The following is a 72089-nucleotide window of genomic DNA, read 5'->3' as shown; positions in this document are numbered from 1 at the left end:
AAAAAAAGTTTTCTGTTGGCTTTAAGTTACAGCAATGGCTTTATAAGAGATGACACACATACACACCAAGAAACAAACAAACATTGAAGTGTAGCATGACTTTGTTAGCTGGCTTCATCATCAAGTAGGACCTAGATCTCAAAGGTGTGCTATAGTTGGCCGACAAATGCTCAGATTGTACTGATAGTTTACTGTTAAATCCCTGTGATGTCATAATGCAAGATTGTCACATGCAGAAGCAACGATTATTTTTGAGAAAGTGGACCCAAGATGGTTGGAATAAAATTTACCCCCAAGGAAGAAGTTGTCACGGTGACCTCAAAAACAAAAACAAAAACTAACAAAAGGGCCCAAAGGTCAAATGAAATTGAGGTGAAATCTTACAAATGCTAAAAATGTTAAGAATGTTTAAATGTCATTGAATCCTCCAGAAGGGCAGGTTGTGAGAAGTCTTATGAGTCTGTCATAGTCACATGTAAAGAGTGCACTTCTTGCATGCAGTACTCTTCTAGTTTTGCTTTGTTCCCACAAACAAACAGAAGACTGATTCTTTTGTACATTATAAAACATGGAGACAGACTTTCTTTGTCGTGGGCAATAAGAACAAATATGTTGATGCATATACATTTGGCAGAAATCTGGAAAAATTGTTTTTGAAAAAAAAAAAGCATCTAATGCTTACAGTTACACTCTTGAGCAGTTTTGCTCTTTATAGCAATATATAGTAACTAGCAGCACCCGTGGAAATCCACGGGTCTGAGGGGTTTTATTTTTTTTCTCATAATACGATTTTGCACATTTTTATTGACGAAATAAAAAGAAAAGTCTTTTCATTCTTTCGTTAATTGTGCTGTCTTCTAAATGACCACCCTTCCCAGAAATTAAATAATACATTTTTGTAGTATGTGCCCGGCGATCCGGTCCATTGGTAGGGCTCATTCCCGCTACTACTTGCTTTTACTATAGAACTTGAGTTTCGAGGGGTTATTTGCACTCGCTGAAGTCCAACAGTTGTCTTGTTGCCCCTCACCCCTCCCCCGCCCCCCCCCCCCCCTCCCTCGTACGCACACACACATTTCCACCTCCGCAGGGCAAAAACAATAACATGCAGGGAAAATCACCAAAAACGCAAATGAGATTCCCCGAAAGTTCTGCCCACAGATTGTTATCCCGTCGAAACGGGAAGATATTAACACTATAATGACTTTGATTACGGCCTGCTCTTGCATCCACGCAGGCACCCGCGGGAATCCAAGGCTGGTCTAAAGGCCTCGGTTCGTTTTGTTTTGGTTTTTTTTTCATATTTCTTTTCCCCACGTTATGAGAGAAAAATACAATATTTTCGTCTTCATTTGCTCCCTCCTTTTTGTTTTTAATCACCAAAACTTGGCTTGATATATCATAGAACCATCATCTGCTTCAGACTGTACATTATCATAATTAATATTAGGCCTACCATTATTGCTCCTATTATTGTTATTATTATTATTATTACTATCATTATGAACATCATTATCATTGTTATTATTGTTATTATTGTTATTATTATTATCATTATTATTATTATCATTGTTATTATTTGGGGCGGTGGAGACCATAGCCAGGAGGTTTAATAGGCACCCGTTGGAGTATAGGGTCTCACGACCTCGTATTTTTTTTCTTTAATATTTTTTCCCATGTTATGGAAGAAAGAATATATATTCGTCTTCATTTGCTCCCTCTTTTTTTTTTTTGTCACCAAAACTTGGTTTGATAGACCATAGAACCACACATTCTATTTCCACTTGTAATTTTAAAAATAGGCGGTCGGCAAAGCGAGGTTTTCCCCTACGTCCGCTCAGATCATCTTATGAATATGTATGATTCCAGCAGCTCTGCAGTAAACGAATGGACACAGCTGCGCGTGTAATCTGATATGGAAGGGTACGATCGGCAATATATATTTAGCTGTCCTAAACAGTCTGAGAACAATGACATCGGACTTGAGAGCAAACGGCGAGCAAACTAAATGACGTACCCGAGCTGCATAATATTCTGCAGTTGTGCAAGACGCCAAAGGCGAACTGTACGTAAATGCCCTTGTAGTCGATATCACGCGCACGCAGATATAGTGCTTTGAGTAACCATCGTCAATACATTACATACACGTAACAGGGCACTGGCGGAGGCAAAGGTATACATCACAGAACTATACACACAGCGTAGAGTGTGTAGAGTTCCGTACTTAACATTGTGTGTGTGCGTGCGCATCCGCCGGAAGATGTCAGAGATTTCGCTGCATCCATCATCTTTAGTATCCCACTGTCTCTGCAAGCTAAAAGATGAACGGTCGAGAAAGCAGGAGTCCAGCGCAGGTTCGGTGAATATTAAAACGCTCGGCTCTTTCGTCACGCACAAAAATGCATTATGCATCTATCTAATTAATTTTTTCTTTTTCGTCCTCGACGTCGACACGGAGGCGGAGCGGGGACGAAACCCGCGCCATTCGATGCAGGATACTCTCCTGCGGCCGACGGCACCGGTCGCAGCTGCCCGGAGGCAACGGCTCGGGAGGAGATAGAAAAACCAGCAACGCCGGAATAAAACAGGAAATACATAAGGCCGCGACAACAACAACAACTTCGAGTATTATAATAGTAGATTGTCACATGCATGTAACAGACATAAGATACATCATATGTTTAGCTCTTTAAATGTTTCCGCTGGATTTTGCGAAAACTCATCAACTTTCAAATCAACTGCTTTGTTACAATTTCCATCCGTTTGCTCAATTATCAATCAGTCAGATGCTTAAATGTGTCAAGTGAAAGTGAGTTCAAGACCTGTGTGCTTTTCACCTTAAGGGCAATTCCGCATTTAGGTGGACATGACATGGATAAAAGAAATGTGCCTCTTTATCTTACTCTTTAATTTAGATATCAACTAATGCCATGGATGTTCACCAATCACTAAGGTCTTTCAAATTCAGTAAATTTTATTTTTCGTATTTATTGATTTTGCGAGATCTAAAACCATCATTTAAAATGTACATGTGGGACTGGGGATGCTGAAATTCACTTAAATGCCAATTACAGTGGGTTGCTTTGAAATTTTTTCTTCAAATTTTTGCTAAAAGGTAAAAGATGAATACATTTAAATACTCCAGAAGTCATGTGACATTTTGTCAATTACAAAAGGGTGAAATGACCTGCGGAATTACTCCGGACAAATGTAACGTTACTAACCGTAACGTTACTAACCATGCATTTGGGGGTCTAGCTAATAAATTATCGGTCGAACTGCTACAAATATTTGCGTGAACATTTGTCATGATGCAATAATTGAAATTAATGCAACACTTTGTTTGAAGTAACTTGAAATTTTGCACACTTTTTGTTACAAGACATTGATTTTTTTGTCATGTCCTTTTTTCGTAACGTTACTAACCAGCCCTTTTAGTTGCCATAGCAATTCTAATATTTATTGGATTGTACTCATTCTTTTCTGTATCATAGACCTGGGAAGGATGAACATGTTGTAGCATGATTTTGACTAGAAATGAATAAATGGTGATTTAGTAGTAAAAATAAATATCTAAATTTCTTTAAATGTAACGTTACTAACCGCGGAATTGCCCTTAACCTTTTACAGGCCTTTCAGAGGCAAAGCTGTCATGCATACCCCTTTTCTGTGAGGAAACAAAGCAGTCTATGTGTGAACAAATCTTACAATAGCAGATATTCATGCCGTACTACAGAACACTTCATACTCTTGTGTAGAATTCACAAGTCATTGCAAGAAAAGCTTACGAGTTGAATGACTGATGTTCATACATGTATCAATGACTCATCTTCGTGTGCCGTACCAATCATATAAAGTAAAACATTGATAGATGGAACCCCGTGTCTTAAACTCTTAACCATTGGCATCCGACCTGACACCTCTTCCCCATTGTCTGTAGACACGTGGAAGAGAAGTACAGGTATGAGTGGGTTAAGTGTCAAAGTTACAAAGAACAATAACGACGACAATAATCAAAGAGAGGAAAAAAAATGCTTGTGGGCTGCCTCGGAAACAGATGCCGCTGGCTTTGCGGTCTCTTTCTGTCAGCTGACTGCAAGGACCTTCACCAGCCATTACGCACCATCACCACGGCGACTGACCTGGGATGGTAACCAGAAATGACGTCACTAACCCCAATGCTCCCTTCCTCCCCCCTTCTTTCTATTCACCTAAAAGGAGATAAAGTTATGAAATGAATTGATGACGGCATGGGAAGGAAGTATTCAATTCCAGGAGAAGAGGTCTTGTGTGTCGCTGCTTTGTTTTTGTTTTTGTTGTTTCATATCATCTGAGCCATTTGAAGGAGAGTTTGATATGACCTGATGATCCCATATCATTTTTTCTTTTATTTTGATTTAATTTGCCATACAATTGTACCTTTTTTTCGTCATGTGTGGCTGCTCTATACATTTTGTATGTGTGGATGATGTCATCTGTGCAAGAGTAGGATGTGGGTCTCATTTCATAAAACTTGTTATTAGTAACAACTGCCACATTTCTATGACGAATTTGCTCTCAGCCAATCAGATGCATGGATTTCAGTAGCTTGTAACAACTATTGTAACTTGTTATAGATAACAAGTTTTATGAAATTGGGCCATGTTAATCACACATTGCAAACCATATCAGAGCTCGTAGACACAGGTATGTGCACTGCGTAGGAGTAATAGAACAAGCCATTGTGAGCAATGCTAGGTGGGACTTCCTATGTCGTCACAGTCCATTGTGTATGTAATACCTTCTACTTAAATCACAGGATGGTGAGGTGGTTCAGTGGGTAGCACATCTGCCTTGCAATCCAGATTCATGACTCAGGTTCAATTCCCAGTGAGTGTAACTGAGCAATGTTGTGTGGTGGTAATCATACCGTCCGTCCCTGGTAGGGTAAGAGGCAAAAACACACTGTCCCTTTGATAGGACGTGAAATGGAGGATCCGTGTGTGAGTTAGCCAAGGCTCACGCAGGTAAAAGATGCCACTTCATTTATTCATCGCAAAGCGCAGGGTGATAACCCGCTACGGTGGACTACCCAGTCTAGAAAATCGATTGAATGATGCCAACCCCTCGTGGTTCACCCCAGGTGACCAGCAACAGTTTGCAAAGATAGTATCAACCAGGCACATTATGCCATAAGTAAGAAGAAGAAGCAGAGGACAATTCAAGTTAAAAAAAAAGAGGATTTTGTTTGTTTCAGTTTCCATCTTGAGAAGATGGCTTGATAACACATATTCAGCTGCACTAGCTGGTCTTCCGTGGTGTTCAGTTTGATTTGAAAACTGTGGCTATGTCAAGCAAAATGACCCCCTTTTATATAACCTTGAAGGGGGGGGGGGGTAAGAATATCCAGAGAAATCAGTATTTTGCCTGATATTAATCTCATCAATGTAAATATATATGATAGGAGTAATTGACACCTGCCTTGGTGGCATAAAACAATCTTTGGGATTTTTACCTTGAGAGCCCGAGGTCAAGGTTCCTCTTAGCCTCCAGCCATGTGTAATCGCCTGGTAGGAGGTGATAATACGCTTGTTGTCGTTTGAAGATGCTTCAGACTGAAAATCCAAATGCAAGATGAAGTGCCTGCCAAGGTTACAGTTAATAGGACACTGGCTAATGAGTGTTGTTTTGCAATTGAAGTAAAGTTTGTAGGCACACATTATGTACACTGTAGAGTCATTGTTCAGATAATGTTGGCATATGATGTTGTACAGGAGACTTTTGAGAGCCCATCATTTTTATCTTTTTTACTGAGTTGCCTTAGAAATTAGAAATGAAGTTAGAATAGAAGAAGAAAAGAAATTGATTGAAGAATTTTGCTCATAACAACAACAGATTCAGGATTATTTCAGGCATGGTTCATCTATCTCTCTAGGGATTTTCGGGAATGATCTAGTCTCTGAAAACCAGAAGCCAGAGCTCCAGTCGTCATGCATGGTTTTGCAAGCTACCGCAGCAGATTGTTTCGTTTTTCCCTGCCCAGCTGCCCACATTCTCACATTCCACTGAAGTTCAGAGCTGCCGTGAACTGCGTTCTATATTATATTTGACACCATATTGTTGACTCTAAAGCATCTACACGTATGTAAGCTTGACAACAGCAACAGCAAAGAAAAAATTGCACAATTGCTCAGGAATGTGGCCACGCAGAGAAGGGAGGCCCAGGTGTGAATTTGGCGGTGTGGCCAGGGCACCAGCAATTAACGCAGCAAGAGATCTTACCTGGTCATTCGACACGTTTGTTTGGGAAATATCGCCTTCTGGCTCCCCGCCCTCACCTGACAGTTGGCATTTCAGAAGTGGTTTGAGGGGATTCAGGAAGAGTTTTGTCGTGGCGATTACAAAACTGAAATCCTGCAAAAATGTTCGGCTTGAACAAGGGAATGAGTTTTGGTACCCACAGCCCTATATTGCCACCTCCCAAGAAGCCACGAGGGATGTCTACACCTCCTTATCAATGCCATCCCTGTTGATTATAGCTTGAGATGGCCAATGTAATCTGTAATTGTAAAGTTCAGATGCAAAGTACTGGTGGAGTTAGTAGAGTTTAAGTAGCTACTAGTTGATGTCATTTCATATATTTGCAAAAGAAAAAAAAAAGAAGAAAGAAAGAGGATTACTTTAATATTTCAATCTAGATGCCTGATTCTAGCAGTGAGATTGCTATCTTCAGAAACTCCCTGAGGCATAAATCGCTATCCCTATATTTCCAAGCAAGAAATATCATAGATCATAGGTACTCTGACCATGCAATCATTCTGTATACTTTTGACAAGTTCTTTCTTATTAGTGTGTCTTCATACATACAATGAAAGCACATTTACCTTATGCAATCATATCCATGGCTAGATCAATAACTACACGCACAATAATTGATTTCAATTTAATCAAACAGGATGTAAATTTTCTTGAAGACCAATCTTTTTCATCTATCCCCCCCCCCCCTCCTCTTCCACCTTTCCCTGCCCTGGATATGAATGTAGTGAATCATATCTGAGCTATGTGAAACTTTTCTGGTTGTGGAGCACATGAGGCTGATATGATATCACCCGCTTTCGGCATGCCAGAAGCATTGCCTGGTGACGCTTGCGCTTGCAACTTTAGACCCCCAGAGTCGAATTTCTCTCATGGACATGCAAGGAAAGGTTTTTGTTGCCATGGCAGTTAAGGCTAGTCTGCCGGTTCCAGATGCTTTCCTGCAATATTTCATTTTATCATCTAACTTTTTTTCGAAGGGATTTTTGTGTTGATTTCAGTGCACCAGTTTAGTTTTGGTGTTTTCGTTTTCATGTTTGCAAGTACCTTTTTCATTTATTTACCTTGATTTCAAGTACTTGCTTAGAGTTCCCGAGCATGAGTGTTTTGTTTGTATAGGTCCTATGTGTGTATTTTTTTTTTTTTTGGGGGGGGGGGGGAGGGGGCCATTTGCAAAGAAACAGCATAGAGTGTCATGGGATCCCAAATCTGCAAGCTCTGCTGTTTCACATTCACTCAAGTTCTTGCGCTGCCAAGATGGTAAAGGCCTGACTATATTTAGTAGTGGCAAGGAGCAACGAAAATGCCAGTTGGATTCTTGCGTCAGGCAAGTCGCCTAATCCTGCATCTGCAGTGATACGCTCTGCTCTCCTCTCCATGTAATCTGAGCGCAGAAAAAAAAAAAGAGAAAAATCCCCCAAAATATGTTAGTCATTCTTGCCGAGAGATATGTTGCAAGACTTTGGCAGTGATATGGCAGACTCCCGTGATGAAAAGGAGGCGGCGCATGCATGGCGGAATGACGGAATGTTCTGCTCTGTTAGTTTTTGTCTCTGTGCAGAGCAAGGGATCATGTGTGTGTCGCTGTTCGATTGTCAAAGGGGGTCGACCGTTTGAGGAAGTATCATCACAAATGAAGATCATTCAACAGTAAAATGGAATGCGAGCTTTGTTGATTTTGATGCGTGTCGGGATATGCTGACTTAAGCTCGTGCCGTTTCTGGCAGTTCACGTTTGAATGATGCCTGGCGAAGCTGGCTTATCGTCCAGACGCAAAGCAATGAATAAAAGTGAAGGGCAGCTAAAGAATTCAGACCTTTCTTTTTATTACACCATGGAGCTTCAACATTAGCCCCATGCTTGCCATGTTATGTGGCCTGTGCATTATAGAAGTCACAGTGTGAGAAAGTATCAGTCGTTTCCAAGAAATGGAGACAATGTTGTCATAAGTACACTTGTAGTTTCATTTCTATATGGGCATTTCCACAGTAAATGGGTAGTTTTAGGTTGGAAAAATGTGAAAAATTAAATTTGTCTTCAGAGTATTCATATTTCAGAGTTGGGTTGCCTAATACCTATATTAAATATTTGTAAGTAGGAAAAGATAACTTTGTATTCAAATAGAGCTTGAGAGGGTGTGTAAGACAGACATGTGTTATAGCTATGGGGCGAACGCGTGTAACACATGGAGTAGGACAGAAATATTGGAAGGATGGATTCCTCATACAAAGAATACAAATATTGATTTAAAATCATCTGACACTGTTCATTGCACTAATACATTATGATAAGAACAATTTAGGTGGTCCATAATTGTGAAAACATTCATTATTAGTGTCATTTCGAAGTGTGTATTCATGATTAGTGCAAGAAAATTTGTGCATTATATCCCAAAGGTAAGATCGCGTTTGTACTGATTTCCTCCATAATTGGAGGAACTGTTGTCATATTCATATTTGTGAGGGTGCATGTGTGTGTGAGAGGAAAAGCCAAAGCTTCATTGGCGTAGAGTTTCTTAAAATTCCAAAGTACATGAAAGGACATGTACCACTGCATTAATGGCGAACATATGTAACACAAGAGTAGGACAGAAACTCGAACTTTACGGCGCTTTCTAATTTCTAAGGTATACATTACACTCATGTTCGCCAAAACGGTATTTCAGTCATCACATCATAAACTCTATCAACACACAGGCTCTGGTAACAAGAATTCAACTTTGCATCATTCGATCACCATAGTGCACATCAGCCAATAAGAAACATATAAAGCAGTTAATATGACAACTCATTTTAATGTGAGCAGAAACTTTTATTTGATAGAAAAACAGTTAAATCCATTCATTTCAATTTACATTCATTGGAAAATGAACAGTTGTAACATTCATTGAGGAAAGAAATAATCCTTCTAGGGAATCAACAGACAAAGAATAACACTTTCTGAAATGTTCAGGTATTGTCAGACAACTCTTAACTGTAAATCCCAGAAAAAAAAACCACCCTTTTCTAATGTGTCTGCCCATTCAATACATATTGATATGGTGTATAGGGCCTAGAGTTAAAAGTGAAATTTCAGTCATTACATCTCAAACTCAATCAACATACAGGCTCTGTAAACATGAATTAACACTTGCATTGTTCAATAATTTTTTCTATCATCTTTATGTCCTTCGGCCAAAGTTTGAAACATAAAGGCATTCATTTACAGTGTAGCAACAACTGTTTTCACAGAATAACACTTGATGAAATGTTCAGGTACTGTCAGAAAACTCTTACTTTACAACCTTTGAGGTGATTTGTGAATTAGAGAACTAAGTATGCTTGTCTTATGAAATGTGCCTATTCAATACATATTTACATATAATTTTATTGCAGATAGAGCCTAAACAAGAACTTGGGTATCTCAAATTCAATCAACATACAGCTCTGTAAACATGAATTAAGACTTGCATTGTTCATTAATTCTTCTATCACCTTAATGTCCATTGGCCAAAGTTTGAAACATAAAGCCAATCATGTACAGTGTAGCAACAACTGTTTTCACAGAATTAAACTCAGCGAAATGTTCAGGTACTGTCAGAAAACTCTTATGTTACAATCATGAGGTGATTTGTAACTTAGAGAACTAAGTATGCTTTTCTTATCAAATGTGCCTGCTCATTTGATACATATTTACATATATGGTGGATAGAGCCTAAACAGGAACTTCGGTATCTCAAATTCAATCAACATACAGGCTCTGTAGACAAGAATGAAAAATTGTATTGTTTGTTCTATCACCGTAACATCCATCAACCATAGTAAGAAACATAAAGCAGTTATTACACCAACAACTGTTTTCAAGGAATGGCATTTTCTGAATTATTCCTGCACTGTCAAAATATTCTTGTTAACTTTAAAACCAATGAGGCGATTCATAAACTAGAGAACAAAACACCTTTTTTCTATGTGCCTGCCCATTCGATGGTGTATATATAGGGCCTTCAGTTAAAACAGAAATTTCAGTCATCACATCTCAAACTCAATTAACATACAGGCTCTGTAAACATATACTAAAACTTGCACTGTTCATTCCTCTATCACATTGACGTCTACGGCCAAAATTTGAAACATAAAGCCGTTCATGTACAGTGAAACAACAACTGTTTTCACAGAATAACACTTGGCGAAATGTTCATGTGCTGTCAGAAAACTCTAACTTTACAACCATGAGGTGATTTGTAAATTAGAAAACTACAGTGTACGTATGCTTTTCTCATCAAATGTGCCTGCTCATTCGAAACATATTTACATACATCTGGCAGACAGGGCCTAAACAGAAATGTCAGTATCTCAAATTCAATCAAGATACAGGCTCTGTAGACAAGAATTTAGATTCTATTGTTTGTTTTTCTATTGCCTTATCGTCACTCAACCCTAATGAGGAACATAAAGCAGTTATCATACCAACAACTGTTTTCAAAGAACTGACACTTTCCGAATTGTTCCTGTACTGTCGAAACACTCTCAGCTTTACAGCCAATGACGTGATTTGCACATTACAGAGCAAAGCATCCTTTTTTTATGTGCCTGCTTATCAATACAAATGGTGTATAGGGCCAAAATTGAATTTCAGTCATCACATCTCAAATTCAATCAACATACAGGTTCTGTAGATGAGAATTAAAACTTGCATTGTTGATTCTTCTATCACCTTAATGCTCACCAGCCACAGTAAGAAACATAAAGCAGTTAATGTACCAACAAGTGTTTTCATAGAATAACACTTTCTGAAATGTTCAGGTAGTGCCAGAAAAGTCTATAACTTTACAAACCATGACATGATTCGTACGTTACAGAAAAAAGCACCCTTTTACAAGTGTTTGCTTGCCCATTCGATACATATTTATATGGTGTATAGGGCATAGAGTTAAAACTGAAATTTCAGCCGTTACATCTCAAACTCAATCAATATACATGCTCTGTGAACAAGAATTCTTCCATGGCCTTAATGTCCATCGGCCACAGTGTAAACATAGAGATGTTAACTCACAGTGTTACAACTGTTTTCAAAGAATAACATTTGCTGAAATATTCCAGTATTGTCAGACAACTCTTACTGCACAACCTATGAGTAAAGATGTGATTTGTAAATGAGAGAAAAAAAGTAAGCTTTCCGTGTCAAATGTGCCTGCCAATTCGATATCACCTTAATGTTCATCAGCCACAGTAAGAAACAAAGCAGTTAATTTACCAACTGTTTTTGTATTCAATTGTATCCCTGTTTATACCTTGCTTTGTAGGGATGGTAACGTGTTGGTGGAGGTTATGATTCAGCTTTAACTTTTTGAAATAGCATACAATTCTAAAAGGCATTCAAAGCTTATTTCAATGAAAATCAGTTTCAAAAAGTCTGAGATATACCAAAAAGAAAGCTACATAAAGCAATCCAAATAAAAGTCGAGACCCATCTTCTTTCGGATAACATTGTTTAACTCTGTTTTTAGATAGCTCAGTTATTTGAAGACCAATTTACATTAAATAAACTATGAATTCCTTGTAGAGCTGTATGCTCTTAAAGGAGACCTCTGGATGATTTTCAGATTTTTACATTTGAACAACTATAAATTAGTTATACTGAGGACAGAGTTTCAGAATTTATGACAACTGGGATGAAGAATAAGAATATTTTCAAAATGTAGAACAAATTGCAATGAACATGGATGATGACATAGCAGAGTCACCATAGGAATGCATGAGTTAGGGCTCATGGAAACAGAGTAACAGAAGAAGGCATGCATAGATTATACACAGATGAACTCGCAAGCACATGGTATTGTAATGGAATTACACTGCTACATTTCTGAAATATGTGAACCTCCTATGTCATCATCCTTGTTCAGTGTAATTTGTTGAAGGTTTTTCAAAGTATTGTTTCTCTGATCAAGAACCACAATAATTCCACAAATCTATACCTGGAGTTGTCGATTAATGTACTACATGATGTGAAATTATGAAAATCGTCTGGAATTTCCCTTTAAACATTTCATAAGTGGTTTCTTAGTACACTGTATTTTGCAAAACTTAAAAAGGGGCCCTGAAATCCAAATGTGTGTTGATTTATAATACCCTCAACATCACTTTTACGGTGAAACGAATATCTAGAAACATTCCATATATATTTTTAATGATTTATTCTTCTATTTTTCTTCAGATTACTTGGGAATCCCCACAAAAATCCTTCCAAACCAATGAATATTAATATTCTTGAGATGACCTCATCTGTCAATCATTGTTAAAGAACTGAAATGTTTAACAAAACACATTTGAATGCACCTTCCCCTCCACTTGGCATAACTTGCATGTTCCCTCGCCATGTCTTTTGTTAGTCACATTAATATGACAGAAACATGCAAGTTACGCTGAGTCGAGAGGGAGGTGCATTCCACTGTCTTTTGTTAGACATTTTAGTACTTTAGCAATGATTGACAGATGACGTCATCTCAAGAATATTAATATTGATTGGTTTGGAAGGATTTTTTGTGGGCGTTCCCAAGTAATCTGAAGAAAAATAGAAGAAAAAATCATTAAATATGGAATGTTTCTAGATATTCATTTCACCGCAAAAGTGATGTTGAGGGTATCATAAATCAACAAAAATCAATACGTTTTTGGAATTCAGGGCCCATTTAAAAGCCTAACTCTTACCAGAACCAATGCTATACCATCCCTTTAACAGACATTTTGGAATTGGAGAACTTTACAATGGGAATGAAAAAAACTGCTGTCTTGTGGTGCTCTGCTCCTCCAAGAGAATGGGGTCAGGCATTCTGCATAGGATGTTGCTTGCAGACTCTCGAGAGATGTCGTCTTTGATCGGCCACTTGAAGATTCCAGGCCTTGGTTGTTCCATGTACTGGATGATCACGTCATCATCCAGAACATCTTTGACCTGTTTAAAAAAAAAAAAGAAGCAAAATGATACAAATAATTAAAAAATATGCATATTGAGATCATTATATCAATATTTCTATGAGTTTGGAATATTTGTATGTACTAAGTACAGATAAAAGATTGTTCAAAAGTCATGTACATGTCACCCACATTGAAATAGAGAAGAACATTTTATTATACATGTATTGATATTCTGTATACCAAGCAATAATATACACAGACTGCAAATGGGAAAAGGGGAGGGGGGGGGGGCAACTCGCTCATTACACATTCAACAAAATAGACAAAAGAAAACAAACAATTTCAATCAAATGAACTTTATTATGATGCTCTCACAAATGGAAATCATATAAGTAAACAAAAAGAAAAAAATGTGAAAGAAATGCAAATGAAATATAAATCGAGACAAAGTAAACTCACAGTTCAAGTACATACCAAAAAAACTCAAACATACATTTATTTTTGTATCACCATACCCAATAGCATACACAATTTTACAATATAAAGAGTCTCCAATGCAAGTTAAGATAAAGAGGAGTGTTGCACTTGTAAACAGAACAAACATTTTGTATTAATCACTGAGCTGCTTTATACAATGTGTCCAATAACTTACTTCTCCGATGAAGTCCCTGCTCTTTGAGCCCTTTCCAACAGGAATTGCGACTTTCACAAAATCTCCACAGCAGTACCTCACTGAGGAATTGGATGTCTGCAGTGGTCTCGTTGACACCTTGATGACATCTCCTGTGACTGTCACATCGACGTGAATTCTAGCGGAAACCTCGGAGGCCTGAAGAGACAAGGGTTCAACTGTAGTGATATCTGGGGAAAGGGCATCAGGAGCCTCAGGGACCTGGACAAAGGAGGATTCACCTGAATTGATATCTGGCATCAGCAAGTCATCCTCTGATACCTGGCCAGAAAGCGGATCGGCAGTAGTCACATCAACCTCCGGTACAGTAGCTGTTACAGGTTGCTCAGAAATCATCTCTCGGGTCTGGGATCCATGAACAGGATCTACTGCAGCTTTCTTCGAGACCCGAACAATCTTCTGCACCCAGGTATCAACGATGTTGTTGTTCAGGCATGTCTCACCTGCAAGACATCCGGTGCAAAAGCAAGAAAATCGTCTTGCTTTCAGGACATATGGCTCAATGCCTACTACAGCATGAATTCGCCGCACCCCTGAAATTGTATCCACATCCGTGCGTGAGGCTCTTTCACGGTTGATATCTCCTGTTTCGCAAAGAAGGAATGTCCTCCTCGAATGAATGCAGTGCCCATCCTTTGTTGCTGCTCTACTCAGCTTGGGTTCACATGCATTCAGAAAGCTGTGGCTGTCTGTAACTACAATGGATGTGTTTGCTTTGACCACGTTTCGAACCACATGCTTCACTACACCCCCTTCACCATCACATGGATTTTTGCCATGTCTGCTTCCGAAGAAATGGCGCTCAACGGTATCGAATGGCAATTCTCGTGTCCCAAATGACACATCTGTCAGTGGAGTCCTTGACTTGTACTGTGCCCCGCAACCATCCGAAAACTGGATAAGGTGATTAGCTTTGGGAGCTCTTTCATGGAGGTGGTCAGACACCATTCGAACAAAGTGGTTGACAGCATGGTGATCATGCTTGTTGTCATCTGTGATGACGATAACTGCCTCTCTGATGCGTGATGAAGTGTTGTCACACTTTGCATTCTCACAGTTATAGTACGAGACGAAGGGATGAACTGTAACCTGGCTCTGATACCAGTGGGCACTTTGTACCTCTTCTTGCATGATACAGGTATAGTTCTCCGCGAAGTCCATAACAGTGACGATGGCGGATGGAGGAGGGCAAGAACTGATGAGGGCAAACTGCTTTTGCTGCCACCTTGCTTCAAAGAGATGACTCGGGTACGCAACCAACTCATTCTTCAGTTCATCAACCAGAGCTTTCAGGGATCCACTTATTTCTGTTAGGACAACTCTCTTTTTCCCAGGGGCATATGTTACACTACTCCACTTCCTCCACTTCGTCATTCGTTGATTCTCAGGATCCTTCTGTAGGATAGCATCAACTGCATGGTCTAGTTTTACTACCCCACACTTGCTACACTCCCGATCGATGCACTCAAGATTTCTCCCTTCACAAAGTGTGAGGTCAGATAGCTGATAGCGACTGGTGATGCTCATTTGATTTTCCCGAATCAATTCCCGGTTCAGGGTCTGTAGCTTGAGGTCGATGTTGGTACATATCTCGCACAGGCATTGCTCTAACTGAGCCTTCTTGTGAAGGAGGATGTTGTTTGGTCTTAGCTTCGCGAATGATGATTTTCCAACCTTAACTTCTGGATTCTCCTTGCGAAACTCTTGTCTGGTATGTTCCACAGTATTTTGCAGAACATACCGGGGTTGCTCGTCTCTCCCAATGGACTTCCGGTTTGGTACACATGTCGCCACGTCTGGTCGCTTCAGGAATTCGTGAACTCTTGATTGAGTTTCAGCAGAGATTGCATCCGATCGCCTATTCCTGCCTAGCATTCCCAGTCTCCGCATTTTGCTATACTTCATCAAAATCCGTTCCGATACTCCCAGGTGTTGTGGTACTCTCTTCCTTAATCCATGCTTATCATCAAGAAACACTGTAAGTTCAGAGATGAATGGCTTGCGGATCGATCTTTTTGATGTGCTGAGAGTTTTCTTCACTGCCTGAAGGACGTTCTCCATATCTTTTCCTCTTGCTTTAATAGCTTCCTGCTCTGCTTTTTCTTTCCTCCTCTTTTCGACTGCAAGCTTCCTCCTGACTTTTTCCTCCATTTTCTTTGCCTTCACCTCTCTTTTATGAGCAGCATCCTGCTCTCGCACTCTTCTTTTTTTCTGTGCAGACATGGTTTGTCGATATTTCCTTTTGTACTCTCTCCACTTTGCTCTCTGTCTCTCCCGATTTTCTGCCTGGGAGCGTGTAGTGGCGGGTCTTGCTTCTGATCTTTTTCCACCACGTCTCTTTTCTCTCACCTTCCTCATCCTTAACTTTGCTTGTTCAGCTGCTCTCTTTCTCTTTTCTTCTGACATGTTCTTCCGATACTCCCTAGCACGTGCAGCAGCCTTCTGTCGATATTCTGCATGTGCAACAGGATCTTCCGGTAACTTTGCTCTCCTTTTCCTCATTCTTTCGGCATCCTTACTCAACGCAGGTGTCGATATTTCGCTTGGTGATGATTGTGTACCCACACATTGAGTAGCAGAGCGGAACCTTATTTTCAATGGCATATCTGGAGGTAGGTCGTATACTCAGCAGCTAACAAAGATCTTATATCAATGCTACAAACTGATCTAAGTAGAATGACCCGGAGGAGAAGGATTCATCTCAACACACAGAGATTCAGCACCTATATTATTTCAACCTCCCTACAAATAGCACCAATGGGACTACCAACAACTGACAACAGCGGAAAATCTCTACCCTCTGCCTTCAAAACATCCAAGTCCTGCATGCAACTTGATGCAGGAATCGTCACCAGATCTCTGCATTAAATAAAGTGATTTTAAAAAAATAAGACAACGATAATTCTACAGAAGGGATTGCATAAATTGAAGACACTGGAAACAGATGAGATTTCAAATCGTAATTGTAGTCATAATTAGATGTTCATTCAGCATATAGCTACAGTGGGCGACAGAACCCCACCATCGAGTACTTCCTCATACTTCTGTTGAATAGTAGTACACTTTTTTGCCTGGCACTAATATCATACGTTAAACTGCTTATTGATGAAGAAAAGTAGTACTATGTTCTATTTATTCAAATTCATTTGCACATCTGACATTTTCAATGTATGAAAATGAAAATATATGACTTTTCTTTTTTAAATTGGTGTTGTTTCAAGAGTGTGGTTCATGACAGCTTCCAGTTTGAATATTGGAGTCAATATGATACACAATATGTCTAATTCTGAGTAATGTATCACCCACCGCTAAAACTCCTCTGGCCATAACACTACACTCATCTTTCTGTAGCATTAACTTTTCATGGTTCCAATGTCTTCAATTTAGGCGCAGTTTGTAATTTTTATTATTCCATATAGAATTTGATACTTAAATTAAAAATTGCGTTTATTATATATATGTTGTCATATCCATGTTTGATATTTCTATTTACCACGAGTAATAACTGAAATATAAAGAATCCCCAAACTTTTAACTTTTTATGGAGTAAGTAATAGATTTCCAAGTTTTTTTTTACTTCTTCAGGCATCTACCATTGCATATTTATCTGTGCTGCTAGCCATGAAAGGATGCTGCAAACAAACTGAGGAGGTCATGGCTGATGTGACAGTAGTTGGATCACAGATGTGTGCATGGATCACAGATGTGTGCATGGCTGATAACAAGCTGCTGGTTCCTTGATCGTCTCTGAGAACGAAGCTTGAAAATCATCAGCAATGATATACTGCTGGTCCATCGATAGTCGTTAAGGACAAGGTGCATACACAGTACCTGTAATCCATGGCAAGTGTCACAACTCTGGTCCATCGATCGTCGTTAAGGACAGTCAACGCAGACCACAAGTGATGACATGCAGCTGGTCCATCGAATATTGTAGAGGACAATGCTTTATAGCTGTCACAATAGCAGGGTACCAGTAGAACTGCTGAGACAATCTTGAATAATGGCATACTACCGGCTGCTTGTATGAGTTCATAGTTTGGAAATAATTCATGCAATCTCTTCATGACTCTATGATATACACTAGACTCTTATCACCAAAAAGAAAAAAAAAGCAATTTGAGAAAAAAAAAATGTACATGTAACTGTTGACAACAAAATATATGTAACCACCCCATTTGGAAGAGCTGTATGATATTTCACAATTGTACATCCTCATGCAAATACATCTAAAGAAAAAATATTTTCAATAAATTTTGAATGTCAGCATCATAGAAATTTGAAGGAGGCTGTGAGTTATCACTATCTTTGAAAGGAAATGTGTAATATTTGTTTTCTGCTGTAGAAAGCAATTCAGTATCAACACCTCTGCACTATGTTTGCTCTCGTAAAACACTTTTCTGTGTGATTATTTGGTCATGTATACAATATTTATGAACTTTGGGAAATAAATGCAGAGTAGTTCTGTACATAAAAGCAGTGTATGGTTTATCATTAAAAAATAGATGTTGGCACCCTTGATGTACCAATCTCCAATCAATCAACCCACCTACAACAGCAACTTTCTGGTCAAAGGACAGGTATTAAAAAAAAAAAGATAGGTGTAATTGATAGCAACTTCATGAAAATATGCATACACACCTTATCACTGGAAAGCAGACAGGCTAGGCATGATGAAGGGATGCTCTGGGCACTCAGAGATTTAAAAAAAAAAATCACCACCACAAGCTGTAGAACAGGGCAATGCAGCTTCTATAAATAAAATGATAATTACATCAGATGAAAACCCAAGCAACCACATTCACACTCACATTTATTTTGGATAGAACAAGGTAAAATATTACAAGAATTCTTTTGGGTAACACCTACAACTTTGTATAAGAAGCGGATGTTTGTTTGGTAAGGTGCACCCTAGTGGAATTGTATATGATATAGGTAGATAAGAATATTACCAGAAACAACAAAAGGAAGCCCAACTACATAAATATTGAGATATATGTAAAGATTAAATACTTTCCATTATATTTTCATAATATGGTATAATAAAAGAAAATTTGAGAGAGGCCATGGCTTCTAGATGTCTTTGAAAGGTAACAAGTGATGTTTGTTTTCCGCTATATAAAGCTGTTATATATTTCCTTGGCAATTCATTCATCAGTTACAAATTGTAACATAAAAACAATTCAACAGCAGAATTTCATATATCTGTATTTGAATGTACACAAAATAGTTTTGTACATAACAGAAAGAAAAAAATATGTCATAAGGGGAAAAAAGGCACCCTCAATGCAGTTATGTATATCACAAATCTGGCAACTGGCCTAGCAACCTTTCTGAAAAAAAAATAAACAAAAACACAAACAACAATAACACAATCAAACTACATCAGAAGAATATACAGCAAAATCATGAAAATATGTACATACACACCTTATCATGGGAAAGCAGACAGGCTAGGCATGATGAAGGGATGCTCTGGAAACTCAAAGAGAGAAAATCTCCATCACAAGATGTAGAGCAGGGCAACGCAGCTTCTATATATAAAATGATATTCATATCAAGAGAAAACCCCAATAAAGACAGATGTGACTACATGGCAACAGACAAAAAATATCAAAACAAACAAGAAAAGGAAGCTTATCTACTTACCAATTCAAAGACATCTACTGATAAAATCTTTATTCTTGAAGAATATGCCACAGTCAAAAAAAAAAAATCTATATATATAAATAAACCAAAAGAAAAAAGAAAAAAAAAGTGGAAGCCATGGCTATGAATATTTTCGAAAGGTAACATTTAATGTTTGTTTCCCACTGTAGAAAACAATGCGATATCTCCTATAGAAATTGCTCTGTGATCATTCATTCATGTAGGAAATATAGAGGAATATAGATTTACATACCGGTACTTAATGAAATCAATAAAAAAATAGTCCTGTACATAATTTCAGGAACATTTCTTTTGCCATTGTCAAACAGACAAAAAGAAAAAGGTACCCTAGACACAGTTACGAGTGCCAATCTAGCAACCTGCCTAGCAAACTTTTCGGCCGAAAGAGATATGTTATAAAATGAAAATATGCATACACACCTTATTACTGGAAAGCAGTCAGGGTAGGCATGATGAAGGGATGCTCTGGGCACTCTGAGATAAGAAATCTACACCACAAGCTGTAGAATAGGGCAACGCAGGCTCTATAAATAAAATGATAATGATCGTATTAGGAGGAAACCCCAATAACCACAGATGTGGCTACATGACTACGGACTAAAAAATCATGAACACAGCAAAATTAAACCTAGTTACATACCAGTTCGAAGATATTTACAAATAAAATATTCACAATACATAATAACACGGCATTAAAAAAAATAGAGGCCATGGTTATTTCGAAAGGTATTACATGTAATGTTTGTTTTCCACCGTAGAAAGAAATTCAATACTGTACTCCTACACAAATTGCTCAGTGACTACTTATTCATGCAATACAAATATACAATCATCATGAAATGAATACAAAATAGTTCTGTACATATAGTCTACATGCACGTAACATCGCAGAACTTCTGTGGAAAAAAAAATAATAATCATTTTGGGGACACGAGACTGGTCAGCAAAGCAAAGAAACATGATGGATTGTGCAACAGCTGGAATGAGGTCGATTTCCATAGCATAGACAGCTGTCCAGGCAGGCCACAAAAGACAGTGTTGCGGACAAACATTATCATTGTGCATTGAGCCAGGGTCACTCAGCTCCAATGAGCCCTCCAGCAACACGACATTGGAAAATCATCACAATATTAACCACCAAAAATAGGACATATGTATACTAATACACACCTTAGTCCTTACCACTGGAAAGCAGACAGCCAACAGGCTAGGCATGATGAAGGGATGCTCTGGTCACTCACGCATGACGCAGAGCGAATCACCACTAACGGCACGCAACAGTCAACGCTAGTAGAAGTTAAAAGGTGCAGAACAGTGCAGCACAGCTTCTCACAGTTGCTATCTGTATATAGTAGACTATACGAGGTCGAGAGTAAATAAAAAAATAATCGCATCAGTAGAGAACCCAATGAGCTCATCATTGTGTGGCTACATGATGACAATAACGTTAGAGGTCTAGTTTACACTTTTCTGAGGCACAATGAAATAAAATCCAATCCCGATGTAGTAAATTTTCTCAGGTAAATTTATTTTCTAATTCTACTTCTAGGTCGTAACGTTAATACTCGTCGTATCGTATGCTATCGCAAAATCGTAGCACTCTACACTACAGCTACAGCCTAAGTGGTTACATGTCTGCACTAAACTTGCAGTAAAGTTAAACTTGTATTCAGCCGTTTTAAGTGCCACTGCTGGCATAGCCTTTATTGTTCATTGTTGTTCTGTCACCGTCAGTTTGGATTCCTTTTGAGAAAAAAAAATCACAACAGATGAGAGAGGATTATCGAATCTGGACGCACATATAAGTACTAACAAAAAATAATACACGTGGGACTAGGTTCAGTTATCTTCCGTGTCAACTCGAAAACGAGTAGTGAAAGTTAGGCCGACAGAGGATCTTAAAAAAAAAATCTAATAATGCCAGTACGGCCACTAATCCTAAAATAACGGTACATTTTACTCTGAAACGGAAAATTTACCTTTTTGCAGAGAGAGTTGTAAATACGTCCGTCTTTATATTCAGATCTGGGCAGCAAGCAGTCGATAGGTTGTACCTACGCAACGCAGACAGAACCCGGGAAATTTTATGCGAACGATACGCAACCTCGGACCGAACGGCGCGAAACGAGGAGGCAATCGAGACAAGGGAACAATCTGTCTGAGTTACGCGCGTTCTGTGAAATTGCGAACACACGTAACGAAGACCGATTTGCGATTCTGTCCACCGTTCGTGCGTCCCACCAAGCGGAGCGTACGCACTGAACGCACGTAACATACTGGACAGAATTAGAAAAGGAAGCTGAAGCTAGATAACTAAATGTTCTGAAAAGACAGCTATGCTTGTGCCGCGAAACCGAAGGCAGACGTCTAACTTCAGGGTAATGTCGGCGTTTCTGTGTTAAATCATACGACTCTGGAGTGTCTCAACTAGCAGTTACGTACGTTCGCGGCGTGGACAGAAAATTGAATTTGGTAACTTTGAATACGGATATTAAATATTTAATTTGATTTTCTGTTGAATTAGTGAAACTTAACTTGAAACTGTCGTCAGCAAAGTGTATTTAACACAAAATAACTGCACTCTGACGCCTGGAAACCAAACGAAATTGAGGCCGAACGTACGTAACTGAAGTAGGACAGAACGCCGACCTTTTTGGTCCAGCTTGCTTTCCACTCTCTCAAAACTCTCGTGATCGTTCAGGACGAACAAGAAAATGATTTCCCGATGCGTTGCCGATAAATTTTGAATTATAATCCATACTGGATACGAGTCTTATCAGGACATTTATTTTATACAAATTACAATTTATGTGAATTTTTATTTCATATTTGCACATTATCAACAATATTAAATAAAAACAAACAAACCAGCACATCACAAAAAAATGACATCAAGACTCGACGAGGTTGAATATTTTATTTCACCTTACCACATTTATTCACGAGATAAAAAAAAAAACGATGATTCAAACTAATATTTTCAAATGAAATTGCTCTGTATCTGGAGTGCATAAAACTACCCATTTACCGTGGAATTGCCCATATGTATCTCAAGTACTGCTGTCATCATTGCTATTATTGTGTGTTGTTGTAACTTTCTTTTTAACTTCTGCTGCTCATATTAGGTGAAGTTGTATTTTTAGTAGCAGTAGTGCCTACTAAGCTGCCATGCAAGCGCACCACCTGTGAAAAATGTCTCAAGATATGGATCCAAATCTTGAATACTATATTATTTTTTCACTCTACCACCTCATTAAACCCCTCTCTTCCTCCCCACCCCACCCCCCCAAAAAAAAATAACCCCCAGCAAACTGCTTCATTTCCTCATTCAGAGCTATGTCTCAATCACCCATTTGTTTAATATATTCAAATTCTGTGCACTAAATATTGCCATAGTACCCACAAACCTTGCCATAGGCTTGCCCGACCTAGCAACAAATGACAGATGCTAAGTGGAATTCCTGCCTAAGAAACTTGATTTGAGCAAGTAGGTGAATAAAATGGTTCTTTGCAAGGCTGAGGGGAAAGAAACATCTATGAATTTTAATACATGACAGGTATGGTCTATTCCATGAATACCCTGGGTGAGATGGCACATTATTTGTCCAAATGTAGCAAAATGCTATAACCATTAAATTATTGATGATCTCATTTTACACACATCTAAATTGCATATTTTCCCCTCGTGTTAACTCTAGTGCCAGCGGAGGAGAACTTCATCAGTATTGCGTGGCCGATAAGGAAGATGGATTCTGCGAGCGTGATGTCGTCAGACTGCTGCACCAGATCATAGAGGGCGTACACTACCTTCACAAGCAGAACATTGCCCATTTAGACCTCAAGGTAAGAGGACACACCCCTTTCCTCAACCCTTCTTCCTCCTCCTCCTCCTCCTCCTCCTCCTCCTCCTCCTCCTCCTCCATCCTCCTTCTTCTCCTCCTTTGCAGACACAGGAGCAAATACCAGTACCAATACCAGCAAGAGTGAAATTGAGGAATTATCTTTGTAGTTGTACTTTCCTCTGTAACCAATTTTCCAAAGATGATACCAATTGTTGTCAAACCAATGTTCGTGTGTAACACAAGTGTATCAAAAAAGTTGTTCATTTGACTGAATTGAGTTGGTTTGCTCGCCCGACAGGCAACAGACATTGCGTGGCTTCAAATTCCTCACTTGGGGACCCCCGTGTGTCCCCGAGACCCCCGTGTGTCCCCGAGCGTGGCGTTCGTCCACATTTTTGCATGTCTGGGGGATTCGCGGCCGGGCTTAAAATTGCCAATGATTGAAGACTTGTTCGTGTTTAAACAGACACGGTACTATAACTGCCAGTCGCACAATAGCCCCAAGGTACATGTAGGCTTGAAGGGTGTAGCACATCTCTATAAAAATATCCATGTGTTTTTTAGGCTCACCAAAAAACTGGACCCCTTCCAATATAGAGAACGCTCTTGCTTCAAGACTTGATTTTGATATTTAGTTTTGCGCAAGTCTTGTGCGATGACCCCCCCCCCCCCCCACCTCATTGCACAATGCTATTCAGTAGGAAGCTGCTATCACATGATGAAGACTGCAAGGATGCTGGGAAATTGGCAATCAGCTTCAAGTGGCCAGGGACGCAGGGAAGGGGGCCCGTGTGCCTCATTGCTCTCCCCCTCCCCCCCCCCCCTTACTCCTCTGTGATTGGTCACCAGGGGGCATTTCATGAAGCGTTTTGGTCGGATATCTTTCTGACAAACTGTTACAAGCTACTAAGATCGTTGCATCTGATTGGCTAAGAGCAAATTTGTCCGACAACTTTGTCGCACAAAATGCTTCATGAAATGCCCCCCTGGTCTCTACTCCTGCCTCCCAGAGCCTGAAAAAAAAAAGAGGGGGGGGGGGACCTCTGTGCACTCTTTAATAAAGTAACCCCGTTGCTGCCAAAGGCAATAATTATCATGTATGTTGCCAGGGCATATTTGAGGCAGTGGCTCAAAGGGGGTTCAACTATTGAACCAATAAGACACACGATTTACAAGATGATAGTAATGTGATCCACTAATATGCTGCAGATAACTCAAGAATCCCTGTAAGCTCTTGCTCAGTAGCCCAAGCCAGTTACCACCGAAGAATGAGTTAATAAATTAAACTTTACTTCAAGAGTGAGTATAGAAAAGAAGACAAGCACTACAAAACTTCTTCAATTTGTATGATAGGATCATACAGATCCAGCTTTTAGCTTCTCACAATGTAAAAAGTTTGATACAAGTTTCCCCGAGGCCCGAATACACTCACATGAGAAAAGTGGCTTCGCAATCCCCTTTTAATTTTAGCCAGTAGATTGGGTCAACTTCTATTAATTACTTTCCTGTGATTAGCAGGTACTTTCTTTCTCTTTTGCCTTTTTTTTTTTTTTGTTGAGGTGATGAGTTATAGGCAAATGTGCGATAGAAGAATAAAAGCACTTGTGAAGTGTTTCCTCATGATTTTAAGCTGATTCCCTGACATCATAATAGGGTTTCAGTGCATTTTTTTTTCACTATGCTTTAATAGCTACTTTATCTGCAATGTTTTTGTGTGCAGTGAGGGATTCACAAACCTCTGATAGAAGTCGTCCTTCAAGCTCATGGCGCCTATCCAAAATTTGCTTTCCTTCAGATGAGCCAAGTTTAAGAGGCATTTGACAAATTATTGAAAAATGTTCAAATCACTTCATTGATTGTCTCTACAAATATGATAATTGCAGTGTACTGCAAATAGTACCAAGAATTCTTAGGCAAGCTCTGAAGTAGAAGTGGCCCCATGTAAATCTTGTGTCCAAAATCATTTTGTTTCACATAAAGAATTTTGATTATAAGGCCGAATTGAAAACATTAATGCAGCGTTTGTAACACTGGGATCTTTTTAGCCTGTCATTGAGAAACGGCTTCGACCAATTAGTGTGGTTGACAACCCGCGTTAATTGGTTACGTACGAAGAAGGCTTAATGAATTCGGCAGCGACGGCGAATTGACGTAATGATAAACTTGTAACCAAGCCAAGGGGATGAGTTGCAGCGACAGGATGCTGCGTGACACGAGCGTGCCGCCTTATCGTTGCGGGGAATCAACGGAACGCCTACTTTTTACAAGCTTGTCTCAGAGATTGGACTTGAGCCGAACGAAAATCCCAGAGTTCCTCTAAATTTAGGGAGCTGTGCGTGACACGGCTGTCTTTCATTGTCTGATTTCGTCAACAGGACAAGTTTAAATGCCATTTTTATTGATTCCTTTTCTCTCTTTCTTGAGGTATTACCATGTTTTGTAGAGGGTGTGTCACCAAGTTTGTATCTGTCCAACTAAATATCAGCATATTTATCAGGAAAGTATTCTATTCTTTTAGGATTACCTTCAGAAACTTTGGATGGTATTACTATCAAACATCATAGTCATAATAGAGTTGCCATGGGAAACAGGATATGGGATATTACCTCATGGGAGCTGCTGCCAGTGCATCACCAATGGAAAGTGTTTTGTAAAGCAGTTAGAAGTCATGGACAAGAATAAAGTAGTATTAAAGTTGTGAAGAAACATTCAAGATATCTGAATGTGGGTGTAGAAGATCTGAGGTGGTTGGGGGGGGGGGGGGGGGCTGGAAAAGAGGGAAATGCCACAGCATGCGCAGATTGTACATAGCAGTGTACTGTAGATAAAGTGTTGACCCATATCTTTCAAAAGAGCAAATGGGGGACTTTAGCCTTGCCCGGGACATTATTTGTGTCAACTTTGCAGAGTGTGATTTTGTGCTGGATATATTTAGAATGCTCCAGCCCTAAAATGGAAGAGGAAAAAAGAGGGGGAAGGAGGCGGCTATCCTTTTGAAGAGCAAACAAGTCATATCCAATTTTCACCAGGGATTCCTGTAATGGCCCTAGACTTGCCAAACTTCATTTTGAAGCCCACTTATCATAACCAATTCCCAGTCGAGGGGCAGAAACCCTCTTTAGGCAAGTAAGCGCTGACAATTTTTCAACAAAGTAACTTCGGAACCACTGGCATATCAAGTTGTTTTTATGTTAGAACCTTCAAGTTTGTGACACTTGGACTGTTGCCCTTCAAAGCCCAAACATGGTTTAACCCATTCCATACTGAATTCTCAAATGCCCATAGACTTAATACGCAGACCCAACAGTTATTAAAGGACAAGTTCACCTTCATATACCTGTGGATTGAGTGAATGAAACAATATCAGTAGAACACATCAGTGAAAGTTTGTGGAAAATCGGACAATCTGTTCAAAAGTTATGGATTTTTAAAGTATCTGTGCAGTTACTGCTGGATGAGAAGACTACTACATTGTATGATGTCATATGCGTACAACAACATAAAGAAAATAAAAAGAGAATTTCACAAAATTTTACTTAAAAAAAACCAAAGTGTTACATTTCCTCAACTTGTCACAGACGTATGTTTAGGGTAATATTATTCCCCTTGCTTTCTGAAAGAGGGAAGTCAAAAGACCTTTTATTACGCGAGGAAAGTGAAAATATGTTGAATTTTCTTTATATTTTCTTTATATCGTTGTACTCATGTGACATCACAAGCTATGGTGGTCTTCTCATCCAGCCTTCAGTGAGCAGAAACTTCAAAGGTTCATAATTTTTGAACAGATTGTCTGATTTTCCTCAAACTTTCACTGATGTGTTTTACTAATGTTCCTGCTTTCACTCAACCCACATGTCTGTGAAGGTGAACTTGTCCTTCAAATCAAGTCACTTTTAAATAGTGGATTGTATTAGTCCCACATACCCGTAACCATGTTGGTCACTCTTCAGAGTGCAAGACAATCCACATGCTGTCATGATTTCATCATGATGCCTGTTTATTACCATCTTCAAGAAATTAAATATGTGGATGGTTGTAGCTGAAGTTGAACAGTAATGCCAACAGATCCAAAATGTAGTCTTCAGATGGAATTTTTTAGGAGATCGGGAGCGCTTTATAATGGGGCTTCTACCCGTGAAGAGGGTAAAAATGCTGTAATTGTATTAAAGAATGGAAGGAATTATAGTACACAATGTCAAGCCAAATATTCAAATGGAATTGAAATTGATCCTAGTTTTGGCATGAGCTATTTTAAGATACCAAATGCCCTCAGTAGACTGTAGAGGATCGTTTCTAATTCGGAGTGTGCAGGGAAGACTGCCACTAGCGCCTCTTCATAAAGCAATACCGGCTTGTCTTTGCATTCCTGATGCTTTCCGAGTCAGTGACTTTGGCGTTGAGGTGACGATAAATGAAATGTGATGATGGTTGGATGAATGCGTCAAGGTTCCTTTGTTTTGAAGAAAGTGCCTTGTTGATGATTTCTATCTGTCCTATCGTTGATTTTGTTTTCCTGTCACCCCAGAAATATTTGTCTGGTATGCAGTAGATCCAGATCTTCTGCAAATTCTTCTGCCTTTTATATTGATCTTTAGCCAAGCAGAGAGCAGAGCACTGCAATGTTTTATGCTGTGGGCCAACAACACTGTCACTGGCATTTTGGAGTGCAAACCCTCTCCCTCATGTCATGTTGGTGCCCTGAAATATGCAAGAGATTTCCTTTTTTTCAGTGATTTATTGTTACTGAACATTTTAAAAACCCTGAAGGATGATTTTCCCCTTTCTAAAAGTATGTGATGAACTGTCATATATCTGCTTTAATCCTTTTTCCCTCTTTTACCAAGTATCAACAAAGTATTCCTTGACCATTCAGAGTGAATATTGACAAAACTGGCGTGTCAAATTGCAAGCACTCAATCAATGGGCAAAGGCAGACCCTGAACGAGCTCGCTGGACGGTGATGAAAGAAATCTGGCGAGAAGTGACTGATTGTCCGAGTGGTCATCATTGTCATTCTTTATCACGGTCATGAATCCAATGGACTGGCCAGTTTAATCTTTGCAGTGCAAGGACAAAAAGCCAACAACAATGATTTGTTTCCATTTGACTAGAAGGGAGAGAGAGAGGGAGCGAGAGATTAATTCAGAAGTGGTCAAGCACATGTGATGTATGAAATTTCAGAGAAACGGGCATTTCTGTCATGAATGGATGCCGAAAAAGCTTGAATTGTATTGTCAAATAAGTTGAAAAAGAGTAGGAAATCAGTAACAAAGCTTCAAAAATTGCAAGAGAAAAAATACTGATGTGGAGAATGATGTAAGCTCTATAAATACGCATTTGGAACTGGAGAGGAAGGACTTCTTGAATTGAACTTGAAATGTCCATTATGAATTCATAAATTGTCCATCATATCTTGTGTGATTAGGAGCAATTGTAAATTGTGATTTGATGAGCAAATATGTAGTTATTGTTTCTATTTTTTCTACATTTATTGTATTTCAATCTCCATGATTAGCAGAAATGTATCCACATAATAATTTCTATAGGTTGTTTTGTTGTCCTATCACTGGAAAATCTTGCAGGGTATGCGCACACCTGCTAGTATGATTAGCATCCCATAGGTCCATCCATTCACACACAAAAATTATCAGTTATAATATGACATCACATGTTCCCAACATAAATTTTTGGAAACTTATTTTGGGGCATGTGAGAATGAGCTTCATGACACTTTTCAATAAAGTCCAGTGGGATTTTTTTAGTATTTACTCTTTTCCCTCCCAAATATAGAAGTGAACTGTTTGTTGGTGACAATGTAGATCATTTTCTGATCTACTTAATGTGACCATGGATTTCACTTCCGTTAGGAAACATCTGGAAATTTAGTCTTGGATGAAAATGTAACAAACAAACAAAGGGGGCAGTCTCATTAGTTGTACACTCTGTGGATGACTTTCAAATACTAGCTTTACAATACAGCCTTGACATCAAACTGAAGAGATGAAAGATGAAAAAAAATCAGTCAAGTTTTTGACACACAGAAAAAAGGAGTCTTAAAGGGACTGTATAGTAGTGGTTGAGGTGGGGATTCATGTTTTGAACATTCATAAGTGAGATAATGAGAAACCTCTTATGACATATGAAAGAGCATGTGATTTTAAGAAGGATTTAATGTTTATTTGATGAAAATTGGTTTTCAAATGGCTGAGATATCCCCAAAAGTGATAATAATAAAAGGCGACATGCCCCACCTTTATTAGGATCTCTTTGTTTCACATTGTTTTTGAATATCTCAGCCATTTCAAAACCGATTTTCATCAAATAAACTTTTGATACCCCTTAGAATTGCATGCTCTTTGACATCTCATAGAGTGGTTTCTGAATATCTCGCAAAACATTAAAAGCTTAATCCTCACACCGTCCAGAACTGTACACACCCTTTAAATTTTCAGGCAATTAAAAAAAGAGTCATATTGTTATTCGAGTGTGAGATATTTGCCCTGTATACTTGAAGAAAGTTATTTTTGGGGAAAAGGAACTTATCATGGAGGGGGGTGGGAGGACAATCTCTAAGAGAAGAGTAGAGACAGACAGGACAGACAGACAGACAGACAGACAGACCTCTACAGACAGACAGACAAACAAACAGACTGACTGACTGACTGACTGACAGGCAGACAGAGAAGAAAATAGAGGAGAGAGAAAAAGATAAGGATGGATAGAAAGGGAGGGGACGGGACTGTTTGGCTGTCACCTTAGAATAAATGCCAGATGCCATTAATAGCAATGGCATGCTTTCACTCAGCAAAGTCTGCACAAGGCTTGCTGCCATAATTTCTGCTGTTAGAAAGACATTTATTTCTTTCCATAACTGTCCTGCTCTGTTAGAAGAGTTTCTGTTTCGCACAATTATATGTAATACTAGCTCTTATCCCAATGATTATTGACTTTATAATGATTAGTGATAGGCTCTGGATGGCATGCTTGATATCATGACTGTGCAGTTGGCCTGATAACATGAAATGTAAGATATCTCTTATACATGTAGCACAGTCAGTTTGTGTGAGGCTGCAGTTTGATTATTGAGGGAGATGAGGAGAGGGTGGCAAATTGTTATAAGGCGTGGTTGCGTTTTGGTGTATGTGACATCAACGTTGACATCCTCCTATCCTCATCTCATCTTTGGAGGAGGAATAGGAAAGCTGGGATGCGGTCTCCATCTCCCTTGAGCCATGATGATGAAGCTCGTTATGCTCCCGGTTGGAGCATCGCTGTATAAAATATTTTCTAGGGAAGAGTCCCGATCACGTCCACCCGACTGTCCAGTGTTGAATAGTCAGAAAGCTGTCTATAATGATTGCAGTAGTGATAGAGATGTTGGCCTCATTGTGTTGCCACGGTTGCTCATTTTAGAATGGTCAGTGGTATTTTTCCTTCCCTGTGGTTTGAGTCAGCCTGGCTGAGAATTGAGCGGAACTGCAATCACTGCTTCTTTGACAGCATACACAAAATCTTGTCATTGTTAGGCAGCGTTCGGCACATTCCTGTAGTTTTGTACAACCAAAGAATTATGGTTTGCCATAGAATTTGTGTCACATTGATCTGTTTGGCTTGCATGCCGTCTGGTGCGTGATGATGAGCTTCAACAAGGCTTTTCACGATGTGCACACGCTGAGTTTTTACGAGGATACCCTTTACTGTTTTCATTGTCCCAACTGGGAAGCTGTAAACTTTATCCGGGCTTTGAAATGCAATGTGCATGACTTTCATCGCACATGGTGGACCACATATAAAAGCTGCGATTGGTCGGTTGTGCTTTTGATGTGGAAGCCTCCTGCATTCTGTGAGAAATGCCTTGCTGAGATGTTAAGTCAAGAGTATAAAAGGAAAGAAAACACCATTATTTTCTTCTGTTCTTCCTGCATGTGGTTGTGCACGTGTTGTTATGTTTTTCCATTTTCCCATCCCCCTCCCCTCCTGCTATTAACCCACTGCAGTACACACGCTCGAGCAAAACAAGTCGCACTGAAAAGTTTGAATTGCAATTCAAGGCTCTGTTATTGGATGGGTCAATGATCGTGTCTCCTTGGGAAGAAGTCATCAATTTGTCACAATTGTCTTTTTGACCAGATCCTCTTCAAATCTGCCTCCACCTTACCCACCCACCCACCCCTCCAAAACTGATGTGAAAAGAACAATCTATGTCCTCTCAAAACCATGAAAGATTTCATGCCATTGTGCCACATTCTTGGACGAATTCTCCCCAAGCACTTTTTCCTTTGTAAGAAATCAAAGTTTGGATGAATAGACAGGGGCATCTCACCCCCTCCCCCTTGTCTTTCTACCCGCTCTTAAACTGGAGATACCTGATCATATTCTAGTCTACAGTTCAGGGATGTAACTTTCCTCGTAAAACTTACACCTGCTTTGTCTTTGCAGACACTCCTAAAATGGAGCTGCTGCAAATTTGTACATTTTACAACATGGCTGGTGAGGCTAGCAAGAGATGCACATTAAATTCTTGTAGTTGCGTAGCATCAGCACTGGTGACAGTGGATGTATCTATCTTTCTATCCCCTCAGTTTTTATTGCTCTATAATGTAAATATGTTATATCCTTCCTCCAATGCCAAATAATTTCCTCCTGTCTTTCATAGGGCTGAAGTGTGAGAATATAGAAGTCAGGATGGGAGAGTTTTTTTGTAATGCTTTTTGCTCCCCCTCATGTCAGTTCTCTTTCTCTTTCCTATTCTTCCACCCATCTCCTCCTTAGCCCATCCACCTCTCACATCCCTTCTGTTCTCATCCATCCCTCATCACTTGTACTTCTCTCCATCTCAGACCCATCCCCCTACACCTCCACTGCTTCTCTAGCCCCCATCCCTATTCTCTCCACCCATAACCCCCATCCATTTCCTTGTCCATGTTCCTCTGACTCTACGGCTCTGTATCCTGTATTCCTCCCCCTACCCTTCCTTCCCCTCCCCTCCATCTGTCTTTGCTCACCTCCCTAGCTTCCATTCTTGTGTTCATTTTGATAAATCTTAAGTTTGAGAAACAGAAATGTGATAGCTGTATGTCGTTGCAGGCTTGAGACCAGCAGACAAAAGGATTGAAAAGAAAAACTATCTTCATTAGGATGATAGGAGCCAGGGTACCCTCTTTGTGTTTGTGTATGTGTATGTGTGTGTGTTTTGTGTGTGTGTGTGTGTGTGTGTGTGTGTGTGTGTGTTTGTGTGATACACACAACATACCACAAAAGGATGGGTAGTAGGGAAGTCGTAATAGCCATTGATTTATGAAGCAAATTCAGCAGCGAGCATTTTCTTGCACGTGAGAGAGACCAAATTCCCAGTGAAAAGCCCTGGCTGTGAGGCGCTTCCCTTGTCCCCCGGAAACCCATCAAGCTCCACAGAGAAGAGCTCCTCTGATTGGGTTGCGTTGGTTCAGGGAAACCTGTAGACATGAGCTCTTTATTCCAAATGATTAATGATGCCGCCTAGGTTGCCATTATGCCGGGTTGTGTCATTTCGGTTTTCCTTTTCTTTCTTTACAAACTTCGTTAAGTCCAGGGAACTGGTAGGCATCTTCCATTTATAAATGTGTCCGGAAACGTGTGAGTTGGTGTGAAGTAGGAAGTGGATTGATAAGGAGGTAAGGAGGAGGGAGTTAACGAGATACTAGCCATTGGTCTGGAGTGAAACTAAGCTATAGGAGAGTGTACAGGAAGGTTTTAAGAGAATGTGATGATAAAATGCTGTTACTGACACACAGAAATGAGAATGGTGAGTGTTTAGAGGCATGGGTTTGCTGTTCCCCTTCAGATTTCAATCAGGGAAGACACTACAGGAATCGAGTCCAGGCAGATACAATTTGGAGACATTCTCTCCAAGTTGTTCACGTGGATCAAGACGTGATTGTCTCATGCAACGTGACGACAAATGTGCTCCTATGCTGCAAACATTAGACAAGCACTGCCATTGGTCACTCAGTCTGTGTGTCCAGACATCAGACAAGCGCTGCCATTGGTCACTCAGTCTGTGTGTCCAGTTGGTGTCCTTCACTGGCTGCAAGTGGACAAACCCCCTTGCCTGGTCTTTTTTTAAAGTGTGCATTGTATTTGTAAGTAGAGAGATCAGGATGAGATTACAAACTCCCAGCAGGGAGGAGCAGACGTGCCCACATTGTTCCGGCCTCCCCAGATTTTTATCCTCTCTTTGCAGATCTTTATCAAAAAGGATATTTGCAGCCCTTTATGGTATGCATTTACAATGGCCACAAAGGTATTTGATGTTAATGTCCCCGTTAAGGGGTGGGGGGGGGGGCATGTAGAGTATGATATTCTCTGAGAGGTGGGGTCTTCTCCAAGGAGGGCCTCTGCCCCACCCCCACCACCACCATCCACCAAATTTCATCTTCAAAGCTAAGAAGATGACAACACAGGAGCCATAAGCAATAGAACATTTCATCTAATTGCTTTTCCTATTAAACATATGGTAGTAAATTTAAGGTAGCATTTATGGAAAACATTAGATTGCATGTTGAATACAAATCTTACCTGTTCTAAACATACCTTAAAAGGGAAGGGGGGGGGGGGGAGAGGACTATGTTGAAACTGTTTACTGGTTGACACTCTGTTTTGCAACCTTTGAAGGCAATGCCTATGTGCCCACTGACCAGACTGGGCTGCCTGTGAACGAGACTTTTCGTCATTTGTGCCAAAATGCAGTCGTTATCTCTGGTACCAGTTAGTGCTGTGGCCATTAACGGTCGGACAAATGGCGGGTTGGACGGCCAGGCGTAATTACGGAGAAGGAAAGAAAGGGAAAACAGTCCCCACCCCTCCCCCACCCCCAACAATCTGTTTCCTTCACGTTGTTTGTCACGCGGTGATCTGCTTTCTCCGACCCTGCCAGACTCAATTTCATTGTCCAAATTGACGGCTCTTTCTAGACTGCTGTCACCCGTCCAAGCCTGTAGGTCTATTTGCATACCCACCTGATTCTAAAGAAAACAAAACAAGAAGACATAGTCATTGTACAGTGGCATTTTACTTAGGTTAATGTCTCGATGCATGAGTTTTGTTGTTGGCTAATTGTATGTCAGAGTCATATGGTATCGCCAGGTACATCACATGAATTCATTGTGAGCAGGTGCTCTCTGGAGATTTCACGATGATCAAGCTTACGCCCAACTCCTAACACGACTCCAAAATCCTCTTAGTAACCAGGAGGGAGGCATGATCCCCGCCTCCATACATTTTGTCCGTGGTAAAGCCTCCATGGCATGCCATCCCTCCCCCTACCCCACTCATTCTAAAGGTTGTATGAAGAGTCCTGGGCAAAGAGAGATTTTCTGAGAAATATGGTGAGTAGCAGATCCTAAAAGGGTGGATGATAGGGCTCAATTAATCCAACCCAGGTCAGCTTAGTATACAAGTTCCCTCTTACCTCAATAACATAGCGACCATTATCATCACTTCTTGTTTGCTTTGTGGTAAGCCATTTACTAATTTAAATCCCCAGACTTGGGGGGGGGGGGATATGAATCAGTAGGTATTGAACAGTCTGTGTGGGTCCCGATTATGTGCCATTCGTAGATTTGGATGATGAAAAAGAAGATGATTGGGGGGGGGGGGGGTGATGATGTAGCCAGACACATGTAATATTGTGAAGTACAGTTTTATTTTAACATGGCTGTAAACATTTACTTTACCTAAAAACTTTTAATCTTGAGTGCGATCTAGCGGGTCGACAGGCTGATGACGTTAGCACTTGTATCTGATTCATCCCCAATGAAGATGTGTCATGCACATGTACCTAAAGGATCTTAAGAGACTCTGAAAAGGTCATACAAAGGATACAGCTCTAAAGGAGTCTCTGTCACAATGCACTTTAACGTGTGTTCTACTTTCTTCAGTACCAGAAAAGAGAACTTTTTGCACATTTTTTTCTCACTATTAAAGAGAGAAGAGACCCCTTGAGAAAGAAAGAACTCATTTTTGTCATATGTAAACGCAGTGAACAGCAGTCAAACTTTTATGAAAAATTAAGTCTATACATTAACAGGAAAAGTTACTGCCTCATTTGTACTTAAGATCTCCGATGTAATCGCATGATATCACATCGTACCTTCCTTCTCAAAAGGCTTTTCCTGGTCACAAGGTCCCGACATCTCCCAGGGAGTGGTCCTTGCTGAGCTTGGTGGCATTTCTATTGGCATCTGCAGCACACTTAAAACCATGTTCAGTGAAAGGGAGAACTAAATAGTTGGATGGAATGGATATCCCCAAATTGATTTGGACTCTGTGCTTTCAGCTTTAGATGTAATGACAAGGCTTTCATGCCATGCAGATGATGAGGTGGTTTTGTGTTTTGCTTCATGAATGGATCTTTCTGAGAAAGGAAACAAGAGAAAGAAGGAGCAGGAAATAGAGAGCCAAAGAAGTTTGTAGCACTTTCATAAAAGGCAGGATAACTAGGACATTGTGCTGTAAAGAGGAACATAGCAAAGGTTTCGCAAACAATAAGTGGCTGAAGGTTTCTGCAACTATTAGTTCTTGAAATTTTTTCAAGCTATCATTGTGTATGTCATATGAATGACAATGTGCTTGATGCTTTTGCTTTGTTGGATTTCCCAGTTTAACAAAGCACAGTATGAAAAAGAAGGAATGATTATCTGTAAATTGGCTAGGTGCTTCATTTTCTTGACTTTAGCTGCTTAGCAAGTTTGTTATGTCACATGGCTTACGGCGTGACCTTTGGAACTGAATATTGGCATAGTCTGGTTGGTATGGTATCTGTGCATTTGTTGGGGGGGGGGGGGGGGGGTGAGGGGGGTCTTTTTGAGAACCTGCATCTGTATGATAGTAAAGCTTGGGAGGATGAAGATGACGGTATAATGGCTCAGTCATTTTTTTTTTCTAATTTTTTGGTATGAGCACCAGTCATTTTAAACTCTCCTCCTTTGCAACTGAGTGGGTCAGAACTAGTCTTAGGACTCCGGAATGCCCAGGCCAATTTAATGACTGAAAAATGTATAGTTATTTGCATGATAATGAAATTCTAATTCTGGTAGCAATACAAATACACACATATAATATACACATTAATTGCCAACATTGAATTTGCCATGTGCCATGATATTTAATGTTTGCGCAAACTGCCTGTACGTAGAAAGAAGGTCAATTGCTGGATATGATATGCCAAAGGCTTATTTGAACAAAAACAAACTTATCCTGGATGGATTCAATACACAGACCGTTTTTATCAACAGACAAGGTTGTGATGTCTGCTTTGAACATGTTTGATAGCCTGAAATCCAAGTTAGATAGGGAAAAAAAGGCATTTTAGGAAATATCAGAAGATTTCTTGGTACATGTTTGATTAATTACACGACATCAAGGATTCTCAGATTGATGAGCCTTTCAAACAAGCCCTCCCCCCCCCCCCCCCACCACCTTTAGAAGCAGAAAGGGAACAATTTTGTGCCCTTACAACAGCTATTGTTGAACCGCTATGAAAACATAATTAAAAAATAATGGTCAAGGGACCTTACAAGTAATCATTTCTCAATATCAAGCAACTTCCTTTTTATGCGGCAAACTGTAAATCACAAAGTCATTCTGAGTGGATAAATTTGATGGTAAGTGTGCATGAACTGGGACCTCTCCAAACAAAAAATCAAGGAGGGGGGAAAGAGGCTGGAGCGGGGGGGGGGGGGGGGGGGGGGGAATGAGACTAGAGGTATGAAGAAGGATCAAAATGCTAAAATCCATGAGAAAATGCAAGTTGAAACAGTGGTCAGAAGGAGTGAGCCTTTCAAATCGGCCTTGGTGAGAATTTTTGTGCAGATATTTTTTTGTTTTGTTGTATATCTGTATTGTATCATTATGATTAATTCAATGCACCAGCATTTCTGAGGTGGGAAAATCAAAATATTCATATTTCTCAGTTTAGATTCATGAGTTGTTGAATGCCTTGGCTGTAAGGTAGCACAAAACTGTTGGCTCCAGGTACTTTTAACCCGTTGAGGACGGGCTGATTTTGCTACAACACGCATTTCCCATACGACACCCGCCCGAGTATACTCGGGACTCGTCCTCAATGGGTTAAGAGAGCGTGCCTTCTTTTTCTCCGTCTTTGCCATAATGTTACAATGCTGATGGAGAGAAATGAATGCTCTGACAACTGTTGTCGAGACACAGTACCAGGGCAGCACCAGGGACATACTGTCTTTGCTGTGGGAATGATGATAAATGTATGTTGGTGTTCACAAAAGGGGCACAATGAAAAATAACTTTGTGTCACTCTTTTTTTTTTCCAGAGTTGACCTGATATGATGGATATATTTTCTATGACCTATCACACACTGACTTTTGACCGATGAGTCCCCTGTTTGTTGCAGCCTAGCCAACAAAAAAGAAAAAAAAAAAGGAGAAGAAGAAAAGTTTAAACTCAGTTAATCTGTCAACTTCTTATTTGACTCGTGACAAGAATTGGGTAGATTCCATTTTTTTTTTTACTTCTCTACCAGTATGGAGTGATGATGCCTATAGATTTTGAAGTAATTTGTTTTGTTTTTATTCATCTGTATATTATTTTTTTCTCCCCCAAGAAAGTAGTTGTAATCTATCCTGCTGTTGACTTGTTTAGTGGCACAAGGTTCCTTCCGTTGGGAACACAAATGACATTTCTGGCATTTCTCCCATCCATCACATCCATTTTGTAACTTCCACCCCCCCCCCCCCCCCCTTCACTCTCTCTTAGCTCCTGTTCGGTTTCTCCAGGGGGAGTTTCACATGATCTAGCCCAGGGGTGGATGGAGGAACCTCCTCCCTGGGCCAAGCTCAGCTGAGAGAGGTCTTCTTGGGGCCATTCATTGTAAGGGAATGAACCCAGAGCTCCTGTAGTGATGTCTAGGGGTTTTGGCTGGAGCTGCTGCTTCCAAGGGAACCATGGAGCTATAGGACCAGAATGACGTTATTGACATGATCTTAAAATGGTTGCTGTTTGAAAATGTATTTTTTTATGCCTCCGCCCGAAGGGTGATGGAGGCATTATTTTTTACAAAAGGGTAGGGGACTGAGGAGTTTGGTTGTTATGTTTGTTTGTTTGTTGTTGTTTTTTTGGGGGGGAGGGGGGAGGGATGGTTGAAAGAAAGGAAGCTGTTTGGTTTGAGATATTATAGCAATTTGTGTTGTAGTGCAGGCACGCAAAGATCACTCTTCATTGATTGAGAAGTTTGATTCAAGTGTTATGACACCATTACCTTTCAAAACCACCACTTAAATCACCCAAATCACTTTAGTCACTTCAATCACAAATACATCAATATGAGCATCCATTTTATCTGTGTAGACATAGGCCTACATACGTACAGCATGAACATACCCATGCAAAGAATGAAATGTGGAGATTCATCATGCACTGCACAGGGAATATTTTTAGAACACATTATCTGCACTTTTCCTCTCGAAAACATGTTTGTTGCGAGCTTTTCTCTAGGGCTTTGCCTGAGCTGCCCTCATGCTCAGCTAGAATAGCCAAAGATTTCCCCATTTCTTCCCTCACCCCTAGGAGGCCTCCTGCCATACAATACTCACTCTCCCTTCGTCTTTACAAAGAGGATTTCCCGCCTCCTCCCCCCCCCCCCCCCAAGTGGGTCCTTCAAGTACCCATCAATTAGGATAATGGAAAACAAAAAACTGGAGTGGTCTTGTGTGTTGTAGTTATTAGAGGACATCTTGATCTCCCTGGCAGTGCAGAGTCATCCGGCCAGACTAGGGGAGCTTTCACACTTTCAGATAACTGGCGTGTAAATGTCTTTATAAACATATTTAAGGCTGATTTAGTATTTATTTACAGTAGGCTGAATGCAAACTTGAATTATGTTTCTCCTAAATCTATACGGATTGTATATCAAATCCTATATCTGCTCTAGTCCCAAGATGTTTTTGAACCAAGGTGTGCTCAGTTGTTGGTGTTTGCTTGCAAAACAGACCTGTTTCAGAAATGTGATTACAATCAAGTTCTGTGTCAGTGTGAAAGGCCTCCTTGCTTGTTTCCCCCCTCCCTCTTTTTAGTTCTTAGGGGCTGAGTTGTGAAATAGGAGGAAGGACGGACTACATTAAGCATCTTGTTTGAATGGCAGTTTAGTGAAAAAGGAAGTACATGGCACTTTCGCCGCTTTCGATTGTCTTGGCACCCTGTGAACCAGGAAAGCATCTTTCAACCTGGAATATTGTTGACAGCTGTGTAGGCAAAATCTTCTGCAGTTACAGGGAAAGATGTTCTTTGTGCTGTTAAAGCAAATGTGTAGGCATCACCAGAGATGGATTTTGATTCAACAGTATCACCAAATAGTTGAGCAATTCCTACCAGGGTTTCCATGAAAAGGGTAAATAAAATATTGTGTATGTACTGCTTGTAGTTCTACTACAAGCTGAGCACAAGTACCGTCCCTGTGAACCGAATACCAAGCAAAATAGCGATGAATGTTTTAGGCTCCTGGGGGGCATTTCATGAAGCAGTTTGGTCGGATATTTTTCTGACAAAATGTTACAAGCTACTGAAATCCTTGCATCTGATTGGCTGAGAGCAAATTTGTCTGACAATGTTGTCGGACAGAATGCTTCATGAAATGCCCCCCCCCCCCCCCCCCCCGGCTTATTTCAGGGCATTAATGGATAGTGTAAGCTGATGATTGTAGGAGCACCATGCTAAGCTATCTGGAGGTTTTGATGGGGTGGAGGGAAAGGGGGTAGGGGCTTCCCCAAGTTGTGTAATATTTTATGACAGTCCTTCCAAAATTCAAAGCAAACATTTCAATGTCAATAAATGTTTCAGAGAATGGGAAAACTGCGCCCAAAGTCAGATCAGTCATGTTGCAAACACACTGGATGTACTGAAAACCTGTGGAAACATTCCAAAAGTGATAAAATGGAATTATGATATATGGGAGCAGTTGGTCATTGTATCTCATGCATAATCCATGTCTGGTCTCGGGCAAGAGTGGGGAGGTTCATATCAGTATTTCTGAAAAATTGTTAAGTGCTGGGGTTCACTGGTTGTTGGCCAACATGCGACATAGTGGACAAATGTTGTATCATGAGCATATTAAATGCGGTATGAAAATACACAAATAGAAATGTGTGTATTGAGTGCATGCATTTTCTAGAACTAAATAGGCCTATATTTTCTGTGCAAGCATGAAGGTTATCATGCTTTGTGGGATTAGGCCAACCTCTTGATGACAGTGTAGCAGATACCACCATGCATATAACTGTTGTCTCAGACCATGCCATTGATATGTGTTTTGTGTTTAGTCCGGAAAGCAGGACTAAAACTGAGAATGACCAATGGTTGTATCCACCCACGTTGGGCTGTGTGTGTATTGTTTGCGTGGGCAAACGGATGGGAGATCTCCTCTCCGTTCCATACTCTTGTCACGCTCTGATATCCCAGATCAAACTAATTGGGGGTGGCAGTTATGTAACTTCCCTCTTGATCTGCAACATGGAGGGACCTGTTTTTTCCCCTTTGTAGATGGCTTCAGTAACTTGGAAGATATGTATCGTACAAATACATATGCAAAAGAGGAAGACTGAAGCTAGTATTATTATCTGCAGAACTTTCCTATAATCTCGATAGATATTGAATGCTTTTGATAACAAAAGGAAATATTCCTTCTTCCGTTCTTCCCTCAATCTCTCTCTTTTCCTCTCAATTTCACTCTTTCTCTTTATTGTTTTCTTCGTCAAGGAAGAAGAGCCATCCAAACTATAAAATTGATGAGCCAGTTTAAACAATGTATTGAGTGTGGCATCCTATAAAGTTCCAAAACAAAAAATGAAAAAAATTCTTCAGCTTCCGTCCTGTATTTCTCTCTTTGCTCCTTTGATCCTATTCTCCCTTTTTCCTCTTCCTTGTCCTCTTCCTCATCTTCTCTTCCTCTTTCTCATTCTGCCCAAATTCCTCTGCATCCTCATCGGTCATCATCCTTACTTTCATCTCCTTCCTCAGTCGCTCGTCCTGGCTGACATGTGTACCGCTACAAAACATTACACATGAGCCCCTGTTCTCGCTTACATGCGCTGTTTATTTTCCCAAAGTCGTATAACCCAGCACACGGCCATTTCAGCGGTGACCTACCCTTGACATTGCCTCCATTAAATTTTGACTGGAAAGTACATTTCTCTTCCCCCCTTCTGCAAGTGCAAGTGCCAAAGCCGCCAGAGAGTGGATGCAGTTGTTTCCGCTGGGACTATTAAGGTGACCCCTTGCAGAGAGGCGGGGTGTTTCCTCCTCAAGACTTATTCTCTGGAGTTGCAATTGCAGGGGGAAATTTTTTGGCGTTCATGGTTTCTCTCAATCAGCAAGGGAAACGTCTGCTGGGCATGCCCCGCAAAAATGTTTGGAGAGATTAACAGTAAATTGGGAATTTCTGCGCAAGTGGATTTCTGATAAAATGCTATTGAGAGAGTAGCAAGCTGTTTTTGTGGCTGGAGTTCAAATATTGTAGTTTTATAGAGTTGCATTTGACTCCCAGAGCAATGTGGTCTTTGTTATTGTTGTTGTTGGGTTTTATTTTTGTTTGGGTGGAGGGGAGGGGTAGAGGGGGAAGAGGAAGGAATAGAGGGGGATTTATTTCTGGAACATGATGGTATTTCGGATAGAATGGGGCATTACTTGTGGCATTGTGGCAGGGAACGATTTAGCAGTGTAATGAAATAATATCCCAGTGTTGCCAAGAAAAGACAAAAGATATTCGAGCAGCAGAAGGGTTTCGCCTGCATGGTACACGAGATATTATCCCTCTGGAATTATCAACAACAACAACAACGACTGCAAAAAAGCCCCGATCTTACATTCATGAACAAATTGTATTGCTAGCCTAGTATTGTTCACAGGGAATGTTATTTTAAGGCCAAGTGAGTACCATTCATTGGTAAGCCCCTCTAATCGATCAAATTCAAATTGCTATGCATGTGTTTGGCCATGTGTTTGAGGTCTGTTCCTCTTTGGTCCCATGCCACCCCCACTCTGTCTGGGCCCAGTCTGGGTCCACTCAACAGGTCTGGCCCTCCCAGGGGTGCTGGCTGGCTGGCTTGGTGCCTCCATGCTGATGTGACCCCAATTAACCCTCACGCCAGCCACTGTCTCAAAGTGCCACCGCCTGGCTACCGCCATCACACATAACAGACTTATCTCTGACAATGAAGGGGTTAATGGCCTCCAGAGTGACTACCTCTTCCCCCCCCCTTTAGTCCCACATATAACAAATTAAGAGAAGCACATGTGGTAGGCAATTGTGCAGTGTAAGAGCACAGTTTGAGTTCATTCAATATCCCATGTTCTCACGGAGCATCTCAGCAGCTGTGGTTTGATTTATGGTTGAGCCTCAGATTCATCAGCAAGTTTTTAATTTCTGTGTTACCCAGGTTTCTCTCAGATTTCCCCCCCCCCCCATAGGGATCAATTAAATATGGTTGTTTTGTGTTTTATAAGTCATTGCGTGCAATATTTCTTTGATTAATGACTGATATCAGAATTATAGACCTTCAAGTCAACATGGCTGAATTCTAGAGGATTGTGACAAAGCTGTGTCCATAAACCTTCAATATCTGCCCTCCAAAAGTTGCACCATTTTTTGGTTATTCTCAAACGTGTATCAGGAATGAGGTCTGCATGTGTAGGCCTAATTCTATCACATTCTCTTTTTTTAAATGATAAATAAATTTTGTTTTTTAACACCCAGTGTCACTTTGCCATTCTCTTGTCTGCTATCATATGAGTATGTTGACTTCGGCATATACCAGCAATAAGGTAGCATCTCCCCAGTGCTGCCTCTATTACCCATAAAATGTTTGAAAATTGGTAAAACGTACCCTTGGCCGTCTGAATACTTCACTCTGACAATGAAATAGAACAATGTTTTGCTGAAAGTTGTTTGGCAACTCGGCTCCAACCGTTATTTCGAACATCAAGAGGAAAAGCGCATAAGGGAGTGCAATCTTTACAAAATGTGCATTAAGTTTAGTTGGACAATTTGACACAAGAGATCTTCCTGCTGAAAAGTCATCAGATTTTGCATACATTACTTACTTGTTCTCCCCATGGCCATCCTTTTGCAAAATGTGCAGCCAGCTGGCTGGCATGGCATCTGTTACGTCACAATCTGCTAGCAGCCAAATGTTGAGCCAATCATGCAGTGTTATGACGTTAGCAAAAACCTTGCAGTTTTGCTGTCGTAGTGTGTTCAAAGTTTGTGACTATCTGTGTTGCAGTATTAATGGAAAGAACACATTTGCACGATTTTGTATCTCGAAATGTTTCCCCGGATGTGAACGGGCTTCGTCACAGTTCAGACGGGAGAGCAATAAGGAGAATGCTACAGGTAGAGGGGGAAACTTCACCCACCTGTTCATAGAGGCAAGGAAAGGGAATTATGAGGACAAGGTCATCGTTGATCTTGATCACCGATTTCCTACAAAGGCATTTTGTTGGGGGAGGGGGTTGAGTGGTACTGTAATTCTCATGTTTTCTTTCCAACCCATCACAAAAAGAAAGAAGGAAAAAAAAATGAAGTCCCTGGAGGTACAGTGTATCACCGTAGTAAGACGGTCTCTGTAGGGTGTGCAAGGGGGGCTTCATGGGTGCGTAAAAAAGTTGGGTTTGCTTCCTCCCTCCCCCTCTTACCCCCTTCTTTTCTTCTTTTTTGCCTTGCAGCGGGTCAAGGGTAAGAGATTTTGAATAAGTGCAAGTAAGCTGACATGTTGAAAGGCATAATTTGCCTTTTCCTTTTTCTTGCTCTTTTTTTTTGTTTTTGTAAAGAGAAAGTACTTACCTACAAATACTCAGAATGATATTAAGTGAAAGAGCAAATAAGGCTCTTGACTTTTACATAGGAGATTCTTGGTTCAAGTCTTGCTTGGCACAGAGACCTCAGACAAAATGTTGAACCTTTTCATATCAAGTATTCTCCCAGCAGTGATGGGGGGGGGGGGGGGGGGGGGGGGGTAACAGTAATGTTAGAGCTCCATTGAAATAGTACGGAGCTGACGTTTCTATCATGAGATATGTAATGGCATGCTTGACATTGGCATGATCACATGATTATGGAATATCATTCTAGGTGCATAATGATTGTTTTTAGGTGTTCAGTGATTTGGATGTAATTAGCGTACTCAAATTTTGTTCAGGATTGCTCAGAGTTTGTCTGATAAGCCACAGCAAAAATGTAATATTTGACAGTGCTGTTATTTGAAACAATATCTGTTTCTTTTGTAGACAATCCACCCTATAGTCTGTATGGGTTTGAGTCACTTGTAGAAAAGAGTGTAAGAAAAAGAGAAAAAGAAATGTGAAAAAAAAAGTTGAGGGGATGGATGCGGTTCACTAGATATGGGGTCAGTAGTAGCTGTAGAGATCGAAATTATTGGATGACTAAAGTCTGTTTTCTTGCTTGCTCAACTTAAATCCTTCATTATCTTCACGAGGAAGCTTGTTAATCTGTGTGTCTGTTGTGTGTATGTGAGTGTGTCTGTGTGGGAGATGGAACAAGGGATTTTGCAGGAGCTTTTCTTCATGAGGATATATGCCAGGCATGTATGGACAATAGTTTTTATTTAGTGGTAATAGCAGGATAGCACTCAACATTCTTATTGAGTTATTTTCAATGCAAAGAAAGTTGGAACAGGAGTTGGGGCGGGGGGCAAGTTGGGACATGTGAGCATTTATAACTGCACCAATACTGAGAGTATTCTTGGTCTCTTGGTCTTACGGCTCGTTTTCCCCCGTGGCAAAAGTACATTCTCGTTTGGTGAAAGCTTTAGGGTTGACTGTTTGCCAATGGAGTGGCAATTAACTCAAGTGTACTGCATTTGGTCCCTCATTTTCCCATTTTTAATTGCTCTATTTGTGTTGAGAGTACATACACTCTTAATGAATTCTTCCTATAAGCACTATTAAAATACTTACAGGTGGGAGTTTTGTGGGGGTGGGAGTTTTTCAAAACTTGCATTATGTTCACTGTGTGTCTTTGTTAGAAAATTATCTGAATGTGGTCAATTTACATTGCCCACAGAAACTATACCAAGGTAAAATGTTAATGTCTTTGTCCCCATCATTTGCAAACTTTCGTAGGGATATACCATTTGACTGTAAGGTAAAATACACACCTCACCAGAACTCTTTGCTCCCCATCTCCCCCCCCCCCCCACTTCTCTCTAATGGATTTGAAATGTTCTCAAAGTTAAAAAGAGTAATCAGTCAACTAAATATAGGGCTTGAGCTAGAAGAATTAATATAAGAAGCAATATTTTTATATTATTTTCCTCTTGAGGCTCTAATGTAGTGCCCTAGACCTTGAACTCCTTGCAGCTGCCAGAGCTCCCCCAAGAAATCTGTTCTGCTATTTTTCCCTTTATTTCTTTTTTTTTTTTAATTTATCATTCATTCAATTTGGGGGTGCAACATGGGGTCAGGATGCTACACTAATACATAAAAGGCGCCTCCTTTTTTTGTTTTTCTTTTTTTTTGTGTCCCCCAAAGCTCCTTTCTACTACTCAATCCTTCAGCAGTGAGGGTTCGGACAACAGTGAGGGAAATATATGTAGAGGGAAAATATTTTACCCCCCCCCCCCCCCAAAAAAAAAGAAACACAGGAGAACAGAAGAAAGATCATGTATGTTATCAAACAAACAAAGTGTTATCTTTCTGTCTTTAGAGTACATTTTGCAGAATGCAAAATCTACAGCAACCACCATGATGGACATGGTGTAAAGAAATTATGATGTTATATGCTATATCTGGCCATAACATGGCTGTGTAATGTGGAAAAGGATATTTTGTTTTTAAAACTTCCACTAAGTTGGATGTCCTTAGGCAATATTTTTGTTGTTTTTGTTTGTCGTCTGAAGAGAGTGGGATGAGGACACTTGGATACTATGCAGTCATACAGTACATATTGTATGTCCTGGTTATATGAAGGTGAAAGAGCTCTAATATATTACATGTAATGCCATGATCAAAGAATGGATCACATACATGTAGGCCTACCTCTTCATCAGGATCTCATGTTATAAAAAGATGTTTACAGATAGCAATTCTTTGCTCGAATAGCAATATTTCTTGTAGCAACAGCCAATCAGGAAGCAAGATTATTGTCATTACCATGACACTTGCCATTGCAAAAAGAGTGAGCATCATAGCAACTGTCGATGCAATGAAGCCCAGGTGTTGTGGTGTAATGCTCTATTTCGCCCTCTCTTAACCCGTTGAGGACGGGCTGATTTTGCTACAACACACATCTCTCACAAACACCTGCCTGAGTATACTCGGGGACTCGTCCTTGACGGGTTAACCCAGCCAACCCTAACACATAAACACAAGACCTTCACAACAACCATAGTAAACAAATCAGTATTCTCAGCAACAAATTTGGGTTACCCTGTACCAAAGTCAGTCAAAAGTGAGTTGAGTGTGAGACTTGGGGGGAGGGGGGAATTTCCCAGGTAGACACAAGTACACATATCACAACCCGAACCTCCCCCCCCCCCCCCCCCACACACAAATTAAAGTATTGTAACATAAACACATTCGCGTGTGCTCGAGGCTTTCAGAACCCCAGGGTTTAGAAAAGGAGAGAGCTACGGGGGAAAAATCGTGGGCACCTTCTCTTGCGGCTGCGAGGCTGTTCGATGAATAACTTCCAAGAGCACAGATGGTCTTGTCACTCCCAGATAGACATTGAATCATTGACGTGGTGCGGGTGGAGGGAAAATTACCGTAGTTGTAAAATAACACTCTGATTTTCTCATATTTTTTTAATCATCTTATACTTAAAAATAAAAACAAACAGAGCAGTCATGAATATTGAATGGTTGATGTGTGCGGGCAGAGGGAAAATTTGTTGTAAAACGGCACACTGACTTTATCTTCTTCACTTTTTTTTTACAAGACTTCTTTAAAGTAATAGTTATATATGAAAACAATTAGAGCAGTCATATTTTTTTTTTTCAGAGTGAAGGAGTAGTTCCCGGGCTGTAATTTCATGCTGCAGTATGTTCATCTTTGAGGCACTTTGTGTTTGCCGAGGAGTATGGTTGGCGTATGAAATCTCTTGAAAAGATGATGATACAGACTAAAAAGAGGGAACTCTCTCCTTCCCTGATAACTCTAAAATACCTTCTAGATCCCGGATTTACGAGTGGTTATCAGTCTTGGATTTCCTGGATTTCTTTTCCTTCCTACTCATGCAGCTGTCCTTGAGTAAAATCAGCTGAAAGTGTTAGTGGAGGGACTTTGAAAGAAAAAAGACAGAGATTCATGTAGAGAACATGATTGGAATTGAAGCCCCCTTTTTTTTAGAGGGTTTTGCCAGTCTAGTGTCCCTGGGCAGTATTCCTCTCAGATTAGCGTTAGTACTTTGTGTTTTTGAGCTTACCCTCTGAGACACATTGTTGTTGCAGTTTTTGTTGTTTTTTTGTTGTACGTATCACTCAAGAGAGAAATGTTCCGTGTCATCGTACAAAACAATTGACGAGTTTGACGCAAGGGATGTTCGAGACAGATGACTTGAAAGTTACAGTATTTTAGCTGGCCTCAGACAGTCTTTGTGTTATGTCGTTCATTGATATGACATTTGTAATCACTTTCTTGATTTTTACTGGTTTTGTCTACTTTTTCATTCATAATGTGCTCTGATATTGTCACTGTTTTCAACCTGTGGGAATATAAGTTTGTAGTGTAGCAGTACCAGCCCCCTTATTCAATTTCAGTTTGTCGTTGATCCTTCATCTCATGAATGCTATTTTTATTTCTATCTTTCCTTCAGCCACAAAACATCCTGCTCACGTCCAAAGAAGTCGGCAGTGGAGACATCAAGCTAATTGACTTTGGGATCGCCCGCTACCTCAGCAAGGAAGAAGAGATCCGAGACATCCAGGGAACACCAGACTATGTCGGTATGTCGTGCACTCTCATGCCAAAGTCCCGTACTCTGTATTGCCAGTATGGAAGAGTTTACTAACACCAGCTGTCATGGGTGGGACTAGACAAGCTGTGTCCCACATATTCAGCTATTGTTACACACACACACACAAAAGGGCTCCCTTTTATTATCAAGATGCAATAGTGTAATTGCTTTAACATGCATTACTTGTTTTCACCATGGGAAAGAGGGGTTGGATGGATTTCAAAAGAAAATGAATGACCTCACTGCATGGGCCACAAGAGTCATCATTGTTTTATTTTTATGGGATATTTCTGGTGTGTTTATATAGCAGAGAACAGCAAAATATAGGTCCAAGGACATGAACTCTAGCATCCCAAGAGAATTTAATGAAATCTGTCCTTTAAAAAAAAAAAAGGCTCTACGCATTGAGTGAGGGGAAAGAAAAAAAGCAACATCCGACATGCTGTTGTTTGATGATGTTTAACCAACAAAACACCTTTGCAGTGGCAATTGTCACTGCACAATGTAATACATTGTTTAGCTATGCCACCAGCATGTTCTGCTGGTATTATTGTTCTTGTTGTGCAGAAAGAAAATCACATTCACATCTACGTTGACTTGTATATTCTGTCGAACGAGTAGGTACATCACCTCGTTTCTTTCTTAATTTCTTTGTGCAGCACCGGAGATTCTCAACTATGAACCCATCACCCTGGCCACTGACATGTGGAGCGTCGGAGTCCTCACCTACGTGATGCTGACGGGCAACTCACCATTTGCCGGCGACACCAAGCAGGAGACCTTCCTCAACATCTCCCAGGTCAACCTTGAGTTCCCCGAGGAAGACTTTGGTTCCCTGTCCGCCGAGGCACAGGACTTCATCCAGAGCCTGTGCATCAAAGAACCAGAGTAAGTACTGTAAAGCAGGTTATATTCGCGGCATGAAATTTTTTTTGCGAATTGGAGCCTACGGTCCTTTTTCGCGGCATGAATCTGTAGCGAATTGCCACTGGCATTCAATTATTATAGTGTAGACAAGAACTATCGCGTGCATTTTAAGCTCCAGATTCGTGGCTTTCACAAAATTTGTGAAATTAAAATGCATGCGACCATTTCTCATTTTACAGGGGGCTGGTTTAGGGCTTGGTCCAGGGAGGTGTTTCATAAAGAATTATCTCAATCTTAAAAGTTAAGATGAACTTTGAATTATGGTGTGCTGCACATGTCATCAGTTGTATTCTGAATCAGAGGTGAAGTCCATAGATGTACTCATGAGTGTAGGCTTGTTATGATTTATTTTTTTTTTTCTTCTGGTGTGGTTCTTGCATTCAGGAAACGCCTCAGTGCTGCAGAGTGCTTTGAACACCCCTGGGTCCGAAAGTTTACGGAGGTAGAGGAGTTGGAGCGGGAGCGAACGGGAACCAACGAGAACCTCCAACACCAAGACGAAAACTCCAACACTTCTCAGGTCTCGTCACTCACAGTGGAGCTCGTCATCCGGGAAGACAAAGACACCGCGACGATTACCAAGCTCAAGGACGACGAGAACGAGAACTACCTCGAAAACAACGTTGCACGGTTCGTGTCCGCCAAAGAGCTTGAGGTCAGCGATACGCGAACCGCCAAACCCGCGGCGACGCAAGGTAACGGCGGCGGGATGAGCAGAGATGATTCCATTTCCGACATGGATGTGCACATGGAGTGCGATATCAAAGATGGACACGAAATTTTCGTCTCACAAGAGGTGAAGGTTGTCAGTCTGGAGGCGGTCCAGCCATTGCAGAGGAGTACAACGGAAGGTCGCGTCAGTTTGAACACGGCGGAGAAGCCAGTGCCTGTGGCCGTCCCAGTGCAGAATCACACGAATCACAGCACCGAGAACTTTTCCATCTCACCGGCGTTGTCGGAGGCCGGCCTCCTCGGGGACCGGGCGTGTCAGAGGGGCGACAGGTCGCACACGGATCTGCAGGTGGTGTCACTGGACAGGGGTCACTCGCCGTGCTCCAGCCCCCTTGGCACACGACGCGGCATCTGCCCCAGCAAGGAGAACCTTCCCAGCGGCATGAGCGAACCAAAGAGATTCTGCCTCGAGGTGCCCGGCCAACAGCCTGGCCAAGTCGTCTGTTGATAAATTGTGTCGTCGCAAAATTTATTTATTCAAGGTACTTTTTGTCGCGTTCCTCCCAAGTAACGTCAAGAATGTAAGAACTTGGGGAATTCTGCTGTCAGCCTCTTCTTTTTAGCTGTGTAGATAGAAGCTGACTGGGAATGGTGGTAGAACGAGTTAGGCGTGCTATTCATTCTCCTGTGTCTCATTTTCATAAAGTGCATCATAGACCACATTTAAATATATTCGAAATATAGTTGCGATACATACATGTTTTTAAGCCGTCACGGCGGGATTAGAGCAAACTTAAAAAGTGCTGAGCACTTGTAGCTGTAAGTGAGGGTGTCTGCTTTTGAAACGAATCAACCATTGGTGCTTGGCGATCATTGATTGATGGTAGATAAGATTGCTGGATGTTGATATCTGCTCTTGAAGTGTCTTCGCAAATTTCCGCCCTGAACTTCGGGTTTGCCCAAAGTTTGAGCAAATGTGCTTCACAGCTATTCCAGACGAAATGACCACTTGCTATGCAGTCTTTTGATAAGTCGTGCAAAGACTCATGTAAGTATGTGATTTGCGGACCAAATATGGGGCAAATGGCCTCTCTACTTGTGTAGCATACATCTTGTTGACATAGTCTGTCGTAGCGAGACTCATAGTCAGAGGAAGACAGTGTTATGTGCTCATTTGCAACAAATTGTCAATTGGTGAGTTACTGCCTTTGTGTTATCAAATCATTGTTTGTTTGTTTTTTTCAAGTGGCGATATGGAAGATGAAAAACAGGTTGACATTAAGATGTATGACTCATGCCATGTGTGCATGCTACACGTATATGGTGGGTCTTTTTTGTTTTGCTTCTTTTTTTTTAAAGAAAAGCAATGGAAAAACCTGAATAAAACCTCATTTTCTTGGGGTTATGAGAGGAGAAGTGGAATTTGAAGTATTGTTTGATGGTTGAAGAGGGTTTTGGTTTTGTGTGAGGTTGAATCGAAGAGAAAGTGATATAGAGAAGCACTCACGAGGTGATTTTGATGGGATTCAGCACCATTTTCTGTGAGTTTGAAGTTACAAACAAAAGCTTATCAAGAAGAATGTTGAGATATTCTGACCAATGTAACTACAAAATTACCTCCAATGTTTGATTTCCATTATAGATACTGACAGTAGATATGTTTTGATTATTTATAAGAAATCAACTCAGCCAGTTTTATAGCCTTTGGTTACCCAAGCACACAATGGTGATATTTATTTATATATCTATTTCTTGTTATTTTGCAGCATGCTAGAAATTCTGGCTTGCACAATTGGGGTACCTTGTACTTTGTTATGTTGTTTTTGAATATCAGTTATCAGAAGTATTCTACTAAAACCAATGACTGAATGCATAGATTTGTAGAAAGTCGTTACCTGTTTAGTTGGAATCCTTTTTGCTCCCAGAATGTGTTAGATTGATATTTTTCTGTGCTGTACGTGTGAGTGACATGTATGATTTCAAAGGCAGAATTGTGTTTATGTGTATGTTTCATTTCTATGCTAGTTTCACTAGGACAGTTGCAATGCTATTCAACAGAATTTTATATCATTTTATGATCTGTGTGTATGTAATTATCTACCATGTATGTCGTGACATGTTGTCCTTAACTGTGGTGTGTTTTGGCTCGAGTGTGACGCAAAACAAGGAAGTATTAATTTTTGTTTTTTCGACCTAACGGCATGTTCTGTTGTACCGTGTAATCGTCTGGTGATTGAGAAGTTTTTTTGTCAGAAACTGAACGGCAAGGGACTTTGGTCTGTCAAATCTTTTTCGATGTATGGTGTGGACGTCAGGAGTTGTGTCTTCAAGTCTGTTAGGTGCTTATATGTCTTTAACTCTGGAAACAGCTCTGACTTGTGAAGGCTGCGTATCAAGATACAGGGGTCGGCGAGACACCCTTTTTTTTGGGGGGGGGGTGTGGCGGAGGGGAAATTTGCACAATGTGGAAAGATTATCTGCTGCAAAGGGTCGTTTAGTTGTCAGGGCCTTGCAGACATCAATGAGATTGGCAATGTGTTGGTCAGCGGTAACATGGTTCATTAACCCCAGTGACAAATTTGAATGGGTTTTTACGGTATTCCACATTTTTGTCTTTGTCCAAATCTCAGAAATTTCAGTGTTGCTGTCCCCATTTCTGTGTGAAATCATGTAATTATAAAAAATCATATTCAGTATAATCAAATCAAACGATACATGTATATCCATTAGGTCACATGTAAGCAAAGAATCTTCCAGCTGTTGATACGATCCAGTATCACAGCTTGACATACATTCTTCCAAAGACTACAAGTATGGCACTGGATATTTCCCAATCCCGCACAGAAATGTTGGTGTGCATTGCACAAATGCAAGTTACTCACTTCCATTTACATGTTATTTCAGGTATATTTAAGGCATCTTGTAGTGGATGAGGGCATAATATTAAACATGTCTTACTATCAGTATTTTTGAAAAGTAATTGTGCATACTAGGGCAATCTCAGGATATGCATAGTAACATTAAAAAGAAGTCACACACATGCACATAAAGTTGGTCAGTTGAACCTAGTATTGGATGGAACACCATGTTTTTTTTTGCATGCCTCGTAAGCACATACAGAGTTATGTAACACCTTCAGTGTCTTGTCTACACTATCACTCCAGTGTGTTATGTGGTGTAGGGTCTTTCTCTTCTCTTTTCTCTTTTATGACATGAGCATTATGTGCTGTCAATCTATGTTTAGTTTAGGGGCGCAGACTAGTGTTGAACACGGAATCAATCTGGTGTATCTCAACCTACTCACGGTTGGCCCATTTGAGTGGTCACAGGTGTATAGAGGCAAGAAGTGTATGTGTTGTGTATTAAAGTAGGCCAAACACGTCTTACAACACAGGAGTCATTCCAGCTGTGCCGATAGCATGCATAACTAAGTTTGTGAATGTAGTCACTCCGTGCTGTGTTTGTTTGTTTTCGTACAAGTTTTTATCAATGTATACTCAAGCCACTTCTATGTGCTCCTTTCCAATGTCGTGTAGCAGTTTGAGTTGTCTGTGGAGCTCAAGAAGTGATGTCCTGGATTTAAATCCACCAGTATTCATGAAGTACGCCATAAAGCTTACATTAAGCACCCATTAGATGCTGTTGTTCAAGTGACTGTTTCTGTTATGTTGAGTTTGCTGTTCCAAGAGGCCCGGGGAACCTCCACTTTAGATTGGCATTTTACTCACATCGTATTTGTGTTACTTGTTTTTTGAAGTCATTGTCGTAGCACTCCACAACCCCTGCATCTAGAGAGTATTCCGAGTATCAGTGGCATATGTATATTTTGTGTTCTATCCTTATTTATGTGTGATGCTTTTGGAGCTAGGCGGGAGAAACATATATATATATTATATATCAACTACTCACTGTGATGTGTACATAATTTTTACTTTGCTTTTGTCGTTTTATCGCATCTTATGGAGGCGAAGGAGGAGACAATACACATGTAAAGATTGGCAGTTAATAGAATGATTGTTTGATTCTTGAGGCAAATTCTCTTAGAGGATTCAAGAAAGATCCCAACTTTTATGCCGTACATTGTTTGTAGATAATCAGAGAGATTACAACACATTCAATTTGCTCGAATCCTTACTACATTGTTAGAAACAGGGCTGTATTTCCTGTGCATATTTCTCCAAATGAAAACTACTTACAGAATTTTCAGCAAGAAGAATAAGGAGAAGAAGTGATGTAGAAAAAGAAAACCTGACATCAAGAACCAAACATCATTAGTGGGGCGGTAAGGTTTAAAGCAGGACGAGTGTGTGTGTTTCCCTGCCGTATCACGTTTAGGTGGCATTGTAAGCCAGAGGGAATTAAGTAGGATTCACCCAACCCTGTAGGGGGCTCAGCTTTGATGGTGCCTAATCATAGAGCAAGTTTTTCTCCTTTTTCTTTTTTAGCATCCTCCTGCTGCCTGCCCCTGATAAAAATTTAAGGGAAAATCACGATTAACCTGGTTTCTTTTTATTTTTGGAGAGAGAAAAAAAAAACCCAGTAAGACATAAATATAGATGAAAGACAGAGATGATGAATAATGTCTTCCTTGTGCTTGCAGTATTTCCCCCCAAGTAGTATTTGTAAATCACAACCTTTTAGCTGTCTTCCTGCACAACATAGGCATTTCCATTCAATTCAAAAGAAAATGGAATAAATCTATCCCGTGGATCTCCCCGGCATTGATACAATATTTTGTGAACCCAGCTTCGCTCTGTAAAGGCTCGTGCCAATGAGGACCGTCTCCGCGTTTTCTTCTGTTAGCCAGCAACGGCACCGCATTCTGCAGGGCTTTGCACTGTGTCTGAGCGATGATGGCGCTTTGGTCCAGAAAACCAAACAGGTGCTTTACTGACACGTGTCCTCATCGTTTAAACAAAGATGAGAGATCTTTGCTTAGCAAAAGTTTGAAGTGGATGTATCTCCCCTACTACTATAACATGGAATGTCTCCAAATTTGGGGGGGGGGGGGAGATCAGTGTTTTTCTCTTTTTTGTTATTATTCATAGTACAAATGTATTCAGAAATTGATAATTTTGCATCATTTTTTTTTTTATGTGTGTCAAGTGAAGCCTTATTAGCCTGTGGCTGCCCATACACATGTTGATTACTTTCTTACCTGTTATTTTGTTGGTCATACCATCTTCTGTTTTCTGCTGGTGATTTCATTATCAAAAAAGAAAGACAATTTTTAACCGCATAGAATGGACTGGCATTATCCACTGTATGCCTCTACACTTACTGGTTTGGTGAATGTTGTATTAGATCTAACCTGACGTCAAAGTTGAATGAACTCTTGTTGCTAGGACAGATTTTTTTTTTTTAAATCTCTATGGGGCATACCTCATGAGAGTCATCGTCCCAATGTCTTCAGAAAGTGTATGTGACGTAGGATTCAAAATTGTAACCAGCCAGGGAAGTACATGTATTGGTGCACCCACCACTCTACGTGCATTCATGTGATGCTATGAAGTGTTCTGAACCAGCGCAAACATTTCAAGAGTTTTATTTTGCTCCACCATTTGTGTTACAGGAACTTCTCTGTCTTTTTGTCTTTTGTCAACTTAGACCCAGCTTCGTGTACAATGATTCCGGAGAGAAAGCACAATATGTGGTATTTCATGTAGAATTTCTGAAAAGAATACATAACCGACATACAGTGTATTTTCTAGATGATTTAAATTTTGATTTCCTTGGTTTCTTCTTTATGATTAAATAGAGCTTGTTTGTTTGAAAGTTCAATCAGGAAAAATTTATTTAGCCTTATCACTGGTGGCAAAAATTTTGTTGGACCAAAATCACAATTGGTGCCAAGTGCTATGTTCAGGTGACTGGTAATATGCTATGATGTTCAGAATTGTAATCCTAAGTCTAATGGCCTTATCATTTAACTGCCAAGTGGTGAACTGTTCAGGTTACCACATTAACATTGATATTGTTGTAGAAAATGACAAGTGAATAATAATAATAATAATAATAATAAAAATCATACGTGATTTTGATGCACATGAGGATGCTTTTGTCTGTGTATAATTATTTGTGTTGTTGTGTTTCTTGGTAATGGATCGTATCACAGATGGTATGGGTGGAAGATGGTCAAAGGATATGACATTGTGATGGTGATGATGATGATGATGATGATGATGATGACAACAATTATTGTGATGATTTTAATGGCAATAATGGCGATGATGATGGTGATGATGATGGTATTGATGATAATGAAGATGAAAGTAATGATGGTGATGGTGATGATAATGATTGTGGTGATGGTGATTATGATGAATGTAGATGATGATGGTGATGATGATAACAGCAGTTTCATAATTTATCCCAATATGATGCTTTCTGCATAAATTTTCATCATCCTAAATCTGTTTAAGAACATTTCATTGTTCAGTCCAACTGGCTCTCAGTACCCATACATCATACTGCAGCGATTCACAGTACACTACAGTGCACTCCTGTTGTAACAAACACGGTTATAACGAAATTTCGGTTACAACGCAGTAAAAATTCAGGCCGCAACGTTATGTGCTCTATGTCTTTTATTGTTTATTTTTTCGGTTATAACACAATTTTGATATAACGAAAGAAAACTGCTGGTGCCAAGGACTTCGTTATAATGGGAGTCCACTGTATACCTTGTGTCTTTCAATCTCACCATCCTATACTCTTCTACTGTACGAGCTGAAATTTTCGTGTACAGATATTTTCGTGAATTGCTATTTGGAGGATATTTTCGGGTGTTGTTAATTTCGTTGTTGTGAGGGTCTAACTGAACTTAGTTATTCGCGCGTTATTTTCGCGTGTTGTTATTTTCGCGGTTCAAAGGCGACTCGCCAAATTTGCAAAAATAAAACCACCGCGAAAATTTCAGTTCGTACAGTATTTCAGCTACTGTTAATGGATGATAATGTTTTGGCCATCAAAGAAAAAGCACACCCTTTAAATGGGAAATGTTGCTTGTCAAATATGATGTGTAATTAGCATTCATAGCTTTGCCAGATATACAATTCATTTCAATTAATCTTTCTTTTTCCATAACAATACTTGCTTTGAAGCAATAATTATTTCATTCATGTTTTATTGTGTCTTTTATTTTGAGATTTATTGCAAAATAAGTACATTTCATTTAGCTATGATTCCAACAAGATACATAGTTTATTGACTGGATGTAGCCTCACGTTTATGAAGAAAATTGATGGTTGTGAATGAAAGAGTTATTTATCAAATTCATGAACAACATCAACGGGGAGCCCAAAACGATATTCTTCATGAATTTAAAAATAAATTGTGTTCACACATGTTCACCCACATGCATCTAAAGGGATGGTATATTATTGGTTGAGATGAGGTTTGAGCTTTTAACTTTTTGAGAAATACTAACTAGGAAATCACTCATAATGTCACAGAGCATACAATTCGAAGAGGAATCCAAAGTTTATTTGATGAAAATTGATTTTGAAATGGTCTAGATATCCAAAAAAAAAAAAAAAAAACCAAAGTAATGTAAATCAAAGCGATCCCAATAAAAGGTGGGTCCCACCTTTTATTGGGATCCCTGTGTTTTGGATATCTCAGTCATTCCAAACCAATTTTCATCAAATAAACTTTGAATCCCTCGTAAAATTATGTGCTCTTTCACATTTCATAAGAGGTTTTTCACTTATCTCACAAAACAGTTGGAAACCTGAATCCCCATCTCAATCAAGTGTACTAGTATCCCTTTAACCAGCACCTGTAGGCCCCTACTGAGCCTCAGCCTGAGCGCCATCAGATTTCATCTGCTGCATGTACTCCAGAGATTGTCAATAAAGAGTGGGACTATACAGCCACTCAAGGCGATACAAACTTCTTTGCCTAGTGCTACGCCATCGTCTCGCGGGACGGATGGATTCCGCCGCCGACGACGACGACGTAACTGAGCCCACAGAACTCTACACACCGAGTTCTGTGACTGAGCCTCATACAACTACTGTCAGGTTTAAGACTATAGATGGCGCGCTCCAACCCGCCCAGACGACAATTATAATAACGTACTCTGATGCTAGTAGTGTTCTATACAGGTCATTTCCATCAACAAAAAGTAACGCATGATACAAAGTATGCATTTCTTAATTCATGTTATTGAGCAATTAAAAAAAAGAACACAAATCATGAGATATAATACAAAATATAATCTTATATACGGATAATTACATGTTAAGAAAACATTGCACATTCTGCAACGGAAATCTAGAGTAAAGCGATGTTTACAGTGAGAAGCAAAGCTTGTAAAACTGAGCTCTCTCTCTCGAAAAAAAAAAAGACAATATAGAAATACCTAAAATTAATCTACATAGGTTTCATTAACTATTTTACTAGTAAATTGATATATATATGATGCTAATGATATAAAGCATTATTATAATCAGCACTTGTTTTCATGTACGAGAAAATGCAAATTTAGAATAAACATAACTATGTTATGGTTATTGACACTGACAAAACATGACAAGATACGGTGACAAAACAACACTACACATTGCGGCACTTCACATTATGACATCACTAACGTTTTAATCATCACATCGCTTATAAACTGACTACATATATATTTTTTTTATATACTGTTCATGAAACTGGAAATGCAGCAATTCCTTCAGGAAAAAAAAACTCTCTAAAAAAAATCAAGTGAAAATATTCACTCTTAAAAGAGTGAATACAAAAAAGAGTGAATTTAGAGTGAAATTGGAGTGAATTTTGAGTGAAAATGTTCAATTTCACTCATTTTGGAGTGACCTCAGGGATCACTCGAAGATTTTGGAGTGATCCCTGAGGTCACTCTAAAACGAGTGAAAATGAACATTTTCACTCAAAATTCACTCCAATTTCACTCTAAATTCACTCTTTTTTGTGTTCACTCTTTTAAGAGTGAATATTTTCACTCGATTTTTTTAGAGAGAAGGTTTTATTATGTTCGAAAATAAAATCAACAGAAATATCGCCTCTTCTGGGATAGATGACCCATTTTATATTAAGCTTTAACCGTCATCATACTTATCTTTAGAGTCATCACTTTCAAGCAATCCACAAGTTTACTCCTCTGCCTATTGTCAAAAAACATCTGGCATGACTTTTGCCAAATCATATTTGTGTGAATCCTTGTAACTGTATTTCTTTTTCTGGTCGTGAATCTTCATTTTATCAGAGAAAAGATGAAAATCTACAACATCATAAAGCACAAACAATACAAAGAATTGCACAATAGACAATTACATTCATAACTCCCGAGCATTACTTCAGCTTACGTTACAATTTTCCCCTCATATGAGAGTATTGGAAATCACGATTTTCGAAGAAATATTCACTCAAGAAAAAGTATAATCATACATTTATCATGTATATACATACACTGTACTGTTATTAATGCATATAATGAGTATAATATACATTTTTATAGATGGTGGATATCAGGGCACTGCAATGGATACAGACAATATTACGATTGTTATTATTCCTCCAATCTCACTCAGAATTGGCACTAATCTTTCACTTGTGGTCATATTTTATGATGCCTCGCATTTAAGTCAAATTTGTGTATGGAAAAGTGTTTCCTAGCATATATTACATGATTATATTGAAATGGTGTCGAAGAACATTCTTGACGACATTCTTCGTCGAGACTCATGAAGAAGGTGGAGGCCACCGAAAATTTGAGTTGCTCAATATACTCATTCTTTCTTATATATTGGCGAAATAATGCATTACTGGTTTATTTCTTGATTCTTCGTTATATATATATATATATATATATATATATATATATATGTGTGTGTGATTATTTCATCATTTATGACATGAAAGAATCAATGAGATGAAATGAAGTGTATAAAACGATTCCCAACGTCTCTTGCGCCTGAGTTATTCGAGTAAGTATAAGTTCTCTCTCCTCAAAGTAATTACGTCATTCATATAGTAAGCATGTCTATTTCAGTGTATTTGCCTCACAGAGAAAAAGATTATAGAAATTCATTATCTCATGTGCGTTGTGCGAAAATATCAATGAGCTAAGTTCTGCGACTATAATCCTACGACGTTTTTCATAGTGTCCAAGACAGCTGTTTCCACTGTCGAACACGAGAGACGCGTCGTGTAATCGTAAACATTAGCGTCGAAGATCGCGGTGTTTTACATTCCGTTGATGCTTCTAAGTACATAAAACATTATTCTAACCAGCTAGTTTTCCTTCTTGATATCATCATAATATATAGTATCTCCTTCGGTATTTTCTTTGTTTGATTATTTTCAAACAGGCAATCAATGGGATATTCATTTGCTTCGTGACTTCTCCTCGTGAAACTAGTATCAGCTACATTTACATTAATGTAAATGTTAATTGTCATAATAATATATGTTCTAATTTGTATATACAATGTTGCTTTCCCATCACAGTTAAATAGAATATTATTGGACAAATAAAAAAAAAATATGAAGTTTTTTTAAGTTTACTCGAAATGGTCATCAATGGACTTGGGTCGTTCTTATATTCATATACTCAAATGGTAACGGCACATGCAGATACGTTACCATCAAACGCGTCAGATACGTTACCAATAAAATGTATATCTTGCAGCAAAGTTAACCGCAACACGCTTTTGTGCGCGGATTTAACCGGTTGACATCGTGCTCTATACGACTTGATAAGAAAACATGCCGTTCTAAAAGGAATTGAAGGTTTATTCAATGAAAAATCGGTTTTGAAGTGGCCGAGATATCCAGAATAAGACAAAAGAAAGAGGTCCTAACAAAATGTGATCTATTTTTATTTGAACGTCTTTCTTTTACTTTATTATGGACATCTCAGCCATTTCTAAACCGATTTTTATCAAATAAACTTTTCATAAGTATAAGTGGATTTCAATTATCTTGCAAAAGGTTCAAAACTGAATCCTCATCTAAACCAGAACTATACTATCCCTTAGAATTATGGCATTTACAAAAAGTGCCGTCAGATACACATAACAAATCCATTTTATTTCTGTTTTGTTGAGGTTTTGTGTGTGTGTGTGTGTGTGTGTGTGTGTGTGTGAGCGTTTTGTACCACAACAAATTTTTGTCTGTAAAAATCAACTTAGGACTTTTAAGGGCTGAAGTCTGGTACCCACCTTATGTTGTCAACTTCACAGCAAACGAGGCTACAAGAACGCTCTATATACCTTTGTTAATCATATAAATTTTGCATCTTATCTACATAAAATGCGCTCACTATCATGGTTACAGTCAAGAGCACTTTCTTGGTTGCACAATGCTCTGAAAATGACTGTAGGATTTGATGTCTAACTTTTTGCATGAGGTTTTTTTTTCAACCATATGATTTTGTGATCTGGGTTTGATGTAAATCGGTAGTTTAATGTGTCACTAAACATAAATGCTTCGTCAGATACGTTACCATCGTTTCTCTATTCGTGAGAGAGGAAAAGAAACTAAAAAAAAAAGAAGAAAAAAGGAAGAAACTAAAAAAAGACATGAAAAAAAGAAACGGAAAAGCATGGCGCGCACTGCCACGCACTGCCACGCATCCTCCCGCATCGTACCGACGAGTTCACGACGAGTTCACGAACAGTTTGCGTATAGTTCACGACGCGATCGCGAAATTTTGTCGTGACCAAAATTTTGAACATTTCAAAATTCTCGTTCCGACAGAGCACGCAGTCACGACGGGTTTACGCACACTTCACGCCAGTTTACGACTAGTTTGCGCACTGGCACGACTCGAGTCGTGCCAATGCGTGCCACAACATCGTGCAAGTGTCAGCCTAGCTTAAGACTCAATACGTGTCGTCTTTTCAGACGACAGACGGACGTTGTTTGTCCGGGGTTTTTTATCATTATCATTTCGCGAAGGATATTTGTAACAGTAGAGATAAGAGGGTGAAATCATGACGATATGAATTAGCTATCTGCGTTTCCAGGTTTATGAGCAAGCATCATTTGGACGACCCATTCCACGGTGAGGTGGACGTCCGACGACTTCTCGCCCGCCGATGAAGAGAGAAGGCCCATGAGCCTGAAATCAAACATGAAAAGACGTATACACTGTACATGTAGCGTTGAATGATTTTGAGCTAGGTCCACTTAAACTGCACAACGGAACGGCCAGTATTCTTGTTTATTTATAGGTCCCATCCCTCCCCTTCTTCTTTGCATTGATTCGTCCTCGTCTCAAGAGTCATAACTGTTATTTTTTTTAAACCATATGTTGTTTTATCTCATGATTCCGCATTACGTTTCTGTTATAGAGTACAAGATAGTCAACGCTATGAGACTAAATTGAAGATTGGAGCAAAACTACTTGAATTTATATAGGTCCCTACTTGTCTTTCAAATGAAACGCCCACTCTAGACTATTATCATAGTGTCACATTTTCATCATACCATTTTTAGACCTTGCCTTAGAGGTTGACATCCTATCGAGCTTGTGAATTTCTCGAAATTTCTAGCTGGAAAGACAAAAAGTAATAATCAATGAGACTAATGATTCTGCCGGTTTACATCATGAACGCATTATCAGATTGTATACTGTTTCAAATGCTGCCTCAAAATGATGTCCCGTTTATCTGCCTTGGAAATGATAATAATAATAATAATAATAATAATAATAATAATGATAATAATAATAATAATAATAATGATAATAATAATAATGATAATAATAATAATAATAATAATAATAATAATGATAATAATAATGATAATGATAATAATAATGATAATAATAATGATGATGATAATAATGATAATAATAATAATGATAATAATAATAGTAATAATAATAATGATAATAATAGTGATAATAATAATAATGATGATGATAATGATAATAATAATAATAGTAATAATAATAATAATAATGATAATAGTGTCTACTTGTAATACATACAGGTCCACTTTTCAGTGCTCATGCACTTCAAAAATGAAAAGATATACATGCATAATTATACATGTACATGTTCAAACATGTCAACACAGAAGAAAAAGGCAAACAAAAAACAAATATATACCAAATAAAAAATACAACATACAATTGTATACCAATTAAACACACAATATTGTTCCAAACATTAATGACATACAGCAATTACAGTCCTCAGTGTGAGAGGAACAGATAAGTTGTAAGTTTGGATTTGAATGCCTCTGTAGATGACAGTTCCCTTAACTGAATGGGTAACTGATTCCACAATTTTGATCCCATAACGGAGAAAGCACGATCAACCCATCCATGTTTTACTCTGGGTGTTTAGAGTAACAATGCATCTGATGATGAACGTAGACTTCGTGCCGGATTGTATTTTTTCACAGAATTACTTAGGTATACGGGAGAAAAAGAATGAACTGAATGATGTACTAATAACAGAATCTTGAAAATAATCTTTCTTTTTTTCTACAGGTAACCACTGTATGGAACGGAGAACTGGTGATATGGAATCAAACTTATTAGTAAAAGTTAACAATCGGGCAGCAGAATTTTTTTTTTGGAAGATTACACAACAATGAATTCGAAAAATCCAACCGAGAAGAAATCAAAGCATGAATGAGTATCTCAGCTGCAGATTTAGACAAATATTACCTTATGAAACTTAGATTACGCAGCTTATAACGAACATTCCGTAGATAGTCGTAGATAGAAAGAAGAACTAAAAGACAAGATGTCTATCGGATGTGCGTATGTGTATACGTAAAACTATTCTTTACATACATATCACACAATTTTTTTGAAGCTCCTCGATGTAACTTACCTCCGTCGATGTTTTTCATAGAGGTCGGTGTCGGGACAGCACTGCAAATGCTGAAATGATGCTGAAATAGTCTTCGTATATTCGATGAAATCATCCACATTCATCGTTCGTCTGATCGAAATACCAGCAGGTCTTCAAGGAAAAAGAAAGACAAGGATGGAAATGCTTGCATGTGGCATTAGATGACACTCAGCATCATGTTCCGAAGTTGTGGATAGTCATGTTGCAACGTTTATTTGATGAAATTGGTTTTAAAATGGCTGTGATACATGTATCTAAAACAGGTTCCATGACATTTGCTCCTGCGACAATTGCTCCCAGGAAATATCTGCACGCTAAGCCCAACATAAAACCTACTCAAACACGTAACCCTCACCCTAATCCTAATCCTCACATCAAAATAAACCTGAAACCCTATCACAACCCTAACCCTAACCCTAAGTCCTTGGAGAAAATAAGTCCGGAGCAATTGTCGCAGGAGCAAATGTCGTGTCACCCTAAAACAAAGCGATGTTAATAAAAAGGTGAGACCCACCTTTTATCAGGATCGCTTTGTTTTACTTTGATTTGGGATATCTCAGCCATTTCAAAACCGATTTTCATCAAATAAACTTTGAGTTCCTCTTAGAATTGTATGCTCTGTAACATTTCATGTGGTTTCCTAATATCTCGCAAAAAGTTAAAAGCTCAGTGACCTCACTTTCACCATCCGTTTAAAGCTCAAGTTGATTACAGCAGTCTTTCTATTTCTGTGACGCCATGATATTCTGTAGCTTTTTTTCTCAGGCGAAGACGGCACACAGATTTTACCAAAACTTTACAAAGAAAATCACAACCTTTGCACAGATCATCTGCTTTCCTTAAATCCCACGTGCGCTCTACAAACTGAAACCTCTTTTGTACTTGGAGGTAAATTTCCATATATCTGTTTGTTGTCGTCGTTATTTTTATAAGTTTAAGTTATCCATATTGCCTCAAACTGCTCTATGCTATCAGCCTTACCGTACTTGGTCCGTGTAATCGATGTCCATGTTGTCGTAGAAGGCCTTCATCTCGGCGCGAGTCATCGGCCAGTAGGGGCCCAGCTGGTCCTTGTCGTTGAGCTGGGTCGGTGTGAGAACAGAGTGACAGCGTCATCACCATCACCATTATCATCATCATCATCATTATCCCTTCATCTACAATCACCACTATCATCACATCATTCCTGCATCATTACTATCACTACCGTCATCATCACCATCGTAATCATCAATGAGACGCCAGTTTGGGGTTAGCTCATGGTCACATGGGTATACACATTATCTTTCGTCTTTCTCAGTTGGTTAGGCACTCCACTAGTTTTCATGGCGACAGAAGGCGTACACTTGCCCACGGTAGCAACTTATGGAATTCATTAGTCATGTTCAAACAAAGGATGATGTTGCGAAGAGCAGGTGACCAGAATGATCCACAATAATTAGCACGTTGGAAAGCATCTATTTCATTATTTTGCATTGAATGTATTAACAAACTTTTTCTGTTGATATTGTGAAATACCGCTTTTACAGTCAGGTGGATGTGTTAGCAAGCACCACTTATAAGGATCCTTGCATAATTATTACATCACAGACGCTTATCTCAGTGAATTTAAAAACCAACATGCTCTGCTGGTACAGATGACCATTTTCTGCTCATAGTGGAACCCCGAACTGGCTTACTCGAGGGCATCCTCATAACGTACGATGTGAACTGTCGAAGAGGACGCTCTATTGGCGCAGCCATTGACGCCGTAGGTTTCTTCTTGCCCGTGACAAGAGGGTTTAAAGGACAAGTTCACCTTCATAAACATAAGGATTGAGAGAATGTAGCAACATTAGTAGAACACATCATTGAAAGTTTGAGGAAAATCAGACAATCCGTTCAAAAATTATGAATTTTTGAAGTTTTTGTGCAGTCACCGCTGGATGAGAAGACTACTGCAGCGTATGATGTCACATGAGTACAACAATATAAGGAAAATATAAAGAAAATTTCACAAAATTTCATCGTTTGAAAAAAGTGTACATTCCCTTGACTCGTTACTAACATATGTTCTGGGTAATATCATTCCCCCTGCCTTTAGAAAGAGGCAAGTCAAGTGCTCTTTTATTATGCGAAAAAAGTGAAAATATGTTGATTTTTTTAAATATTTTCTTTATACTGTTGTACGCATATGACATCACAAGCTGTAGTAGTCTCCTCATCCAGCAGTTCCAACACAAACATTTTAAAAATTCATAACTTTTGCATCGATTGTCTAATTTTCCTCAAACTTTCACTGATGTGTTCTACTAATATTTTGCTGCATTCTCTCAATCCTTATGTTTACGAAGGTGAACTTGTCCTTTAATGTTATTATAACACTGTCGTTACGTACACTGGATGATATTCCATGCACTCACAAAGCTGTCGTTGATTTCCATGAGTTTTGCCGAGATAGTGGCAACCTGGTGGGGAAAGCGCTCCTGTACGCATCCGAGCACGACGAGGCAACCACCGGGGCGCAAGACCCGGTGAACTTCGGCACAGAATCTGGGAAAATCGAACCAGTGGGCTGCGGTGGCCGACAGGACCAGATCCACAGATCCACTGTCCACGGGAAGGGACTCGGCTGGGGAGACGCTTAAAAGTAAAATGACAGCCAGACACATTGTGGATTGAGTGAATGCAGCAATGTTAAGCTAGTATCTCACCAAAGGAGACGTCTCCGCCACGTCTCAAACTTATCAGTCGCAGCAGTCGCGGAGACGTCTCCAACATAAAAATAGCTTACGGTCTCACCAAGGAGACGTCTCTGAGACGAGTTATGGCAGGTGCCAAAAATTTTCAAATCTGATGGAGCCGTTGCAGGATCACCTGACTTGATCTGGGCAGGACGTCAGCACGCAGATGGTCACGTTTCTAAAGTAGGTCAAACAGTGTCAAATAGAGTCACGGAGACGTCTCCGCGACCTCTCACCAGTTTCTCTGGTCTCCAGCAGGTCTCGGCGACGTCTCTGAGACGTCTCTGAGACATCGCGGAGACATCGCAGGGACGTCTCGGCAGTCGCGGATATAATTAGTCTCCGCGACGTCTCCGCAACTGATGGAGACCTCTCGGAGACGTCGCGGAGACTTCGCAAAGAATCGAACATGTTTAAATTTCTTGCGACTAATCGGAGACTCTGTGATTTTCAGGAGACGTCTTTGCAACTAGCAAAATCTGGAGTCGCGAACTAGTCGCGAACTAGTTTCAAGCCCGGTGAGATACCCCCTTTAGTGGAACACAACAACGAAGTATGAGGAAAATTGGACGATATGTTCAAAAGTTTTTTAAAGGGATGGTATAGTTTCTGTCGAGGTGGGCTTCCGGTTCCAACCTATTTTAAGATGATTTTTGTTTAAGGTAATGAGAAACCTCTTCTAAAATATGGAATGAGCATAATTCTAAAAGGAATTCAAAGTTCGTTTGGTGAAAATCGATTTTGAAATGGCTGAGATATCCAAAACAAAGCGATCCTATAGTAAAAGGTTGGACCCACCTTTAATTAGGATCTCAGCCATTTGAAAACCGATTTTTATCCAAAAAACTTTGAATCGTAGTTTATTAATAGGTTTTTAAGTATTTTGCAAAAAGCTTAAAAGCTGAATCCCTATCTCAACAAATACTATACCATCCCTTTAAAGTTTTGATGCCTCGTTTGATGATGATACTTAACACTAAGAACATTAATCACTCTTGATGTCGCCATTCAACATATTTTCATCTCTTTTTTTTCAATAATGAAAGAGCATATCCAATACCTCTTCAGAAAGCAGGGGAATCATACCTTTATGTCAGTAATGGGCCGAGGGAATGTGCATGTACATTTTGTTAAGAAACGTTGAATTTTGTGCAACCACACCCTCCCTTTTTCTTTGACCGGGATATAAGATTTTCGAATAATGTGATAAGCAAATGAAAAAAACAACAAAACAAAACAAAACAAAACAAAACACATGCAACAATATCAAAGATTAAAATTACAATATATTCCTGCAAAAGCTCCTCTATATCCTGTCGAATTGCCGAATACAGCCGAATATAAGATTTTAAAAACAAACAGCTAACCTGTACGCGACATTTTCTGCCGTTTTCAGAGCATTGGCCTTTTGGATTTGAGTTTCGCTGGCATCGAACCCCAGTACCCTTCTGAAATAAGGCGCCAGGGGTTGAGTGTATTGACCCGACCCACATCCAACATCAGTAGCTAGCTTCCACGGCTTCTTGATCTGGGTAAAATACAGAAACAGCGAACTACGTGATGACGAAATATAATAGAAACAGTGAGTATATAGTTCGTGTATTGTTAGCTACATGGGCCTACTGGTATGGGGTGAAATTGTTCTTTCTGCTAAACTTGGTTGAAGAGCAATTCGGCATTGAGGTCACGTTGGCTCTAATCTGAAGCTAAAGAAAGAAAATGAGCGACTTACCAAACTTGGGTCATTTTGCAGCTTTTCAAGTTTGATCTTACCCCACATTTCAAAGCAATGTACCTCCATGTAATGCATAATCATAACAAGTAGGGTATCATATAACCACACGAATGGAGTGATTGAGTTGTCATGAGACTTGGACCAATAATGGAAATAAAAACTAAAAAACTAGGCCCTAACTGAATTTTGAATTCTCACATGTTTTCACAAATTAATGATATAAGTGGCAAACCATGCACAAGTAACTAAGTAGGCTGCCTAGAGGTGATAATTTCATCATGAAACGTGGGACATCTGCTGGTATCCCTTATAGGCGTACCAGCAGCGGCCCGTCGCGTCGGTCTCTGTTGGATATTACTTCTCACGAGCTACCTGGGTATATTTGACTGGGCCATCAACAACAACGCTTGTTAGAGTTTAACTCGCCATAAAGATAAACCGGAAGTAGAAATGCTATCACTCTCAGTAATGAGAAACCAAAGATAAGTAACAAGTAGAAATTTTTAAATCAAATAGCATGACTGAAATTGGAGAACCCAAGATTTAAGAAAAACTGTAATCAATCCTAGATTAGAATGTTCAAAATTGTCTTTGCTTGCTTCTTTATTTTCATTCTAGTTTATATTTCCTCTTTAAGGTTCTTAATATTTTCATTATTCCCATTTCTTTTTATTGAGAACTTCTTTATTCAATAGACAAATAAAAATATAAAGAAATAACAAAACCATATATTATTTTACGTCAACATATAACCCCAACTTTTAGCTTTCATTTCGTCCACCCTAAAGTGGCTGTCCCTGTCTTCACTGTCCACCATGTTGCTAGCCGAGTCCTCTTCTGAGTGGGCTACCTGAAAATGTCGGGTATGAGAAGCTACCGACAGCTACCTGTTTCTTTTTTTCCAGGGGGAGAAGTTGGTGGAGTTTCCTTGTCTCTATCTCTCCCCTGCAAACTTTTCAGTTATTCCTGGCTCCTTGACTTCCCCTCGAGTCCCTTGGATTTTTTTCTGTGCTTTTGTCATTCTTTTTAAAATATTTTTGTTCCTTAAATCGCTCGACGGCGATTGCTCGATTACGTCGTTGCCGGGGTTGTTGCCGCTCGGACACCGAGCGTATTTTGGGCGGCGAGTGAAAACTGGACGGTTACCGCCGAAATCTTAACTCCGCATTTAAGTTTCTGCTGCGACCGAGCGATGCCCGGCCGGGTACCGGTCTGTCACTGGTCGATGATCGACCGAAATTGGCTATTGATACTCGCCGACTTGTCGCCGAGCAGGCTGACTTTGGGTGTTGTGACCGTAGCCTTAAGTATATATACAAAATGCCATTCAGCTCAATTACTACTAGGTGTCACAAAAAAAAAAAAATCCCCCTTTTGATCCTTGATAGTTCAAAAACTATATATCAGATCTAACCTGTTATTGATATGAGCATGGAGCTACAAACGTTGTAGCTCCATGTACGACCTAATGGCTGAATAGTGTACAATTTTTGTTGGAAGCAATTTAAAAATGAAAGCATGAATCAGTTTCATTTTAAATCTATGATTAGGCTAATTCTAAAGTTAAGCCCCAGATTTGAGTCAAATTTGGATCCTCTGTACAAAATTGTGAGTCTTTGCTTACAATGACCCAGAACGATAGACATGAATACCACGAATACCATCTTTTCAGAGCTCTGTTGACTATAATGTATTCTTCTGATCTCTTGCTCCAAGGCATGCAAATGAATGCTTCATCAGTGATCCATGACGAATTGGCCTGGGCACTGCTAGTCTGAATTCATGGTAAAGAGTAAAATGCACGCACATGAAAAAGTAAGCACACGTTTTCATGTGTTTGCATACACTACATTTCAGGATGGATAAAGACTAGCTGCGACAGTGGAATTTCTCATGAATATATTCAAACCCTGGCCCTGGCCATTGTTCAGGATTATTGTCAGGGTGTTAACCAAACACTCCCATATACACACCAATTGGCCCCTGTACAAAGTTAGTTTTGTACAGAGCTATACGGGTATAGGGTAGAAAATAGAGCAAAATCTAAACTCTCTACATAAATCTTGCATTTGATAAAACTGAATCATGCGTTCATTTTTTTATTACTTTAGTTCCAACAAAATTGTACACTATTCAGCTATTGCTCAAATCAATGTCAGTGTTATCTGAGTATTAAAGTGTTTAGTTTCAGCACTATAACATGGATCAAAGTGGGAAATGTTTTTGGAACACTTATAAGTACACGTGTAGGTACAAATAACACAACGCGCACTCTGTGAACATGGTAAACACTCTTCCTCAGTAGTAAACAACAATACACTACCAAAGAGGACTACTATAGTACAGTGTACTGAGATTTATCTTCGTAAAACGCACAGTATGGCTACCTGCCTGATACTATTCAACATCAAGTGTAAGCGTAATGTGAACTAGGGATTATCAGAAACAGATATATTTTACCCTTTTCTCCAGACTGCTCGTAATGATCCGCAAGATCTCTGCGGACATTGTAGGCCTCGTAGCCGCGTACCTGGAAGCGGCTGCATGTCCTTCGAAGTACAGCCGCGTCGCCATGTTCCTCGCGCTACAACAGTTCGGCCTGTCCAATGGTCTGGAGCTTTGTGGCCTCCTGTCCACTTCACGACATAAGATAAGACCGGGGTCAACGGATACTGACCTGGTCAGAGTACCCTTCGTCTGTTTATACCAGGCACCTCCCTGTTTATACTGAGCTGAAAGGCTGCTCGAGGCTGTTACAGGAGGCTTCAGAACCTCATTTGGCATTTACACTCTGATGGGGCACGGGGATTCTGCCTTTTCGTGCCCGTGTACCTCCCCCGCTTGGTGAAAATCTGCCATAGAGTTTTCCAGATAACTGAATGTAGACATTGTCTCTTTTTGTTTTCCTTCCGTAATCTTAAGTTTTATTTTCTGTCTATTCCGTTCCTGCTTTTGTTCTTGTCCTTGGATAGTCTTTGTATTTTGTCTTCTGATTATTTCGCCTGACACGAGGATATCAAAATTTTATACATGGAGTCCGTGACGGATGTTGAGTATGCTGATGCCCTCACCTTCTAGAGAATTCACAAATTTTACAAGCTATGCTTTTCTTGGGAATTCCTCTTTTCCATATAGAGTTATAGATTAAGATTGTATTGCTTACTTGTTTATTTATCCCAACCAGAGGTGATATCATTATACAATTGTATTCATGTTTTGTTGAAACTTACGTGATGCAAAGTTTTTTTTTTGATATTATGTACTCATGTAAACGTTATGTATATTACCTTGTATTACTTTTTATGAAAATGAAATCATTTTGACTTGAATTGAAAAAAAAAATACTGAAAAATTATGTGGATATTCCGCCTCCCCCTTATTACTTGGCATCCCCCATCCACCATAACATTCATAAAATGTACTTACACATAATATAACACACTTGCCAAACGAAACTGATAACTTACATTTTTCGTATTTCATAATGCTCTTCTTTCGGCAATGTTTATTTTTTCCTCTTTTCTTTCTTTTCTTTTTCCTTGTTAATTTCTTTTTTATCGGATTTTACTTGTACATGGATTATGTTATTACAACCTCGTATTAATGATTTATAATGATTCTCTCATTTTGCTCAACATTTCTTATATTGTATGCATATAATGATTATTTCCTGTTTTAATGTACTGTATGATGATTTGTTTTATTCGTTTGTAATTTCAAATTGTAAATTGTTATGAATTTTATGCACGGACCCATTGAAAAAAAGCTTATGGCCCGTTCTCAGTAAAAGCGTTCAAATACGGAATTTTGGTGTCGCCGACATT

At 39.6% G+C, this 72089-nt stretch overlaps 3 protein-coding genes across 4 annotated transcripts; 1 reads left to right on the top strand and 2 right to left on the bottom strand.

Annotated features, from left to right (window-relative positions):
- Positions 1-12949: 12949 nt before the first annotated feature.
- LOC139713737 (uncharacterized) lies at positions 12950-20977 on the bottom strand. 2 transcript variants are annotated; one of them, XR_011709650.1, is made up of 5 exons: positions 20719-20977; positions 19969-20072; positions 19309-19412; positions 18520-18630; positions 13093-13224 (listed from the first exon to the last, which is right to left on the bottom strand). XR_011709650.1 is itself a non-coding variant. In XM_071625441.1 (2 exons), exons 1-2 carry the CDS (start codon positions 16480-16482, stop codon positions 13033-13035), a joined length of 2835 nt encoding a protein of 944 aa, XP_071481542.1. In that variant the 5' UTR covers positions 16483-16554; the 3' UTR covers positions 12950-13032. The 2 variants fall into 2 exon arrangements, 1 of the variants encoding a protein (XP_071481542.1); XM_071625441.1 differs by lacking the exons at positions 18520-18630; positions 19309-19412; positions 19969-20072; positions 20719-20977 and adding an exon at positions 13840-16554 and having other exon boundaries at positions 12950-13224.
- Positions 20978-22591: 1614 nt separating this feature from the next.
- LOC139713746 (uncharacterized) lies at positions 22592-50966 on the top strand. The gene is made up of 5 exons (XM_071625451.1): positions 22592-22602; positions 23247-23391; positions 48227-48356; positions 49027-49255; positions 49679-50966. The coding sequence occupies exons 1-5, from the start codon at positions 22592-22594 to the stop codon at positions 50472-50474; spliced, it is 1311 nt and encodes a 436-aa protein (XP_071481552.1). The 3' UTR covers positions 50475-50966.
- Positions 50967-61942: 10976 nt separating this feature from the next.
- LOC139713745 (putative methyltransferase DDB_G0268948) lies at positions 61943-71049 on the bottom strand. The gene is made up of 7 exons (XM_071625450.1): positions 70726-71049; positions 69047-69115; positions 67898-68058; positions 66210-66429; positions 64789-64889; positions 63787-63918; positions 61943-62057 (listed from the first exon to the last, which is right to left on the bottom strand). The coding sequence occupies exons 1-7, from the start codon at positions 71047-71049 to the stop codon at positions 61943-61945; spliced, it is 1122 nt and encodes a 373-aa protein (XP_071481551.1).
- Between the last annotated feature and the right edge of the window lie 1040 nt (positions 71050-72089).

The sequence above is a fragment of the Diadema antillarum genome, unplaced genomic scaffold (assembly GCF_040938485.1).
Source record: "Diadema antillarum isolate AM-2024a unplaced genomic scaffold, OU_Dant_1.0 seq00002046_RagTag, whole genome shotgun sequence".
NCBI lineage: Eukaryota > Metazoa > Echinodermata > Echinoidea > Diadematoida > Diadematidae > Diadema > Diadema antillarum.
This window is presented reverse-complemented; position numbering and strand designations above follow the sequence as displayed.

Bases quoted from the DNA above. Each gene is read 5' to 3' on its own strand.
- LOC139713745 (XM_071625450.1), bottom strand. From the start codon at position 71,049: ATGCCAAATGAGGTTCTGAAGCCTCCTGTAACAGCCTCGAGCAGCCTT. The intron at 68,059-69,046 runs GTGGACGAAATG...TATTTTACCCAG, and splicing joins ACAGGGACAGCCACTTTAGG to ATCAAGAAGCCGTGGAAGCT. The intron at 62,058-63,786 runs GTAAGTTACATC...GTTTGATTTCAG, and splicing joins TATGAAAAACATCGACGGAG to GCTCATGGGCCTTCTCTCTT.
- LOC139713737 (XM_071625441.1), bottom strand. From the start codon at position 16,482: ATGCCATTGAAAATAAGGTTCCGCTCTGCTACTCAATGTGTGGGTACA. The intron at 13,225-13,839 runs GTAAGTTATTGG...TTTTTTAAACAG, and splicing joins GCAGGGACTTCATCGGAGAA to GTCAAAGATGTTCTGGATGA.
- LOC139713746 (XM_071625451.1), top strand. The intron at 23,392-48,226 runs GTAAGAGGACAC...TCTTTCCTTCAG, and splicing joins TTGCCCATTTAGACCTCAAG to CCACAAAACATCCTGCTCAC. The intron at 48,357-49,026 runs GTATGTCGTGCA...TTCTTTGTGCAG, and splicing joins GGGAACACCAGACTATGTCG to CACCGGAGATTCTCAACTAT.